The following is a 72,089-nucleotide window of genomic DNA, read 5'->3' as shown; positions in this document are numbered from 1 at the left end:
TTTAACTCTTTCAGGTCTATTCATTATTTGTAGCAGGGAAGTCTCAGCCTATAAATTCGGTCAGTTTTATGATAGAATACAAATAGTAAATGTGTTTTTACGCTCTTTAATTTGTAGTGAGATAACTATATTCGCCTCAGATCAAGTGGCATGTGAATGAATGATCTTTTCCTTTTTAACATTTGCAGCATGAAATAAACATGAAAAATATTTGAATGCAAAAAACGTCAATAAAACATCTTGTGAATAAGTCTTAATAATAGTAAGATAACATTTAGCCTACCTCAGAAAAGCCAACAAGCCTATAACTTTGCCAACATTGTTTTATTTTTCTCATAAATTGGCCAGTTAACTGAGTTGAAGCCGTTTTAATTGCTGTTTTTCATGTTAAACATGTTAGACAAGATTGATGCCACAGACTTGTTTTGAGCAGAATATTCAAATTAACTTTACGCAATATAATATGATTTTGTTACATGAATTATTTAGTTTTAGTAAATTAAAGTAGTCATTTAAAGCATTCTATAGATATGTCTATGAGGCAAATATTCGCTGAGTTTCTGATCATTTTGCGCTCCTCCTCAAGACAGAGATGGGAATACGCGCATTTGTTTTTTTAGCTATTTTACAAAAGCACAACGTTTTGTTGATATTGTCAGTGCACAGATAAAAGTGGACCTTTTGCATTTTCCGAATGATCTATTACTCTTACTTTTATAAGCAAAATGATGGCGTATTTTAGGTTTCCACTGTTATTAAGAAAAAAAATAAGTAATTGCGCTAGTGCTGCCATGTCCTGCAAAGCGTGCTTTAGCTTTCACTCTCCGCACAAACGATTGGATGTATCTAGGTTAAATGTGAAAATTACTATTGTGAAATGCATCCAGTTTTATGTCTATAGATTTTATTTTAGGCAAGGCATTGTCGCTGGCCGCTTGGTCGTTACTTTAAAAAACAAAAGCTTGAATTTAACAAACAGAAAATGTTCCAAACATATTTCTAAATTAACTTAATAAAAAAACGAAATGAAATCTAATCACTTTGCCATTAAAACCCAAAACTACGCCCCTGTATGCACATATTTGCATACATATTTTGTATTTTAATTTTTAGATTTTAATAAATGTATGTAAGCAAATTATATGCACTGATATATGCAATCTACAGAATTGGTCCAAAGAGTTGTAAACATCCTGAAAAAAATATTTTTCACCAATAATTCATTTGTATGCAAATTATATGATATCCAAGTTAATTCTCATATTGTATTTTCAGAAAGTTTTGGAATATTTGTCCTCTCCTACATCTGTCACTACCGAAACACAGTAATAATAATAATTTAATTAGAAGGGTTATATTGACCTATTAAGATTTTGCTTACATATAGATTGTAAATAATATTTTTTTTTCTATTATATTAACATATTTTCAGAGGTGAATCCATAACATAATCCATTACATTTTAACAATATTTCAAGTGTAATTTATGAGATTTGCTGTATTTTGAATGCAATTTTTTTGATCATACTGATTTCAGAGTTAAGGATACATTAGTTTGAATCTACATTGAACCAAAAAGTATCATAACATATTAGTTGATAATTCTTTATTTTTGACAAAACATTCAATGCTTTGGTAGCGACTGCATCTCATTACAGAATTTTAACTCTACTAAAACATACTCAAATACAGAAAAAAAAAATTGCATAACTGTATTAATTTTATTTTTGTTATTTCCCCCAAATATGAGGATTATGTGTTCCCTTTTCCCATTTTGCTTGTGACTGTTTTGGTAGTGACAATTCTATGGGATAACACCCAAAAAGCAAAGATGTTACTTCTGAAACTCTACCAAATATTTTCTTAGTGATTTTTTTAATAGAGACAATTTTAGCTACTTTTGAAGCTATCTTAAAGATGCTTATCAGCACATGGTTAGCTCAGCCCGATTCTGAACACTTGTATACATATACAAACAAAATGTTGAATAACTCCCAAAAAACTGCTTAATTGCAGAAAAAAAAGATGTTCGTTAATGACGTTCCTTAAAGTTACATACAGACTTTTGAACACATTTATATCCTACTCAAACCTTGTAGCTATGAGAGAGAGGGATACAGACATATTGCCTGATCATAAATGTATGGGTTTAGTTCAAATCAGTCTCGGCAAATAGACTAAAACATACACTGTTTCGGTGGTGACATGAAAAATGTGGGACACAAAGAAAATCTCAAATAAATATTGCTTTTGAACTTGACTTTTTAAAAGAATCAAAAAGATACATTTTAAAAACAACAATGGATTTATTTCAATATCAGTTTCATAAGTTGAATTTTAGGGGTTAGGGTTCAAGACAGTCACCTTCCATTTGAAAATATCCAATAATTTATGCTTTTGCATATGTTTTATTCTTACTAATATTTTAAATGTGTCCCTGGACCACAAAACCATTCTTAAGTCGCTGGGGTATATTTGTAGCAATAGCCAAAAATACATTGTATGGGTCAAAATTATTGATTTTATGTCAAAAATCATTAGGAAATTAAGTAAAGATCATGTTCCATGAAGATTTTTTGTCAAATTCCTATACTGTAAACCTATCAAAATGTAATTTTTGATTAGTAATATGCATTGTTAAGAACTTAATTTGGACAACTTTAAAGGTGATTTTCTCAGTATTTTGATTTTTTGCACCCTTAGATTTCAGATTTTCAAATAGATGTATCTTGGTCAAATATTGTCCTATCCTAACAAACCATACATCAATAGAAAGCTTATTTATTGAGTATGTATATGTATATATCTCAGTTTTGTCAAATTTAACCTTATGACTGGTTTTGTGGTCCAGGGTCACATATTATTGTGGGTTTCAATAGATAGTAGAAGGATCTTAATAAACATCTAAGATTTGAAAACGCTTTTTAAATGTGTTTTGTTTTTTGTTTGTTTTTTTGATTGTGGGACAACAGTTTGCACCAATTCTGTAGAATGGCCCATATAAACAGTTTTATTAATATAATATTTTTTTCTTTTTTTTTTTCATAAATATATGCACGTATGTTAAAAATATATAATTATTATAATATAATTTCTTCAAAATAATCCTTTGTTAATTTGGGATTAAAATGTCATATTTTCATGAGATTCACCCATGAGCGTTGTGATGAAGTTTTCAGCATGCAATCATTCCAGACGTCTGGATCTCCGCTCGACCATCATCCTCTTTCATCCACACTGACGCTTCAGGGCCTGATGTTTTTGTCTCAGATTTGTGCTTTCCGTAGCAGGAAGGCGTCTCTCTCAGGAAGTACTGTGATGTTTTTAAGTGAACTCTCATTGTTTTTAAGATGATGTAAATGGATAATCAGTGGTGAAGTACCTCAAGACTCTGCTGTGGAGATTTACACTACGTACCTCGTGCTGCCGCGAACGCTCCCGTTCCTGCGCAGAATCCGGAATGCTGGACGTGAATCCCTCGAGCTGGACTTTCCTTTCTCTGCGTGTCTTTCTCTTGTGGGCGAAACCAAACGTGAACTCTTGCATTTGTACAATCAGGTGGCCAAACCTGCTCAGCTTAACCAAATCAAACTGCCTTCAGCTGCTGCACAGCTGCGTACCAAAGACCAGACGACCTCAGGCTCACAGGTCAAAGGTCACCGCGATGCTGTTTTAGTGTCAGGGGCGCTTGTCTGATGAAACGGGTCTGTATCGTTGTGATAAAAGGTCAGGTGGGTCACACATCTCTCTCTCCGGGTCAGATGTTTGGGTCTGGTCCGGATGAGGTTTGAAGGCCATATTGATGTGCTTTCTCTTCATTCTCAGGACTTTGATTCTTCTTTGTTCCAGCTCTGATCCTCCATGTTTGCTGCAGCTCTTCTTCTGTTTGAACTGGATTAAAAACCTTGTGCAGACTCTTTGTCCCAGTTTGCTATTTTTCTGTTTTTGTGACTGTGTCTAATGCATTCAAATGCAGGTTTTAGAGCTATTAAAGCTTTCCAGCATCCAGGAATCTCGTAGATTTCCACTAATATTCAGATCTAGAACTATTTATCTTGTAATTCCAGCTTTTTTCTAACAATTTTGAGTTTTTCTCACAAATCAATTTTTTTTTCTTGCTATTCTGAGAAATACTGTGAAATACAAACTCATAACTGCAAGATATTGCAAAAATCATTAGGATATTAAGTAAAGAGCATGTCCCATGAACTTTTTTTGACTAGAAATATTTTTTCTTTATTGCAAATGTATATATTACAATAATGAAAATGTAACACAGGGCATACGGACAGCATCACATAAAATATATTACACAAATTGAAAGGGAGGGAAAAAAACCTAGAAATAGCCTATGCATTGCTAAGAACTTAATTTGGACAAATTAAAAGGCTATTTTCTCAATATTTAAATTTTTTTGCTCCCTCAGGTTCCAGATTTTCAAACAGTTGTATCTCAGCCAAATATTGTCCTATCCTTACAAACCGTACATCAATGAAAGGCTTATTGTTTTCTGAAAATCACACTTATGACTGGTTTTGTGGCCCAGGGTCACATTTGGTTTCTTCAGTCTTGAGGATTAAAGTAGAAACTGTATTCCCAACTAAAGAACCTGCTCCGGGAACGCTTTCTCCAGTCAAGGTCACGTGACGAACGTAACCGTGCGCTCCTACGTACACATTCAGTAGTTCCTGTCAAGTTTATTTAAATTTTCAGGAGATAAAGTATTAGTAACACTGTCTAAAAAAAAACAGAACAAAAAAAAAATCACGTAATCTAAAAGTAAATTAACCGTTATTGTACACCATTTAACGAACGTCCTAAATAGAGTTGCGTGGTCACGTGATATCGCGGCAGATTTTCCGCGGTAAATTAGTCGAGTTCCTTCAGCTGCTACGATAGAAATGGAGGCTCTTTTGAAAGAGTTTGACTCCAACGAATGAGCTTCAAAAAGGTAGGACTATAGGATATTTCATAAAGAGTGTGTATGTTTTGAGATTTAGATGTACAGTGACCAAAATACTTGATTTTGATTGTTATCGCTGTGGTTTTGCGTTGGTTTGCGCGCCGAAAACCGTTTATTGCGCACGCTAAAATAGGTCCTCAGAAAAGAAAATATATATAATAATATATTCTCAAAATGTGTGTTAATTTTATAGTCTGAGATATAAACGATGATTACCTCTGCCGAAATACCAGAAAACACTTTCGAGACACTGCAGGTGAATAGGGTAAAAAAATTCACTGATAGTTATCAACTTACTTACTCCGTTGATTGATTAACATTGATAATTGCAAACATGTTTTGTATTACAAGTTTTCTAAAATGTCAGGTTTAAATTAGGTTGCAAATTAGGCATTATTTAATGAAATGTGTGATCATTTGCATACATTTCTAGTACAAAAATCTAAACGCTGGATGAAGTCAGTTTCAAAATTCTTGATTTTCTTTTTTGACATATTAGAATCAAATGTTTTTACTGGGGGGATTTTGAGTATTTAATTTTGTCACTCCATAATTCAGAAAAAAACAGACAGAAAACAATTTATTTTTTTTATTTTTTTTACAATTTTTTTGGGAAAAAAAATGTTGTATATAACCAGGTTAATTCTATATAAACAAATGCCTCTGCAAAAAATCTTCAGAATATAGACAGGAATACAAATGTAAAGTTTGGTGTGTGTAAGTGCTGCTGAAGTGGAGATTTAGGAGAAAAAACTCGTGGCCTTTAAAATCTGTATTGCAATTGGAGTCTATTGACACAAACAGATAAAGTGCTAGAAAATAAACACTTAACAGTGTCTTTTGTAAGTTGTCTTTCCACTAGTCTGAAAAAACACTGGAACACCAAAAAGCCCAAAATCTCAAACTTGACAGGTGCATGAAAAAACAGTTTTTGCCTTCAGTGTCTGCCCTTAGCATCTCTGAGATTTACATTTTATAACGTGATGAATGTTGGGCATTGTGCTTGCAAATATTTGTTTATATTTCAGTCTTAGTTATTGTCAGCTAGACCATAGATATAAATACATATATCCATAAGCTAAACTTCCTCATGCCGTTCATATGGAAACTCGTGTGTATCTTTCAGGTCACCTTAACTACTTCACCACGAGGTGGCGCTCATGCACAGAGTAAAATTGACACATGCTGTAAATATTGTATATATAAATTGCTCAATTTTTATTTTGTTCTTAATATACTGAAAAATACTCTTTAGACTACTTTGTAAGATAATTTTAAGAACATCCAAGTTAACATTTTCCTATTTAATACTCAAAAGCTGCTTTGACCCAATCTTTATTGTTAAAAGCACTATATAAATAAAGCTGATTTCAACTGTGCTATTTTGGGACAACATAGATTTGAACTAAAATGCACTTTTAATATACTATCTCTGTCTTAAAAATATAGCCTGTTTAGCTGTAGTACATTTGAACCAATCATACACTGGTTCACACTCAAGAATACAAGTGGTAAATAAATATATATATTTTTAAAAGCACATTTTAGTTCATATTCATAGTGTCTCAAGACTACACTTAGATGTTTTTAAGATTATCTTCAGAAGTGCAATTTTTTTTCATCTGGGTTTGTATGAAAGTGTTGCTTTTTAGAGTATATTTGAAGTTGTTTAGCTGTAGTCTTTATTTATTGTATTTTTTTTATTTGGAGTAAATTTGTAAATCTTAAAACTCTTGTGTTGATGTTTGTTAGGTTTTTAGCTGCAGTTATCAAATACCTTAACTCTTGTCTGTTTTCCTGGTTTAAGTTTGATAAATCTTTATTGGGTTTTGTGCATGTCGTTTCAATAAAAGGTACATTCAGGAGAATGTGATGTGAATACTTGTTTGTGCTGGATGTATTTTAAAGTGCAGCACTTTACTATAAAAACAAGGTAAATGTTTGGCATTGCATTTGTCAGCAGTAAACTATAATACATGATTCTCAAGGCTAAAAACATGTTGAGATAAAGCTTTCTTTTTGTCTTCATCTGATCTTGGTTTTATTCGGTACAGTTTTCAGCTTTTTTCAATTTCAGAAATTGATTAAATGCTGATTTATCAATGTTGGAAACTTTTTTTTTTCAGGATTCTTTGATAAAACATTAAAAAGAACAGCATTTATTTATAATAGAAAACTTTTGCAACAATAAAACACCTCGTTCAAAGTTTGGAGTCAGTACATTTTCTTTCTCTCTCTGAAAGAAATGAATACTATTAATTCAGCTAGGAAGTGTTAAATTGTTCAAAAGTGATAGTGAAGACTTACTGCTAGAAAAGATTTTTTATTTTGAATAAATGCTGTTCTTTTTAACTTTTTATTCATCAAAGAATCCTGGAAAAAGTATCACAGGTTCCAAAAAAATATTAAGCAGCACAACCGTTTCCAACGTTGATAATAAAAGTAATAAATCAGTATATTAGAATGATTTCTGAAGGATCATGTGACACTGAAGACTGGAGTAATGGCTGATGAAAATTTCATCTTTGCATCACAGCAATAAATTATATTTTAAATTATATTAAAATAAAAAACTGTTATTTTGAATTGCAATAATATTTCATAATATTAATTTTTCTATTTTTTTTTTTTTTTTTTTGGTCAAATAAATAGAACTTAGATAAGCATAAGAGACCTTGCATATAATAATGGCTAATGAAAAATCAGCTTTGCGTCACAGAAATAAATTATATTTTAAAGTATATTAAATTTAAAAAACAAAAGTTATTTTGAATTGCAATAATATTTCAGAATATTAATGGTTTTTTATTAACATTTTTGATGAAATAAATGAAACTTTGATAAACATATGAGACTTTTATTAATCCCGAACTTTTGAGTGGCTGTGTATGCATATAATAATGGCTAATGAAAAATCAGTTTTGCATCACAGAAATAAATTGTATTTTAAAGTATATTAAAATAAAACACTGTTATTTTGAATTGCAATACATTTTCATAATATTAATTATTTTTTCTATCAAATAAATGGAACTTTAATGAGTATAAGAGACTTTTACTGGACCCAAATATTTCATCTCTCTGATAGGTAAATCAGTTCATAAATCCGGCCCCTAGTGTGAGAAAATGTAAAACTGCTAAAGCGTGATGGGAAGTTTACTCTGTTTTACACACAAACGTAGAATATAAACTATCCATTGTGTTTTTTATGGTCACTGTCATGTTTTGGGTTAAGGTGAGACACTGCAGGTGAATAGGGTAAAAAAATGAACTAATAGTTATCACCTTACTAACTCAGTCGATTGATTACATTGATAATTCCAAACATGTTTTGTATTACAAGTTTTCTAAAATGTTAAGTTTAAATATGCAAATGAGCATTATTTAATGAAATATGCGCTAATTTGCATACATTTCTAGTACAACAATTTTAATACTGGATGAAGTCAGTTTCAAAATTCTTGTTTATTTATTTTCTTGACATATTAGAGTTAAAAGATTTTTAGAATCTTTCTAAAAAAAATTAGAACAGACAGGAAACACTTTTTTTTTACTTTTTTTTTTTTTTACAACAAAAAGCCCAAAATCTCAAACTTGACAGGAGCATGAAAAAACAGCATTTTTTCTTCAGTGTCAAATTATTGCAAAAAAGGGAAACAAATCGAGTCTGAAACATTTCTGTGAACGTATAAACTTGCTAAACAGCTGATAGGCTTCCTCTGTACACAACATGATTGGTGAAATAAGATTGAGATGCTGTTAGTCACATCCTGTGTGCTTCTGTTTCATGTACACACTGATTCAGACAGGTTGAAACAGTTTTGAAAACTCTTTATTCGGATACATTCCACAAGAATAAGTGTGTGAAAAGGTAAATCCACCAACGCTTGATCATGACATGGAAAGGCATTGGTTCCAGTTTCCTGACCTTTACAGAGGTTAGAGATGGGTGTCAGATCCTCTATGGTGGGTGATCGCCCCTTCACTTCCTCTTCCCACAGAAGGACACTTACACCCATTTATTGCGAAATCAGTTATTTTTTCCATCGAGGTTGGAACATTGACAGATTTTAAAGGAAGTTCACAGTTTAATAAATACAAAAATATAAATCCGGAACAGAAAAAATAAACATCTGGCAAATTTTACACACACATTTCTATATATAAAGTTAGCCGTCACACATTCATATCTGCCATTCACGCATTTCCATGATATAAATAAAAGGCTTGCAACACTTCATAGAAACATTCAAGCTATTACTGTACGAATAACTGAATAATCTTCACACTTATGGAGCGTCATAGTCTATACTCAGCTCTAAAAACTCATTGGTTATTCTGAAACAACACTGAATAAAAGTTTTCTTACTTAGATTTTGTCTCTTGTTTCCAGCCCAAATATCTAACAATTCTTAAATCAAAAAGGATTTTGTAGACAAGTTAAACTTTTCTCAAGTGTGTTAATAATCTGCCAATGGGGTAAGCAAAAAAATAATAATAATTAAAAAAAAAAAATCATATTTCAAACAGAAAACAAGATTATTTTTCTCTCCCCATTGGCAGATTATTTTGCTTGTTTCAAGAAAAAACGCACATAGTTTTGACTTTTTTTTTCTGAAAATTATCTTTTACTTGTTTAGAAAATCCATCTTGATTTAAGAATTTTTTGATATTTTGGCTGGAAGCAAGACATCTAAGGAAAGCGTTTTTTGCAGTGTGAATAAATCAGTCAACAGTGCAAAAAATGCTTTTCTTATGTAGATGTTTTGTCTTGTTTTCAGCCAAAATATCTAAAATTTTAAATCAAGAAGGAATTTCTAGACAAGTAAAAATGTTCTTGTTTTCAGAAAAAAGTTCAAATGAAGTGAGTTTTTGCTTAGAACAAGTTAAATAATTTGCTAATCTAATTTCAAACATAAAACAAGATTTTTTTTTCTTACCCCACTGGCAGATTATTTTGCTTGTTTCAAGCAAAAATGCACCTAATTTTGACTTTTTTCTGAAAACAAAAAAATTATTTGTTCGCATCTAGAAAATCTGTCTTGATTTAAGAATTCAATTCGTTTTCAGAAAAAAACAAGTCAAAATTAAGTGCGTTTTTGCATACCCCATTTGCAGAATTTTTTTTTTTTTTTAAATCATGAGGAAGATAAATTGAGTTTGTGTCAATGTTTGACAAATCACATGACAAACACTGCTAATCATAATTAAAATATCTAAAAACAACGACAGCTCACATTAACGAGACCTACAATCAATCAGTTCTAGAAACAAATACAAATCTTGTGCTGAATGAAAGAAAACAAGCTGATAAAAAAAAGATTAACTCCACATTTAGATGATAATGTAGTATAATGAGAGATTAATACACTTTTTTTTTTTTTTTTTTTTTAAAGGCCAGTAATTTTTGAGCAGGGTTAACAATGGGTCAAAGTCATTTCGTGTTGCTAAAGTGTCATTGATTGTAAAGAAAGATTCCCTTTAGCAACACTTCACAATTAAAGCATCTCACCTAGTGTTGAAAAAACACAGACCAAAAGTGTTGTGACACGGATTGTGAAATATTTCAGGAAGATTTTCAGAAACCACAGCGTGTCATAATCTTTAACGTACTCTTTCTTTACAATAATGACGTTTGATTTGATATTTCATTGTCTAATTTAAGAAATGTAAACATGAAGAAATAATAATGATCCTGACTGATCCAATAAATCTATATTTCTATCTATATTTCAAAATCATAAATGATAAATTATGTCTTAACACTAGTTCTCTAGAAATGAAAAGCACACAATGCTACATATGGTTCTACATTACATTCATTACATACATTAGCATTTGCACAACATTCAGACACATTTAGTTCATTCGTTCATCTTCTCATGTTAAAATAATTCAATACGGTAACTCTAAAATTACACAAGTATAAATCTAGGAATGATGCAGTCTTCTAAAAAATTTTTTTTTTTATTAAAATGATTAGTAAATTAGCAAATTTATTTTTGTCTAATAAAAAAAATAACTTTCTAAAAATTGTCTATTTAATATGCATTTATTTTTATCTACTAAAATTTGTAATAAATTGGTTTCTAAAAATTGTCTATTTAAATATGAATTAATTTTTTCCTGCTAAAATTTGTAATAAATTGGTTTCTAAAAATTGTCTATTAAAATATGAATTAATTTTTTCCTGCTAAAATTTGTAATGTTTTTTTTTGTCAAAAAATTGTCTATTAAAATATGAATTAATTCTTTCCTGCAAAATTTAATAAATTAGTTTCTAAAACTTGTCTATTAAAATATGAATTAATTTTTTCCTGCTAAAATTAGCAATAAATTGGTTTCTAAAAATTATGAATTTGTCTTCTAAAATTCTTAATTGGTTTCTAAAATTGTCTATTAAAATATGAATTCATTTTTGCCTACTAAAATTGGCAATACATTTTTCAGAAAATTTCTAAATTATGTATTCATGTTTGTCAACTAAAATTAATAAATTTGTTTCTAAAATTTGTCTATTAAAATATGAATTGAATTATGGCTACTACAATTAATAAATTTGTTTCTAAAAAATTGTGTATTAAGATATGAATTTATTTTTGTCGACTAAACTGTTTAGACTCCTTAGACTCCTAGAAAATCACGAGGAAGATAAATTGAGTTTGTGTCCAAATGTTTGACAAATCACATGAAAATAAACCTGCTGATTAAATGATCAATAAACACAACAATGACGTATTATCATCTCTCCACATCCTGAAAATGTGGAAACATCAGATCCAAACTAATCATCTCCCACACCAACCTTGTGTGTTTTCATACTCTTATGACTGATGACTAACTAAACCTTTATGGGAAGCTCTGCATTGCACATATACAGCAAACACCGAAAGTATTTACTATATTTCCTCACTGTTCCCAGTCCAATTATGAATGATTCTTCAGTGCAAGCTATTATTAAAAAAACGCTGCCTCTAAACCTTTAAAGGCTTACTCTAATTCCAAAATAAAAATTTCCTGATCATTTATCTAAGATGTTCATGTCTTTCTTTCTTTCTTTTTTTGAGGAAAACATTTGAGGATTTCTCTCCATATAGTGGACTTCTATGGTCCCCCCGAGTTTGAACTTCCAAAATGTAGTTTAAATGCAGCTTCAATGGGGCTCTAAACGATCCCAGCCGAGGAAGAAGAGTCTTATCAAGCAAAATGATTGGTTATTTTCTAAAAAAAAATGTGCATTTTATATACTTTTTAACCTCAAATGCTCCCATCTCATTTTCTCCAACTTCAAAATCGCCCCACATCGCTGCAGAAGTACCAACCAAAGAAAATAAAACACCCTTTACAAAAAAAAAAAAGAGCTAAAACTGTGACGTAGGACTGGGTTGAAGTTAAAAATGAGATGGGAGTTTTTAGATATACCCTAACTGTCTTATAACGAAATAAACCGAGACAAGACTAGCATTTGAGGTTAAAAAGTGTATAAATATGAATTGTTTTAAGAAAATGACCAATTGTTTCACTGTATAAGACACTTATTCCTTGGTTTGGGATCGTTTAGAGTTTTTTAAAGCTGCATTGAAGTCCGCTATATTGAGAAAAATCCAGGAATGCATTGCAAAAATGCTTTTCTTCCATTTTTTTTTTGTCTTGTTTCCAGCCAAAATATCAAAAAATTCTTATAGACGGATTTTCTAGACGAGTAAAATTATTGTCTTGTTTTCAGAAATAAGTCAAAATTAAGTGCTTTTTTGCTTGAAACTAGATAAATAATCTTGTTTTCTGTTTGAAATAAGTTTTTTCTGCTTACCCCATTGGCAGATGACTTGGCTTGTTCTAAGCAAAAACTCATTGAACTTTGACATGTTTTTTATGAAAAAGACCATTTTTACTTGTCTAGAAAATCCTTCTTGATTTAAGATTTTCTTAGATATTTTGGCTGGAAACAAGACAAAAGTAAGAAAAAAAAATTCCTCAAAAAAGCGAATTTCTTTGCCACTGAAGAAAGTAAGTCCCACCTGCGGCAAAAAAAAAAAAAATCTTAAAATGTTTAACTTTTGAACCAAATCCAATTTGAATGCTTTGAAAAGTCTCTTTTCAGTGATATATCGCATTGTTGGTTTGGTTCAAACTGTCGTCTATTCAACCAATAAATATTTTTCTTTGGAAATGCGAACAATCACACAGTAAAAGTAAAGTGCGTCTTGCGTGCATGAAAACAAAAGCAAAAAACCACATTTGCATGACGGCATTCTTTGGAAAAGCACAGAAATACTCCCAAGAGAGACCTTTGATATAACACAAGCCAAAAACAAGGATCAAACAGCAGTACATATCAGATAAAGCACTCGAGTTTAGGTTTTTGCATTGTAATATGCATTGTTAAGACCTTAATTTGGACAACTTTAAAGGTGATTTTCTCAGTATTTAGATTTTTTTGCACCCTCAGATTCCAGATTTCAAATAGATGTATCTCGGCCAAATATTGTCCTATCCTAACAAACCATACATCAATAGAAAGCTTACCTATTGAGCTTTCATATGATCTATATATCTCAGTTTTGTAAAATTTAACCTTATGACTGGTTTTGTGGTCCAGGGTCACATATTTGATTGTTATATTATGTAACTAATTCTTTTATAGTTTGTAAAGATTATTTGCACTATTTATTATTTTTTTGTTTGTTTGTTGCACTCTGTATTTTTCTCTCATTTTTTGTGTAGTTTGTGAATTATTTGGAATGTTTATATTTTTGTTGCACAAGACTATTTGTGCAATTGTTTTCACTACTTCCTACATTGTGTTTATTGTACATTCTCAGATTAAGAATATATTTATCTAAAGACTGTTTCTGCTATGCATTTACTCCTGAAATGTTTTTGGACAGGTCTATATTGTCAATAAATTAAACAGGCCTGTTTTCCACTGAAAAGCGCCTATAGTAATATTGTAATATATGGCTATATCCTGCTTGGGGAATGTTATATAGACAACATTTAGTTTGGAAGTGTAAAACACCTAAATACACATTTCTAAAGAAGAAAAAAAATCCAAACTTCAGGAGTTTTTGTTTGAGTACACAGTAAAAAACACCCAATTGTTGCTAGCGCATTTCCTAAAATTCTGGAAAATCACTCATTTTTAGAGAAAACAAAATCAAAATTGTAAACAAATATAAATCTGGGAATGATGCAGTCTTCTAAAATGTAAAAAAAAAAAAATTCTATTAAAATGATTTGTAAATTAGTTTTTGTTTTTAAATATGAATTTTTTTTGTCTTCTAAAATTAATTAGTTTCTAAAAATTGTTTATTGAAATGCATTTATTTTGTTGACTAAAATTAATAAATTACTTTCTAAAAGTTGTCTATTAAAATATTAATTTATTTTTGTCTATTAAAATGTTTAATAAATTGGTTTCCAAAAATTGTCTATTAAAATATGAATTCATTTTTGTCAACAGATTTTAAATAGATTGGTTTGTAAAAATGGTCTAAAATTTTTAATAATTTGGTTTGTAAATATGGTCCAAAATTTGTCTAAATTTTTTTTATAAATTAGTTTTTTTTTTTTTTTTGGTATATTTAAGAGTTTATTTTTGCCTACTTAAATTTTTAATAAATTGGTTTACAAAAATTGTCTATTAAAACATATTCAATTTTGTCAACAGATTTTTAATAAATTGGTTTGTAAATATGGTCTAAAATTTGTCTACTAAATTTTTTATAAATTATTTTTTTATGTCTATTTAAATGACTTTATTTTTGCCTACTTCAATTTTTAATAAATTGGTTTCTAAAAAAATGTCTAGTAAAATATGCATTTATTTTTGTCAACAATTTTTTTAATTGCTTTGTAAAAATGGTCTAAAATTTGTCTACTACATTTTTTTTTTTAATTGTCTAATAAATAGTTTTTTAAAAAAAGGTCTATTAAATTATGCATTTATTTGTCTACTATACATGTTTTTTCAATTGTTGCTAGCTTTTTCAAAAAATTCTAGAAATTCACTTATTTTTTTTTAAGTGAAAACAAAAAAAAAAAGTTGTCATTTTAAATTAGCTAGACATAAAGTTCAAGATGTTTATAATGATATGACAACTGATGCTGACTGCTAGAATAGGTCTGAAAAAAAAAAAGCCCCAAAAATGTTCTAGGTCTTTAAGGGTTGACATTCTGACATAATAATTAATAACAACAGTCAATATTATTAAATAGGATATGTGTCCGAAGTAATACTTTCAAAAGAACAAGTTCAGCAGCAGGACACGAGAAACTGTGAGCAGCAGTAAGAGAGCAGGAGTGAGTCGAAGCGTGTCTGAGCGGCTCACGCTGAGCTCGTAGCGGATGACCATCCTGTTAAAGCCTTCCTCTGAAGACATGCATTCGTACATCCCTTCGTGAGTCTTGTTAATACTGTGAAAGAGATACAGACACTCCCGATCAGAATGAGCGCACTCCTTGCGCGTCTCACCGTGTTTCCAGTGGTACGTGGCGTGGTTTGACGTCATCGGGCAGAGCAGGAAGTATTTAGATGATGGTGGGATTTGGAGCACTGATGCCTTGTCACCAATTTCAGTCTTTGATGGTGCGGCTGCAGGCATATCTGCGGAACAGAAAGGCATGTGATGCGTTTGTTGGATTGACGTAAATGAGTAAAACCCTTCACTTTCTTTCAAAAATACTAATGTCTAGATTTAGATTTCTAGATTTCATCTGAGATGGCAGATGAAGCTCTTTGATTATAAATGTAGGGCCCTATGATTTCTGCGATACGGAAAACACCGACTCAATTAGGGATGCACCAAAATGAAAATTATTGGCTGAAGCCGAACAAAATGAAACTGTGGCAAAGGCCGATTGTTTCTGTTTTTTTTTTTTTTTCTGGTTTTTTTTTTTTTTTACCACTGCATAAATAAAATAGCCAAAATGTGCTTTTTACAGTTTTGTCTTTTTTTTTTTTTTTTTTTTTAACAGTTTTGTCTTGCGTTTTTTTATTTATTTATTTATTTTTTTTATGCTGAACAAAGGAGAATGTTATAATAAATGTATTAATAGAGCTGTTGTAATCATTATTTTTGTCTTTTTTATTTTATTTTACAGAACAAAAGTAAAATTACAATACTAACATTTATGAATGTTGATTTTTTTTTTTTTTTTTTTTGGTGGAAACCCACAAGAAGACCTCAGAGTCAGTACTAAATAAATTATTATTTCTAAGGAATATCTAGCAGAAATATTTTTCCAGAATATATTTAACACAAATGTAAACACACACACACACACACACACACACACACACATACATATACATATATATATATATGTGTATGTGTGTGTGAGAAAATATGTGACCCTGGACCACAAAACCAGCCATAAGGTTAAATTTTACAAAACTGAGGTGTATATATCATATGAAAGCTGAATAAATAAGCTTTCTATTGATGTATGGTTTGTTAGGATAGGAGAAAATCACCTTTAAAGTTGTCCAAATTAAGTTCTTAACAATGCATATTATTAATAAAAAAAATACATTTTGATATATTTATAGTAGGAATTTTACAAAAAATCTTCATGGAACATGATCTTTGCTTAATTTCCTAACGATTTTTGACACTAAAGAAAAATCAATAATTTTGACCCATACAATGTATTTTTGGCTATTTCTACAAATATACCCCAGCGACTTAAGACTGGTTTTGTGCTCCAGGGTCACAAATATTAAGAGAGTACTTTATTTTAATTAGATCTCTTCAGTTTTGTTTCTTCTAAAATCAAAATTGTAGTTTTTATTATTTTTTTGTAACAATTTATTTGCACAGTTGTTCATAGAGTTTTCAATTCACCTATATTTGCCTGTTTCCTTTTTTTTTTTTTTTTTTACCTATGGTATCGATTTGGTATCGATACCAAGGTATTAGATCCTAGTATCGTACCGAAGTCAAAATTGTGGTATCGAGCCATCCCTACAATATAGTAATTATTAATTGCTTTATAAAAAAAAGTATACATATTTTTAAATTATGACTTTCACTTTTAAAAATAGTTGCAGAGATGGAGTTTGTGTGACATGCAGACCACAAACACAAACCTGAAACTTTCTGTAGCGGCTGGTCTGAGTTTGCTTGTAATGAAACTGTGGTGCAATTTGCAATAACATTTAATTCCGCCCCACCTCGTTCAGGAAATAAAATGTAGTTCAGGAACAATCACAATCAGATCTGGATCAGAACAGACATTCCCAGTGTGAAAACCACCAATAAATACACACCCAACAACAAAGACAGAGCCAAACTTACCGCTGCAGTCTTTGATATCCGTGGCTGGTTTTCTGTGAAAAAGAGGATATGTAAATGAGGTTCCATACAATATTGATAAATGTATTTTCTGGTGAATCATGTGGGTTTTTTTTTTTTATTTGCGTGTGTTTCTGTGTAGGCGGGGGATGTTTCAGTGGTAGAAAATAAGGAAATGAGTAAATCTACTAAAGTGGGCTTCATGTGGTCGAGCAGGTACTTTTTTTTTTTTTGCAAGAAAAAGTGGTTGAGGTTTCAGAATGATTCAGTCTCATTTATGTGTGCAGGTACCTAAATCCATTTCTGCCACTGAATAAGAAATAGGGGAGGGGGGTGAGATATAAACTTGCAATTGCGAGTTTCAAAGTCCGTTTCTGAAGGGAAAAAAAGACCAATATGTTTACAGAATTGCTCATTTATATCACAAAATTCTGATTTATCTCAGAATTGCATCATATAAACTTGCAATTCTGACTTTTTCTTGCAATTGCAAGTTTATATCACACAATACTGCATTTATTTCTTAGAATTGCATCATATAAACTCTGACTTTTTTTTCTTGCAATTGTAAGATTATTTCCTGCAATTCTGACATTATATCTCACAATTCTGATTTTATAACTCGCAACTACGACTTTTTACCTCACAATTCTGACTTTTTCTCACAATTGTGAGTTTATATCACGCAACACTGACTTAATTTCTCAAAATTGCGTCATAAACTCGCAATTCTGACTTTTTTCTCAGAATTGAGATATAAACTTGCAATTGTGAGTTAGAAAGTCCGGTTCTGAAGGGAAAAAAGACTGATGTTCACAGAATTGTGAGTTTATATTAGACAATTCTGACTTTTTTTCTCGCAATTGTGAGATTATATCCTGCAATTCTGATTTTTTTTTTTTTTTTTTTTTTTTTTTTTACAACTGCAAGTTTCTATCGCGCAATTGTGACTTTCATAAACGCAATTCTGACTTTTTCTCACAATTGTGAGTTTATATCCTGCAATTCTGACTTTATATCTTGCATTTCTGATTTTATAACTAGCAATTGTGAGTTTATATCACACAATACTGACTTTTTGTCGCAATTGCGAGTTTATATCACATAATACAGACTAGGGTTGTGCCGATAGACGATAGTATCGTGTATCGACGATAGTCAGAGATATCGCCTGTTGCTGATGCCTTTGATGATAGTAAGACTATTATTATTATTATTATGCGTCAAAAAGGCTTCTCCACATTTAATATGAACTGAACTCAACATGAACTGATGATAAAGATCAGACATACTGCGGTAACATTATCGCAATATGACGGGTAAAGAAAGATACATTCATTTACATTCACACACACACACATTTACCGCTCACTGAAGATAGCAGAGAATGAAACCGAAAGTAAACTTGAACTTCTCCGACAGAACTACCGTCAGCGCTCTGTTCACGCACAACTGTGTCACAAGTCACATCACTACCCTCACAAAATGAATAAGGAATTTCTTACATATTAAGTAAATTAGCACGATAGTATCGTGTATCTGCGATCTCACAGGCTGACGATAGGACGATATGAAAATTGAGCATATCGCCGAAACACTAATACAGACTTAATTTCTTAGAATTGCATCATATAAACTCGCAATTCTGATTTTTTTCTCAGAATTGTCAGATATAAACTAGCAATTGTGAGTTCTAAAGTCCCGTTTTGAGGAGAAAAAAAGACTTGATATGTTCACAAAATTGCTAGTTTATATCTCACAATTCTGACTTTATAACTTTTTATCTAACAATTCTGAAATTTTCTCACAATTGCGAGTTTATTACGCAATACTGAGGGGAAATAAGTCTGAATTGTGGGATAAGTTGCAATTATCTTTTTTTTTCAGTGGCAGAAACAGGCTTCAATGCACAATCTGCAAGTCAAGTATCACTATTACTAGTGCTCATAATGATTGAAACCTCAAACGGCATGTATGAAACTTCAGTGTGTAACTCATTCTGTTGATCTCAGAGACTCAAACCAACATGAAACCACCTTTTAATCACCCAAAACACCCCAGCGTCATTGCACAACTCTTTCAGTCTTTTTAAGAACTACGATGTGGATGAGCTTTAGCAACAGTGGCTTTGAACATATATAATCAGGAAGGAAGCAGATGTGTGTGCAACGAGGTCTTACTTTGCTGTGGAGCTGCACCGAAAACCCTCCCAACCGCAGTAGGGGTCTCGAGATAATCTGCACTCGTCACACTCATCTCCATACACTTTACACTTCTGCAGGTCAATCTGAGCGACCTCGTTACTGGAACTCACATACAGACGCTTCTGAGAAATCAAACACAGGAGAATGAGTCCACCAGCTGAGAACATGAAGAGCAATCAAAGATTCTAAACAACGAAGTTAACTAGATACAAGTTTGTCAAGACAGCTTGAAAGTGTAAAGCAGGTGTAGAAGTGTAAAGTTTTGAATTTTAGAAGTCCATTATATGGAGAGAAATCTGGAAATGTTTTCCTCAAAAAACATAATTTCCTTACGAAAGACATGAACATCTTGGATGACGAGGCTGAGTACATTATCTGTACATTTTTGTTCTGAAAGTGAACTACTCCTTTAAAGTCTTTTGAAAGTCCTGGATTTTCATTTTACAGTATCTGTACAAACCCCGAAACCTCTAATTAGATTGAATAGCGTTTATATTTTTGCATTTGGCTGATGGTTTATCCAAAGCAGCTTGCTTTGCATTCAAATTAGGCGTTTGATTAGATTATGCATTCCCTGGGAATTGAACCCATGACCTTGGTGTTGCTAGCAGCATGCTCTACTGTTTGAGATTGGTGTCAGTGCTTTTGATATTATCGATTTCTCTACTTTAGGACCAGATGAAATGCATTTTTTTTTTCTGTTTTATATTTTCTGGTTATAATGGTTAAATTAAAATGTTAGTACTCAAAAAGCATGTCATAAATTTTAGCGTCGTACCTCTGAAGCGTCCAGCAGCATGCTGGTGATGTGCGTCCCTCGTGGAAATGGCAGATACTCCGCAATCACAAAAACCGGCTGTTCAACGGGCTCTTCCAGCACTTTATGAATCCCTCCGCTTTCTGTGAGAAAATATCACAACAGGACAATAACTAATCTGTATGCATGGGGAACTACTTACTAAGAGAGCATGCTGTCACACGCATATCATACAAACTGATCTACTTTAGATTAAGACACTTACTAGGGCTGTGCAATTAATCAAAATTCAATTTCGATTTCCGCTTGAAACAATCATTAAAATGCAGTAATGGAAATGAAACGATTATTGTGCCCCATTCCACCCCCTTACCAGTGGTGCGATTTCAGTCCTCCATAAAAGCCTAATTTCACATGCAAATTAGCAATATCATGTAACATGACTTTCATAAATTGTTCATGCTTGATTTATTAATGTTTCTTTGATGAATTTTTAAAAGCGAGAAAGAACTTCCGCTGTTCTGTGTTTGCGCTCAGAGACGGAGCAGAATACAGACATGTGAAGTTATCTTTTAGCTCAAGTTGCGCGCACAAACGGTCAAAAAAATATTTCAAAATGAGGCGTTTGGTGATTATTCATGTAAACCCTTGTCAGTTATGTCTTAAATGATCATAGACAACAAATAATGTTCCTTCTGCCATCTCTGTGCTTAATATTAATGAAACATGAAAATACAAAGAGAAAAATCACTCACTGCTCTTGAATAAATGACTTTTGTAGTTTTAATAAGAAGCATGTTTAACTATTACAGTGAAGACGCTGTTTTGTTCAAATTGTCACATGATCAGAGCTGTTTATTTCCTGTTTGCACTATAAGACAACGATGGTTGCATCAAAGCTCCAAAACATAAGGCTAGTAAAGTGTGCTGACATAATGATTTTTGGTAAACATTATCTCTAAGGTGTCTAGTATTAATATATAAATTCACATCTAAACATGTTGGTGGGATAACTGAGGTTACTGGACAGTGAACTTAGGTTTACAATATAAATCCAACGCAGCTGTTAGTGAAGATTGCACTCAAGTGTTGCAATAACGAAATATTGCACTAAATCAAAAGTTCAAATGTTACAAATAAGTTACAATATTGATGTTGCACTACAGGAAGCACTAACAGAACAATGTTATATGTTACAACAAAGTAACAATTTTGAAATACATTAATGCTTTTTTTTTGTCCATCTCAGTATTCTTATCAAAGTTTTTTTTTTTTTTTTTTTTTTTCGTATGCATAATAGTAACCCTAGAATGTGATCAGACAGATTAAATAGCTGGGCTAAAATATTTAATTATATATAAGTGATATATAAAATGTATAATTTTGACTTCAGAACAGACTATAAAACACAACTTTTCACACACTTTTCCAAAAAAAAAATCAAAAAAAATAATTATTGATTATTTCAAAAGGTTACTAATGACATCATTTGGATATTTTCATGTCAGAATATTTTAGGATTAAACAGGTTAAGCATTCAAGATACCTGACTAATGCTTACATTTTATTCAGATAAAGTCACGTTGCGTTTACAAATACTAAAATGCATAATTTTCATTTAGCACTTCACAATGCATTGTGCAAATTTGATACTAAGTCTCTAGACATATATAAGGAAGCATAATTTAACTAACTACTGTTTAGAGCAACCTTCGTGTCTATGATGCCTAATAATAACACCTACTTAGACAGCTCACTAGGGTTTGAAACTATTAGATTGTGCATCTCTGATAACTCCCACTACACTCCTGCATTGTTATCATTTATTTAACCTTATGCAATATAATTAATGAATCATTACCTTTGTTTAGCATTTATATGTACCTGTCATTTCCTGTTTCTAAATGAGAAACTGATAAGAGAAGTTGAAACATGAAGCTGCATTTACAACCCATTGTTATGTGACGTACTGCGGAATGAAACAGGATGTTTGACGAGAATAATAAATGACACATGCACATTTCAACAACTTAATAACTGCTTTGTGATCCATTTTCATTTAATTGAATGTATTATATCAATAAATACATTATAATGTATACACTGCTGCTCAAAAGTTTGGGATCAAAACAATTTTTAATGCTTCTTAAAGACTTGTCTGCTCATCAAGGCCTTATTTGATTAAAATACAGAAAAAGCTGTAATATTGTGAAATATTATTGCAATTAAAATAGTGGTTTTCTATATTAATATTTTTGAAAATATAATTTATTTCAGTGATGCAAAGCTGAATTGTCAGCATAATTACTCCAGTTTTCAGTGTCACATGACCCTCCAGAAATCATTATAATATGCTGCTTAATATTTTTTTTGGAATCTAATACTTTTTTCATGATTCTTTGATAAATAAAACGTTAAAAAGAACAGCATTTATTTAAAATAGAAAACTTTTGTAACAAAAAACACCCCTAATAAATACTTTTATTCAGCAAGGATGTGTTAAATTAGTTAAAAAGTAATAGTAAAGACTTATATTGTTAGAAAATATTTATATTTTGAATAAATGCTGTCTTTTTAACGTTTATTCAACAAAGAATCATGAAAAAAGTATCACAGGTTCAAAATAACATTAAACTGTTTCCAACATTGATAATAAAAGTAATAAATCAATATATTAGAATGATTTCTGAAGGATCATGTGACACTGAAGACTGCAGTAATGATGCTGAAAATTCAGGTTTAAAATCACAGGAATAAATTACATTTTAAAATATATTCAAATAGAAAGCAGTTATTTTAAATAGTAAAAATATTTCAAATATTTACTGTATTTTTGATCAAATAAATGCAGCTGATCAGCACATTAGAATGATTTCTGAAGGATCATGTGACACTGAAGACTGCAGTAATGATGCTGAAAATTCAGCTTTGCATCACAAAAATAAATTATAATTTAAAGTATATTAAAATTAAAAAAACTGTTATTTGAATTGCAATAATATTTCATAATATTAATAGTTTTGTCAGTATTTTTGATCAAATAAATGAAACTTTGCTGAGCATTAGAGACTATATATTCAAACTAATATTCATAGGAACTTTTTGAAAATTGTAAACTTGCATAAAAACTATAAAAAAAAACCGCAGTGGCCAATCAAGCTTGGCCTTGGTGGTTTAACCTCTTAACTGTCACTCCCATGTTTTAACAGAGATGTGAAAATGAAGAATTGAAACTTATTTTTTTATAATTCATGATCACAAACATTTTGTAATATGACTTTAATGTACATTTTCCATGTTAATGCAATGTCTGATTTTAAAATGGCTTTCAAAGCATGAATTTTGAAATTTTGATATCATTTCTTATGATTTCTAAAGTGTGATAAGGAAAAAGGCAATGAATTGTGACGAAGGTCAGAACTCCTGTTATGAAGTAGTTTTTGAGGTGCACTCTTGTCATAATTTAATCTATTATATTTCCTACATAATTTGTGACACAAAATGTCAAATATCTATTTAGGAGCCTTAGACCTTTCCAACGATATATAGTTTGTCAAGATTAGATTAGGATTTAAATGGTGAAGTAAACTTGACAGTTAAGGGGTTAAATCCAGTTTAGGCTTCAGAATTAAGTGGAATCCTGCATGAAACCAAACCATTTAATTCCCTATGTTTTCCCAGTGACAGATTCACATACCTAGAGACAAAAGCAGGACGGTGTGGCCTCGTACTCGGTCCACCTGGATGTGAGTGTAATGCCGGTGTCGAAATAGCAGCGGGCCGTTCTCTGGCATCACCCAGTCCATCATCTCTGGACGCTCCTTCATAAACGCCAGCACTTCACTGCTGAGACCAGTACTGTCATCCACACACTAAAAGAACAAGCACTTTGTTAAAACAAATGGGAACGATTATTGTAAATACAGATTGTAGTTGGTTCTAGATGTAAAAACGTCATTCAAAATCTTTAAGCTCATGCTGTTTAAGTAGCAATGGAGCATTAAAAGCATTAGTCTGGATTACATCATTCAGATTATGACATGATTAGTTCATTCGTTTCCTCATAAAACATTAAGTACACAGTCTTTGTCTTTTTGATTACAACATTAATCGTCTGTGACAACATCAGGTGTTGTAATGTGATTCATCTGGAGATTTTTTTATTTTTTTTTGGCTCAGAACTCTGGAATGAATAATTTAGTAAAGTGGCAATGACTAATATCCTGCAGCTGAAGAAAGGTGCCACTTTTGAGCTCTATAATGACATACACACTACCAGTCAAAGGTTTGGACACACTTCCCCATTCTCTTTGAAGTGTGTGTATATATATATATATATATATATGCATAACAAAAGTCTGGGATCAATACATTTTTAAAGGAGGCTTTTCTGGGGATTATATTGGAAATATTATTACAATGTAAAACAATGTTTTTCTTTATTAATATATGTTAAAATTGTATATTAAAGTTGAATTTTCAGCATCATTACTCCAGTCTTCAGTGTCACATGATCCTTCAGAAATCATTCTAATATATTGATTTATTACTTTTATTATCAATGTTGAAAACCGTTGTGCTGCTTAAAGATTTTTTGGAACCTGTTGCTTTTTTTCAGGATTCTTTGATCAGTAAAAAGTTAAAAAGAACAGCATTTATTTAAAATAGTGTATATTGTTGGAAAACCATTCTATTGTTCAAAAGTTTAGAATTTTTTTTTATTTAAAGTAAATTTTTATTCCCACCTTTATTTGAAAGAAATTCATTCTTTTATTTACCAAGGATGTTAAAGAAAAAAAAAATCACAGGTTCCAAAAAAATAATACTTGGCCGCACAACTGTTTCCAACATATTCTTCGAATAATAAATCAGCATATTAGACTGATTTCTGAAGGATCATGTGACACTTAAGACTGGAGTAACAGCTGATGAAAATTCAGCTTTGCATCACAGAAATAAATTCTATTTTAAAGTATATTCAAATTTAAAACCATTATTTTAGATTATAAAAACATTTTGCAATATTACTGTTTTTTCCTTCCATATTTTTAAAAAATAAATGCAGCTTTAGCTTCGGTGACAGTATAGTTTTTACCGTTCCTGGCCGGTGATTTGCAGGAACTTTGGTAGAGTTGAACTGAGAGGAAGTGAAGATAGTGCTGATTTTAGTCATGTTATACACACACACAGCACTCATGTTCCTGTAAACACAGACAGAATTTCACACTTCAGGACTACAGCTGCACATTCTCTCTTTATTTCATCAGCGTTTGTGGAACTGGGTCAAATGACGGATGTTTCCTGGACTTTAACTTTAACACTGCCCTGACTATAGTGTCTCTATTCAACAGGATATGTTACACTTTACACTAATATGACGACAAATTCAAAATATTAGCCTTTTTTAAACACACATTGAATTTTCATTGGTATTTACAGATTTAAATCATCTATAGCGGCAACACTGTAGTTAAAGTTCAGTGTTACTTTTAAAAGTAACAATGCAATACAACATTGTTTTACTCCCGAAAAAAGTAACTAATTGCATTACTTAGTTACTTTTATGAAAAGTGACATTTTACTTTTGTGTTACTTTTTTATCTGGCCTGAGCTTGCTTGTTTGTTTTTAATTTATAACGTAACATGGCAACATGAGAGCTGTCAATCAATACATGCAAGTAAGTTAACTGTTACTTATTTTCAAAAGTATGTTAAAAATGTTACTTTTCTGGTTACTTGAAAAAGTAATCAAAGTATGAAATGCTTTTGTCTTACCAATAGTTTCTGAAAAGTGCATATATTTTGGTATCGTTTTCTGTTTCTAGTGTGGCCACATCGATCATCTGAGTGAACTCATATCCTCTTCCACAGAACAGACGGGTGTAAATCATGGAGGTCCAGCTGCTCTGAAGATAACTCTTAGAACCGCCTTTGTCGTTCTGAAACAGATAAGAGTCATATGGACTTTTTTATGGTGCTGTTTAGAGCCTGAAAACTCCTGTCTGCCTCCATTGTACAGTAAGTTTCTGCTAAACATCTTTTGCTCTTACAGTTTCAGGTTCTGCAAATGTTTCAGGTTCAGTTTTCTTAAATTGCATAATACAGTCTAATACATTGAAACTAGAGCACTACCCTAATTTTGTACTGTAGATCTATGAAGCAAAAAAGCCTTTTATTGATATGTCATCGTGTACAAAGCTATATTTTTATAATTGCGGAAAACAGGTGTTTACTAGAAAATGTCTCAATGCATCTCTACAGAGCTTCGACAGCATCTGAACTCCCAGAACCTGCATTTGACATCTGTCATCAGCACCTGAGCTTAGAAACTCACAAGAAAAAAGTCCGAATTCTGAGTTTATATCTTGCATTTAATACTTTATATCTTGAAATGACGACTTTATATCAAGCAATTCTGAAAAAAGTACGAATTCTGAGATATAAACTTACAATTTTGAGAAAAAGTCTGAATTCGGAGTTTATATCTTAATTGCAGATACTTTATATCTTGCAATTGTGACTTTATATCATGCAATTCGGAGAAGAAGTCATAATTCTGAGAAATAAACTTACAATTTTGAGAAAAAGGTCAGAATTCTGAATTTATGTCTTGCATTTACAACTTTACAGTATATCTTGCAATTGCGACTTTATATCAAGCAATTCTGAAAAAGTACAAATTCTGAGAAATAAACTTACAATTTTGAGAAAAAGGTCAGAATTCTGAGATTATATCTTAATTGCAGTTACTTTATTTCTTGCAATTACGACTTTATATCATGCAATTCTAAGAAAAAGTCAGAATTCTGAGATATAAACTTACAATTTTGAGAAAAAAGTCAGTTTATATCTTTCAATTGCAACTTTATATCATGCAATGTGAGATATAAACTCACAATAGCCAAGTGCATTTGATATCTCTTTAAACTTTTAAGGAGGTGACGAGTGTATATGACTGGAAAAGTGCATTTCATATTTACTAAGAATAACATTTGTCACATTTAAGGAGGTGAAATGCCGCAGAGGAAACTCAAACATTCACACTTATTGTGTTTAAAGACTGACATGCAAAACACAAAAAAAATCACCCTGCATTTAGTTCTGCTTACTGACAGATGTATCAGATATGACATACATAAATGTGCACTGGATTTTTGAACTCTAACCCTGAATATAAATAAAATAACAGAAGTAAACCTAAATTATGTAAATAGCAGTAACCACGCATTTTTTTTTTTTTTTTTTTTGATGGCAGTATTATGATTGTTAAATAAGGTAAAATATCTTATATAACCAATTGCATTTATTTTTGAATTAATTATTACAGGCTAATACACATTTACTTTTAATTATGATAAAGTAAGCACAACTTGTGTCGATTTATAGAGTGAAAATGCTTGATCGCTTGTATATTTGTATACTTTGACCATCTAATCAATCTCAGCATGCTTTCATTTGTGTCCCCATATGTTTGCCCCATAAAATAAAATTAAAAATTAAATTAAAGTCTTTCTTTGGTCTGTGCTCTGGAAGTGATCTTTTTTTTATGTAAAACTGAAACTAAACTAAATAAAATCTAAATAGAAATGTGCTCACAAAATAAAACCTAAACTAAAACTAACAAAATTATTAATGAAACTAATAAAAACTAAACTAAATATTATTGCAAATTTCAAAATTATATTAAAATAGAACAAATTAAAAAATGCAAAACTATAATAACCTTGATGCAAACTAATACTTATTTCACTCATTAAAATTCAAATCAATTTATAACTTTTCTGAAATGGGTTTTTCTGGATTTTTTTTTATTCTGGATGCTATTGACTGCGTTGCTTAGTTACTTTTATGAAAAGTGATGTTCTGTTGCGTTATTTTTGCGTTGCTTTTTTCACTGATAAAGTAAGTCGATTTATGGAGTAAAAATGCTTGACTGCTTGTATATTTGTATACTTTTACCAACCAATCAATCTCAGCATGCTTTTATTTGTATCACTACATGTTTGCGCCATAAGATTAAATCTTTCTTTGGTCTGCGTGCTGGAAGTGATCATATATATATATATATATATATATATATATATATATATATATATATAATATAATATAATATATATACCTGAAACTAAACTATATACAATCTAAATAGAAATGTGCTCACAAAATAAAAAACTAAACCTAAAACTAACAATTATTACTGAAACTAATAAAAACTAATTTTAAAACGATACTAAAATAAAGCGAATTTAAAAATGCAAAACTATAATAACCTTGATTCAAACCAATGTTTTGCAAATCAATTTAAAACTTTTTTTGGAATGCGTTTTTCTGGATTTTTTTTGTTTTTATTCTGGATGCTATTGACTTTTCAAAACTTTTGTTTTCCACAGAAAAGAAACTCCTACAGGTTTGTAATGACATGATGGGGAGTAAATAAGGACTGTTGTCATTTTTGGGTGGAGTATCATTATCAGATTAGGGAAGGTTAGGGTGCATCACTAATTGCGATCTTTCTTTCTTTTTTACACATCAATTAACAAAATCTAAAGACTTATGCATTTAAAACTGCAGTAAAATGCAAACAAATTAATATGTTTTATGGTGTGATTCTGCTCACCATGCAGCTCTGAGAAACTCGCGGAATCCAGTGCTCAGATTCACCTTCCTTACTTTTGTGTTTCTCTGCGAAGAAGGAATAAACTTTGTCCCGGTGTTGGCCTTTACCAGCAATCAGCTTCAGGTATGTTTGCTCTAAATGTGGCAGATTAAAAAACAACACTGTTTAGAATCACAACAGTATCATTTTTATGAAAACATGGAGTCATTTCAGTGAATTTCAGGGGTTATTCCTCACCCGCTTGAGTCGGCTGAGACCAAATGTTGTCAACTTTGTCATCCTGTATCCTGTACAATCCCTTCTCAGACTTGGTAAAGTACAGCATTTTACCTGAAAGAGTATAATGGAATATAGAAATCAGATAGGATGCCACATGTAGCATGTAATAAAAATAAATAGTTTACATTTTTGGCCAAAATGAAGAACAAGAACACCCTAACATCAAGAAAATAGTTTTGCACATACTGTATTAAAGGCTGTTCCTGTTAAGTTCCTGTTTCTAAAACTAATAATAACAAACTCTATTGTACTCTACTGAAAGGGATGTGCCAAACTACACATTCTCAAAACTGACTAATCCTTGGGTTGGCTCAATAATGTTGATTAGTCAGTTTCTGCATCACTTTCTTAGATTCTTATTGACCCGACACATTTTTTAGCATAACTGACTAATATGTAACTAATATAATACTGAGGAGCGGATTTACTAACAGCTTGCGCCAGCACAAACCCTCTTTTGGCCTTTAACCCGCTGGGCCTCTTGTATGTAAAATTGCATGTTTTTAAATTTTAAAAATCACAGCTTCATCAGAAAGAGATGACACTTGGTGACTTTTGTTGCAGTAGCTATGTGAGCACACAAAAAAATCACTGACATGATTCGGATATGTTAAAAGGTTAAAAAAATAGTCACACTTGGCTCCTTCACGGTCAAAAATTACCAACATAAGAAATTAATAGGAAATATGAAAAACTGCAATAATTCAGAGAATCTTTTGTTGGTACAAGCTACAAATCAGCCATTGTGCTGGAAAAAAGTGTTCAGCAATCAAGCAATTTTAATGTGAAATGTTGCATTTATCGAAAGATAACAAATGAATACAAATAAAATGTAATTCTAGTGGAAAAAAGGTTGTATAAAAAGTGTGTAGTATCATTAAAAAACCCTCAAAATTCTAAATAATAATCACAAAATATTATTGAACAAAAATGTATTTCATTGATTTTCGTAAAGAAGAAAAAAAGTTACTTTTTAAGGCTTTGATCTTCTTCGTTTAAGCCAAGTTTGACTCGAATAGGTCCAGAGGGTTAAAAAAACTACCCACACTGGAAAAATTTGTGATGAAAAGGCTTGGCTTTGCTAAATATGAATTGGTAGGAGTTTCTGGGGAGAGGCTTGCTGTTACTACAGGGTTCATACAAAGTGCTTGAAATACTTTGACTTTCTGAAATTAAAGGCCTGGAAAAACATTGAAAATAGCAAATTTCTGAAAAGGTATTAAAAAAGTTCTTGAATTACTATTATCTTTTTAACACTTTAGAATTCACGCTATTCAAAAATTTAGCACGTTTCAATTAACAACTCCACTTCCAAAATAAAAATCTAAGATGTTCATGTGTTTCTTTGATCGCAACGAAATCATTTTTGGAGAAAAACATTCCAGGATTTTTCTCCACATAGTGGACCACAATGGTGCTCAATGAATTGAAGGATTAAAAATGCAGTTTCAATGCACCTTCAAAGGGCTTTCTTTGTGGTTAACTATGGTCTTTTTTTTTTTTTTGACGGATTGTTTCACTAAATAAGACTCTTATTCCTCGTCTGGAATCATTTAGAGCTCTTTGAAGCAGCATTTAAGCTGCATTTTTAACCTTTAATCCATTGAGCACCATTGGAGTCCACAATATAATTTCCTCAAAAAAACTTAATTTCTTTGCAACTGAAGAAAGAAAGACATCAATATCTTGGATGACATGTGGGTGAGTAAATTATTAAAAGAATTTATCTGGAAGTAGAGTAACCCTTCAATAGATTGCGTTGGTCATTATGGAAAAGAGAGGTGTCTGTATTCTTTACTTTGAGCATTGTCAGTAAATCACCCGCAGAAATTTCCACTCCAATCAGCACTTGTGGAATTGCAGTTTCATACAGATTTGCCCTGTTTACTAAATCTAACCCTAAATAAACAGCACAGTAAACAAGCAAAGAGCTAAACGAGCACAAAAACTGAAGGTTTCCCAATGACTGTCCGAACTCTGAAGTGACTGACTTGATAAGTTCTTCGTGACCTTTTTAGAGAGGTTTTTAGCGTGCAAACTGTAAACATGCAATGTAAACAAAAAATAAACGAACAAGCAGATAAACCCAACAGTTGTCTTTTAATTACTTAATCAAATAGTAATTTTACTAATCAATCATAATGTTGATTTCCTATTACTTAAACAAATAATCAGAAGCCCTTGAATAGGGGTCTGTACACGAGTCAGTACAGATCTATATATGGTGATATCTCTAGGCCATCAGCACACGGAACTAGTTCCTCTATCAGTTCCTCATCAAAACGACTCGAATAAGCAATGCCAATGTGCTGAATTTAAGACTTCCTGTCAGACACTTTCTGCAGATACTGTAGTTGAACCAAAATGGCCATTTGAACTTTTTGGAGACTAACACGTTCCAAGAATGGAAGAATGTCCAAATAAGATTTTCAGTGCAGTCTTCTCACAAAAGGTGGACTAGTGTTGAAATATCTTAACTGCAGCTACGCTAGTTATTTCTCTATTTGTTTCTCTGTTTCTGCCACAGGATTTCCATCCCATGGTAACTAGAAATCACACGAGATCAAGTCTGGATTCAGAATATCCGAGAAGAGATGATGCCAACCCCTCAGAGGACCGTTGATGATGCCAGCCTTGAAACAACATACGGCACTAAACTAAAAGTTTGATTGCAACTAGGGCCGGGACTTTAACGCGTTAATTTAGATTAATTAATTACACAAAAATAATGCGTTAAATTTTTTTAACGCATTTTAATCGCACTAAGTTTTGCACCGCGGAACGTTTCTCACTGGATTGGATTCGGCGGACCGATTATACTGGAGCACAAACTAGCGTTCAGACAAGCCAAAGAACTTATACAAAAGAAGCTGCGTCCGTCCTAAATAGTATTGTATGTCCCAAATCGTAGTATGTTTAAAAAGTATTCCAAAGATTCCCGGATGGTCTACTACTTAACGATCAATGCACACTCTTAACGGCTAATATTGCCCGCAACACACTGCGCCGTGAACGAGGATTCGATTAGAACTACAAACACGCATAAAAAGTGTTAAAAAACTACAAACATGGAGGATATACGCGACCAACGGACAGGTAGAGAAAGGGGTTTGAGTGATAAATAATCAGTGTGTAACCTGATAAAAACTATTTTTTAAATGTTATCCGCGTTATATTCCATGTGCAGCAACATTTATAATGATAGGTTTGGTCATTAACGTTTAAATGCATAATTAAGCAAACACAAGAGCAGAGTTCTCGGAATGAAAGACTCGTTAAAGAACGTGCCTCTTGCTACACTTAATGGCAATATTGCACTGGTCTGTTGGACTTGGTTGAACAAAAATAAACAATATTTTGTTGCTTAAGCTTATGTATTCAGTCATTATTCAATGGTATACTAAAAATCCATGTAAAAATCTTAATTCTCACTGTTCTCAGGTCAAATATTTACATGCGATTAAAATGCGATTAATTTCGATTAATTAATTACAAAGCCTCTAATTAATTAGATTAAATTTTTTAATCGAGTCCCGGCCCTAATTGCAACACATAATCATTACTATTAGTGTTCATCATCTGTTTTTGATTACACCATTACTGATTTTAACATTTGTACCATATGTACATAGACTTGTCATACAGTAGTCACCACTGATAAGCTACTAAATATATTATAGTAGCCTACATTTTTGTACAGCTGCTTTGCAACGATTTGTATTGTGAAAAGCGCTGTACATATAAACTTAAGTTGAATTGAATTTGCATTCTGCACTCTGAAGTTCTGTTCTGAAGCAAACGATTCATGAACCTGCTCTGAATTTTCAATCTAATTCAGAGCAGTAGAAAAAGTTCAGAAGAACTGTAACATTTGTAACATTATAAATGTCTTTTTCATCTCTTTTGATCAATTTAATGAATCCTGACTAAATAAAAGTATTATTTTCTATCATTTAATTCCCCCCCAAAAAAAGAATTCCTGACTCCAAGCTTTGTTGTTCATTTGGATCATATGATATTATTCATCAAATAATGAAATCAAATGATTCACGCTCCAAAGTTCAGATCTGAAGCAAAAGATTTAGAACCCGCTCCGAAATCCCAATCTAAATAAATGAATCACGTGCCGTGCTTCAAACATTGAATCATTTTGCAGTACAATGGTTGAACTGACTCAAAGTTTTGGAAAGCTCTGTTTCACCCATAACTATACATTCTTTTTAAAATCATTAAAAGCGATGTCATAATTCTAAAATCAATGGCTCTTTCAATTGAATCTGGTTTTTGCTAGTAAATATCTTAAAATGAATGATCTAAGTCACAAATCCGAATCAATCCAGCGTAAATGACTCGCTCAAATGATTCGGTTCATCTCTTTGCATCTTCAGCAATGTTTCCATGACATGTCAGTACTACTGCTGGCTTGGCTCGCTAGTTTCATGACCGGAAAAGAAAGTAAGGCGTTTTTTTGAAAATTGCATGAAAAGATGTGCTTATTGACAAAAATCAAACATTTATTTCATAGATAAGTTGTGTTTTCATTATTCAAGCACTTTAAGCACCTTGTACGAACCTTGCAAATAGGTTTGGAATAATGAGTGATATTTTGTGAAGGTATCAGTCAACTCTCTGGTTAAATATTAACTATCAATATGTAGTATAAGCAATAAATGATATCTCATGCAAATACACCCAACTGCATGTTAGTTTCATCAGAAGCACCCCTGGGTTTCAACATGTCTGCAGTTTCCTGAACAAGTTTGCAAAACTGCGTAAAACAGTCATGTTGAAACCGTTGTACTCAAAACACATGGCTGCAAAAACACTGCCTTAATATTTTAAATCGCCTGCAAGGAGTCGGAAATAAGACCGTTCCACTACCCAACCTTTCATAAGAATGATGGAGAGAAAGAAGGATTCTTTAAGAAACCAAACCAGGCACAGCCTCCCCAATATGTTCCAAGCTCTAATATGAAATAATAATACTCCACTGTGCTCAGCTATGAGACGAACAATAAGCTAGTCATTTTGTCAAGAATCTCTGAGTGGGTGGTCAAGAATGTTGCCTCAATGGCAGAGATCAAGATTCTAGTGATCGTGCAATACTCACCGATAAGTAACGACGGCTCATTAATATCTGGCTCGTAATTTTCTGACGTGAAGCAATTGATCTGAGAATAACTGGAGTTCTGGAAGAAAATGCATGGCTCAGTTTCATACATTTACATGAGATTATAATGCGCATAGTGTGAAACCGTGTAAGAACGGGACATACCAAGTTACAGCACACTGCATTTCCATCAGACGATGTACAGATGAACAGGATATTGCTGTCAACGCCTTCTCTGAGCAGAGAGATCCTGTTAGGACAGTGCTGCTGGAAAAATCAACAATTAAACAGCGGTCAGTGACCTTTAATGTGACACAAACTACATTGAAGCAACGTACATTATTGTCCATAGCCATTATAAAAGTTGAAGGAGAAGTTGTATGCCGACAGAAATTGCAATCATGAGATGAGAATATGAGTCAGACAAGTTTCCCACTGACATTTTGGAATAATCTAGGGTTTTATTGCTTTAACATTTAACAACTTGCATAACAAATTTGCTAGAACTAGAAAACAACCAGAATTTTTTGCCTTTTGTGTCCTCACTATAGATCGTGATGTTATTTTCTACAAAATTTCAACAACATCAATTTTAAAGTTGTATTTGAAGTAAAAACACTTGTGAACTTTTCAGAACTTTTAAGTTTTTACTTGTATATAATTGTAAACATTTTACAGCATTTTAAACCACTAAATATCACCATTTTTCCTGCGTCTGCCAATGAATACAACACTTATTTTATTTTAATTTATCTTGTTTGGTGCATCAGTAATCGAGTTTGAGTATTCAATTCATAAAAGAATAATAAACATTTTTAGCTTGTCTCTCAAAATATTGTCCATCCTGTTATATTTGACTACTGGCCCTTTAAATGAAATTTGGAGAAAGGACATCATTTTATTGAAGGGAAAACAACTGGCCTCTGTTTAGTTATTTGTCTGTTTTTTGCTTATTTTTTCTTTCCAACTTTATCTGGTGAACTTCAACATGTCCACCCTGTTATGTGGAATATGAAAAAGTCTCATTTGTGAAAGTCCCATTTTAAAAACCATCCAATTCTTTATTTGACAGACTTTGTGTTCAAAAGTTTTTCAGATTTGGCTGTAATGGCTGATTTTGGGTCAAAATGTAAGTCAGTTAAGTCAGAAAACATAACAGGATGGACACATTTAGTGTACATAGTGATAGTGACAACAATTGATGTTAATTTCACATTTATAAATATTTAAAATTGTTTGCCCCTGTCATTTGTCCCTCATCCTCATTTTCATTTAGTTAGGTTTATAATTGCTTGAATTAATATACCACCATATATTTATATACCAAAATATTTTTTCACATTTTACAGCTCCCTATCATGATTACACAAGAATTAATTTCATTGATTTCAAGTATTATGATGTCAAAGAGGCACCAAATGCTTGATGGTTATTTGCTTGTAAACTAGTAAAACAGGTTATTTTCAATAAACTGACTGTCCCTGATTATCAGACTCAAGTGTAAACACTAAATAAAACCTGATCCTGTGGGAATCCCGGATATTGAAAGTTGTGCACAAACATCGTTTGTACTTTAATACTTACAGAGGTGTCTGAATCTTTGCTTTCATTCTTACAAAGAGTCACGTTCACCTAAAGAAGGATTCAGGTACAATAAACACATCATATTACAAACAAAAACACAATTACGCAATGACAGACGTCTTCATGATTGCTCATCATGTTACACAAGCCAAACTTATAAATTGCTTTAATAATAATTTGTTTTGCATTGGAGAAGTTACAGTACATGTGCTTTTGCATAATTGCTTAAAGTAAAATATTGTTTTCTTGGCAGATGAACTAGATTGATCAGCTGACGGGAACGGTTCGGATCAAAAAAATTTTTTTAGTGTTTTTATAGAAGACTCTTCTGCTCACCAAGCCTGCATTTATTTGATCCAAAGTACAGCACAAACAGTAAAAATGTGAAATATTTTTACCATTTAAAATAACTGCTTTCTATTTGAATATTGTTTACATTTAATTTATTCGTGTGATTTCAAACCTGAATTTTTAGCATTATCACTCCAGTCACATGATCCTTCAGAAATCATTCTAACATTCTGATTTGCTGCTCAAAAATATTTTATTATTATGTTGAGAACAGCTGAGTAGAAAAAGTTCGGAAGAACTGTAACATTTGTAACATTATAAATGTCTTTATCATCACTTTTGATCAATTTAATGCATCCTAACTAAATAAAATATTAATTTCTATCATTTAATTCCTAAAAATGTAAGAATTCCTGACTCCAAGCTTTGCTGCAAAAGCTTTTTATTTCAGATAAATACGGATATTTGGATCATATGATATTATTCATCATAAATGTTTCTTGAGCAGCAAATCAGCATATTATAATGATTTCTGAAGAATCATGTGACACTGAAGACTGGAGTAATGATGCTGAAAATGCAGTTTGATCACAGAAATAAATTACATTTTAAAATATATTCAAATAGAAAGCAGTTATTTTAAATACGAAAAATATTTCAAGTTTTTACTGTATTTTTAATTAAATAAATGCAGCAAATCAACATATTAGAATGATTTCTGAAGAATCATGTGACACTGAAGACTGCAGTAATGATGCTGAAAATTCAGCTTTGATCACAGAAATAAATTACATTTTAACAGATATTCACATAGAAAATAGCTATTCGAAATTATAGTAATATTACACATTTTACAGTATTTTTGATCAAATAAATGCAGCAAATCAGCATATTAGAATAATTTCTGAAGCATCGTGAAACTGAACACTGCAGTAATGATGCTGAAAATCCAGCTTTGATCACAGATATAAATTACATTTTAAAATATATTCAAATAGAAAGCAGTTATTTTAAATAGTAAAAATATTTCAAATTTTTACTGTATTTTCGATTAAATAAATGCAGCAAATCAGCATATTAGAATGATTTCTGAATAATCATGTGACACTGAAGACTGGAGTAATGATGCTGAAAATCCATCTTTGATCACAGAAATAAATTACATTTTAAAATATATTTAAATAGAGAGCAGTTTTTTAAATAGTAAAAATATTTTTAAAAATTTACTGTATTTTGATCAAATAAATGCAGCAAATCAGAATGATTTCTGAAAGATCATATGACACTGAAGACTGCAGTAATGATGCTAAAAATTCAGCTTTGATCACAGAAATAAATTACATTTTAAAATGTATTCAAATAGAAAGCAGTTATTGTAAATAGTAAAAATATTTCACATTTTTACAGTTTCTCCCATATTTTAAATCAAATAAATGCAGGCTAGATGAGCGAAAGACACTTATTTAAAAAGAAAAAAAAAACTGTTTAAAAACTTTTGGTATTGTGTGTATATATAATGCATATGACTATGAGGTACCTTATGGGGTTTGGTATCTTTTGTTGGGATGATAGAATAGAGGCTGTCCTTTCCTCCAACCCAAATGATTTTGTTCCCAGAGGTCCTGACAAGCTTCACCAAACTAATATTATTGCTTTCAAAAGTAAACCTGGTTATTCCTAAAACACAAAAACAGGCTGAACTCAAAGTGTGCAGCATATACAGTACAAACATTGTGAATTAAATACATATTGTTTATAGCAGTTCCTGTATGTTCATACACAAGATATACACAAAAAAACTGCAGAAGTGAGTCTGAGATAAGCCTCTCAGTGGTTTGTGGGTGTTTAAGATAGTGTCGTGATAAAATAGGCGTCAAAATGACAGTTTGATACAGTTATAATGTAAACAAAATGAGACTTTTTTTTCTTGAATATTTGTGTACGTTTTTCGCACCGCCTTTTACAAAGTTCGTCACAGTTTTGGATCTAAACATAATATTAATATCTAATATTTCTCTATGTTCTAGCTGTTTAGAAACGAAAGTCTTGAGAATAAACGGGAATATTGTGAGTAAATGTTCGCTTACCTTCACTTTTGAGCGTCACTCGAGCATCATAATGTACTTTTGTCGAAGTAACACTTGAAATACATAAGAACAGCAGACAAAAACACGTCCAGTCCATCTTTACTCGAGCGTTTATGACGGATTTATAAGCGGATCTTTAATAATCGCCTGTGTTCATCTGTCACTTTACTTCCTCTCAAGGGAAGTTTGAATAAAGGAGGGGCGGTCTTTCGGTTTTTCTTCAGTTATTTCTACTCGTGATAATGATGGTTTAATTTCCTGTAAGCGTGGGAATTTAATTACACACTTAGTTTTAAGTAAAACGATATAGCCTAATATATTATGCATATGTTATTGATCAACTCATAATAATTAATTATAAATGTGTAAGAGCTATAACTGCCAGTTTACGGTCTAAACTGGATAAATGTAATATAAATTACAGTTTTACAATAAAATAAAATAACTGTTGTATAACTGAATAAACTGAATTGTAGTAACCTACTGTAGTTGTCCACAAGATGTCCTCATCATAACAGACCGAGATCTGTTTTTATTAGGCTATTTATTTTTGGGCTGCACGATTATGACAAAAATCACAATTGTAGATTATTCCCCTGAAATTGTGATTATCACAATTTACATTGATGGATGTTTTAAATAGCTTTTTGTTTAAAGCAACTGCAGGCCATCATTTTATATAGAAATAAAAACAAACTGAAAACACTCCTCTTGAAATGCTTTTAATGCTTTTCTCGTTGCCACAAATGCCAAGGATACATTGGTGTCTTAAAGTAAAAATGTGCAATATGCATTTTTGAGCATGCTTTTCTCACGGTATACAGTATTATCATGATTTTGAAATTTATTTGCAAAAAAGTGGTGTCATAATACAGTAGTTGAAACTATTTTCTTATTACAAAAATAACTGGACATTTAAAAACGATAAAGAAATATAATAGAAAAAAAATAAGGTTACACAGATTAAAGTGCAAATTCACAATGAGCAATAGCTACATTCGCTACATAAGTTATTAATCTTTGTTAAAAAGTACAACTCTTAGTTAATGATAATGTACCTCATTAAATTACACCATTGCAACTTTTTTAACAATTTGTTATTAAATATAATTCTTTAAAAAAAGGCTTTAAACATAGCAGTTTAGTCTACAACAAGAACAATTGCACAGTACAGAATATGTAAATGTATTTGTAGTATTGAAATTACTAAACATATTTGAAAAACATCTTAGTATATAGGTCAATGATTAAACATAAAAACAATACGTTCTGCTTTAAGTTGTTGTTTTTCCAAAATATTAATATAATACATTTCTTCACTAATTTACTGAAGACACCCACTAAAATGTCATTCAGTCATGACGTATTAAGAGGAATTACTTAAACCTAAAAATGTAGAATTACAACTAATTAGTATTTGTGGTTTAGGTTTTGCCCATCTTACTCATTTAAAGCACAATACAATTTAATTTTCTTTTATATATTTTAATATGTACAAGACTAAGAATACAAGAATACGCATGTTTGAATTTGTATATAAATAATGTGTTACACTCAATGACATTATTTCAACCAAATTTTGACATTTGATTCTCTACAAACTTATTTGTCATTTTAAAAGTGGACATTTTAACTTGGCCATAAAACAAAAACGTTTGTAAATTTCTTAACGTCTTTGTCCCATATTTATTTTTCACTATAACCTGTGGATGTTTGAAGATTTGTTTGAACAAGGCCATCATTAGAGACCCCTGATCTGCATTAAAACTAATGTTTGTAAATAATGCAAATATACAGGTATGTGCTGAAGAATTTGAATATCGAGGGAAAGACCGTTTATTTCAATAATTCGTTTCAAAAAGTGAAACTTGTGTGTTATATTAGTTCACTACAAGCAGAAAGTGAAATATTTCAAGCCTTTATTTGTTTCAGTTTTAATGATTATGGATTAAAGATGAACAAAAACGCCAAATCCAGTATTTCACAAAATTAGAATATTTCATGTGACCAATAAAAAAAAAGGATGTTAAACACATGTTGGCCTTCTGAAAAGTGTGTTAATGTACTGTATTATGTCCTCAGTACTTTATTGGGCCTCCTTTTGCACTAATTCCAGCATCAAGGCGGCGATCAGCCTTTGACACAGTTGAGGTGTTATGGAGCCCAAGTTGCTTTGATATTGGCCTTCAGCTCATCTGCATTGGGAGTCTCTGTTCTCTCATCTTCCTCATCATAGATGTTCAATGGGGTTTAAGTCAGGTCAGTTTGCCGTCCAATCGAGGACAGTTATTCCATGGCTATTAAACCACGTACTGCTAGTTTTGGCTTTGTGAGCAGGTGCCAAATCCTGCTGGAGAATAAAATCATCCTCTTCAAAAAGCTTGATTATGCATCATCAAGCCACTCCTGAACCAAAAACAACGTCAGAAGCGTCTGTGCTGGGCTAAGGAGAAAACATACTGGTCTGTTGCCCAGTGATCCCAAGTCCTGTTTTCAGATGAAAGCAAATTTTGCACTTCATTTGGAAATCAAGGTCCCAGAGTCTGGAGGAATAGCGGAGAGGCACCAAAGTCAAGCTGCTTCAAGTCCAGTGTGAAGTTTCCACAGTCAGTGATGGTTGGTCATTGTCTTTTATGAAGTCCACAGTCAACGCAGCTGTCTACCAGGAAATTTTAGAGCACTTCCTGCAGCCGCCAAGCTTTTCGGAGATGATGATTTTATTTTCCAGCAGGATTTGGCACCTGCTCACAAAGCCAAAGCTACCAGTACCTGGTTTAATAGCCATGGAATAACTGCTTGATTAGCCGGCAAACTGGCATGACTTAAACCCCATTGAACATCTATGATGAGGAAGATGAGAGAACAGAGACTCCCAATGCAGATGAGCTGAAGGCCAATATCAAAGCAACTTGGGCTCCATAACACCTCAACTGTGTCAAAGACTGATCGCCGCCTTGATGCTGGAATTAGTGCAAAAGGAGGCCCAATAAAGTACTGAGGACATAATACAGTACATTAACACACTTTTCAGAAGGCCAACATGTGCTTAAGATGCTTTTTTTTTATTGGTCACATGAAATATTCTAATTTTGTGAAATACTGGATTTGGCGTTTTTGTTCATCTTTAATCCATAATCATTAAAACTGAAACAAATAAAGGCTTGATATATTTCACTTTGTGTGTAGTGAACTAATGTAAAACACAAGTTTCACTTTTGAAACAAATCATTGAAATAAATGGATCTTCCTCGATATTCTACAATTTTGGCACATACCTGTATAAATCTAATCAGCATATCCTCAAGTAAATATTTGTGTGCTTTAGTTTAAAATCCAGCCAGTTTATTGTGCAAACTCAGCAGGAAGAAGCGGCCAAAATGGACCATTGCCACACAGAGTCATCCTTCAACTGCAGAATTAATATAACAAGCTTGCAATCTCACGCCAATAACTGCAAGAGAAGGAAAGACTAACTGTCTAGTGAGCTTTTATTATTTATGATCGGTCACAAATGACTCTGATTAACTATCAGAAAACATGGTGACGTTGGTTAGATAGATGAGAGGAGCTGAAGGACGATGGAGGACGTCCGTAACCAGCAGCCCGTCTGTGTTTCTGTGCTCGTCTTCTTCTGTAAGGGACTGATAGAAGCGGTTTTGCTGCTCATCTTCATCTGGATGCTGCTGCAGGTCCTCTTCAGCAAACACCTGGAAGGTACACGGCTTGGAGCCTTTTCAACGCACTAACTCTTACAATGAATGTTGTTTTGTTGTGAATTACGGAAGTAATTTTATAAAAGCTTATAATAGAGTTTCAGAGATGTGTTCTGGTCAAGCTCAGACACTCATCTTTATTAATTATGACTTGATTGTTTACACAAGGACACAAGAAAACGTACAGGATGTACAGAAAGACCAACAGCTTACATAACAGTGTCTAGTTCATATTTACATTGATGTGTTCGAATTATCAAACGGATTTATGTAATTTGATCAAACAAGATACATGCGATGAAAATATGATATATAAGGGGAAAATATTAATTGAAAACTAATTAAAAAAATATTTAGCTTGTCTGCATTCATTTTGTAATATGTGACCCTTGACCAAAAAATGTTTTGGCATAGCCGAAAATACACTGTATGAGTCAAAATTATTGATTTTTCTCTTATGCCAAAATCATTTGGATATTAAGATCATGTTCCTACCGTAAATATATCAAAAGTAAATTTTTGATTAGTAATATGCATTGCAAAGAACTTAATTTAAACAACTTTCATTTTCTTTTTCTCCTAATTTTTTTTTTTTTTTTTTTGCCCTCAGATTCCAGATTTTCAAATAGTTGTGTATCAGCCAAATAAATTTCAAATAATTGACCCTTATAAGAAATAAATGGGGTATTTCATTGCTTTGGATAAATGCATGTTTCCCACTGTACTGGAAATGACAACTTGCCCCAACCTGAGATTTATGATTAATATATTGATGGAAAAAGGGCTTGTGTCACAGTTTTGTCAGTAAACCTGAGATTTGTGACCCTGGAAGACGAAGTCTTACGTAGCACTGGTATATTTGTAGCAATATCCAAAAATACATTGTATGGGTCAAAATGATACATTTTTCTTTTATGCCAATAATCATTAGGATATTAAGTAAAGATCATGTTCCATGATGATTTTTAGTAAGTTTCTTACCATGAATATTTTAAAAAGTAAATTTTTGATTAGTAATATGCATTGCTAAGAACTTCATTTGGACAACTTTAAAGGTGATTTTCTCAATATTTAGATATTTTGCACCCTCAGATTCTAGATTTTTAAATAGTTGTATGTCAGCCAAATATATTTCAAGTAATTGACCCTTATGACTGGTTTCGTGGTCTGGGGTCACAAATAAATGTGGTATTTCATTGCTTTGGATAAATGCATACATGTCCCCCACTGCACTGAAAATGTGACAACTTGCCCCAACCTGAGATTTATGATTAATATCTTGCTGGAAAAAAGGCTTATGTCTCAGTTCTGTCAGTAAATCTGAGATTTGTGATCCTGGAGCACAAAACTATAGTCTTAAGTAGTACAGGTATATTTTGTAGCAATACATTGTATGAGTCAAAATGATCAATCTTTTTTTTATGCCAAAATCATTAGGATATTAAGATCACGTTTCATGAACATGTTGTAAATTTCATACCATAAATGTATCAAAAGTTAATTTTTGATTAGTAATATGCATTGCTAAGAACTTCATTTTGACAACTTTAAAGTTGATTATCTCAATATTTTGATTTATTTATTTTATTTTTTATTTTTCAGATTCCAGATTTTCAAATAGTTGTAACTCAGCCAGATATATTTTAGTTTTGTGGTCCAGGGTCACATATAATTACTGTCATACATTTCAGGTTGGATAAAAGGAAAGGAAGCAAAGATTTTGCTTCCTGGATTTCCTGTTTCATTCAGAAATACAGTGAACGTCGGATTGCAAAGGCAGCATTTTGTTGGCTTTGCTGACAGGAATAATGAGCTCTCAGTTTGGGTGAGATCAGACTTTTTATGACCCCTCTGAAAATTAATGTTGTGTTCAGCAGGAATTTTATGACTTAGCGGAACTACATGAGAGTGTGTTGAACTGTGGTGAACCTGCTGTATTTATACTTCTGTGTCCATAAATGAATGACAGCTGTTTAAAGAAGTTCAGTTCCAGAACAAAATTTACAGATAATTTACTCACCCCCTTGTCATCCAAAATGTTCATGTCTTTCATTCTTCAGTGGTATAGAAATAGTGTTTTGAGGAAAACATTTCAGTATTTCTCTTCATATAGTGGACTCGGCTGTGATCGTTTAGAGTCATTTAAAGCTGCATTTTGTAAACTATCTGTATATTTTTGTTCTGGAAGTGAGCTTCTCCTTTAAATAGATTGTTTAGTTAGATTTACAGAGCTATTTTTACAGTTTCTACCATTATTGCACTGGAAAAGTATGGTTCGTTTAACAGCAGGACATGCATAGTTTTTAGAAAAATACTTAGGAAAACAACTTTTCATTTTATTTGGCAAATAAAACTATCTGGTAAAAGCTCATGTGCACCCACTGAAAATGTGACAACTTGCCCCAACCTGAGATTTATGATAAATATCTTGCTGGAAAAAAGGCTTGTGTCTCAGTTTTGTCAGCATAAACCAGTGAAGGTCAGTAAACCTGAGATTCGTGTCCCTAGAAGACAAAACTAGTCTGAAGTAGCATGGGTATATTTGTAGCAATAGCCAAAAATACTTTGCATGGGTCAAAATGATTGATTTTTCTTTTATGCCAATAATCATTAGGATATTAAGTAAAGATCATGTTCTATGAAGATATTTTGTGAATTTCCTACCATAAATATATCAAAAGTTAATTTTTTGATTAGTAACATAAATTGCTAAAAACTTTATTTGGATAACTTTAAAGGCGATTTTCTCAGTATTTCGATTTTTAATGTCCTATCCTACCAAACCATACATCAAAGGAAAGCTTATTTGTTCAGCTTTTAGATGATGTATAAATCTCAATAATAAAAAAATACCCTTATTGCTGGTTTTGTGGTCCAGGGTCACATTTTAGTCTTTGTTTTAACAGGCTGCATTCGTTTCTGATAAAATCTACCTGCATTATAAATTCGGAATTTGAGAGATTCATTCAATTTTGCCTAGTAGATCACTCGGAAACAACAGAAATCCATCGCTTCTATTTATAATCCCGCCGTCTTTAAATGCATTGCTTCCCTAATTCGAATCGCCGCGTGCCATCACGCATCAGCGCTGAACCGAATTGATTTCTCCGCCGCGGTGCGCGTGACTGGCGCGCGTTCGCGTCCGGCTGATTTATAGAGTCGTGCCCGTGGACGCGCAAGGACTCGTGTGCTGCTGAAGTTTAATGTGTGAGCACTCAATAGAGAGCATGACTGCGGATCAGACAACACTAGTAAGTCAGATTTAGCTTTAGCTGCTGGTTTGAGGAGTCAGCAGTCTCTGGAAACATGCAGATAGAACTTGAAGGTAAGGAAAAATATATCTTTGTGCTAGTTTAGATGTTTTATTGATTGTTTTGCATGCTATTCTTGCTTGGTTTTATTGATGAGCAAATGAACAAAAGCAGCACCTTCATGCAGTTATTTAAAGAAATGTTTTAATGTTCACAAGAGTACTGAAGACACAGTTGGCTTGTGATTGCATAGTTGTTATTGATTATATTAAATGAGTTATATGCATAAACGTCATTCTAAGCGGTTTGACATCAGCTCTGGTTCTGATCACCGAAGCCTGTCGGTGATTAGAACCCAGGGCCATTTCCTGTGTGCACTAATGTGATCAGAAATGATGAGTTGCATTCGGACAGAAAGAAGCGCAGTAAACAATTTGCCTCTAATTGTCTTGGTGCACTACAGCAGAATAGCAATGTTTCATATTGCTTAACTAGATAGGATACTCTAGGAGTGGGCGGCATGACCAAACTGCAATGAGTCATTAAAACTACTGATGATTTTTGTGAAATCATGCTGCAGTAAATCCAAACACGTGCCCTGAGCCAGACTCCTTGGGAGTTTAAACCATAAAGTTGGTGTCAATAGAAATGATGGATTTCGTCTTCATATTGATTATTTCTTGTTTGTTTGTTTATTTTACTAGCACATCTCCAAATCCTATTGGCTGTCGGCTTGGCCGTTCTCTGTTTCTGCCTGGTGATTGGCTGCATCGTCTGCTGCTGGCATCGGAAGTCCCGCCCCTCGGATGACAAGGAGGCGGGGCTTTCCTTACCTCCTCTACCTGCAGATCAAGTTACGGTGACTCTAAGCCCCTCCCCTTCAATCAACACTCTGCCAATCAAACAGCAGTATGAGGAACTGGATGGAGATGTTCTAGACTATCCTTCATTTAACAGCAGCTCGACGCCGTCGGAAGACGATCTTTCCTTACCATCTTATCCTCCGAAGTCTCGTTTCAATCTACGGCGGCTCAGCTCTCCCGCCGTTCCCTACAAACCTTCTAAACCAGTTCGTAATCGTTCATCACTCCCCACCATTCCTAAACTTAGTCTGGTTGGGAAGTCACGCCGGGCGATTGATCGCAAAAACAGTGAAAATGTTTCATTTTCGGAAAGCGCCAGGCTTAACGCAGACAATGCCCGACATTACGGCTCTGGTTCTCACAAACCCACACCTTCCCTTCACTTCACCCTTCTTTTCTCACCAACACAAGGTAAACTCACCGTCACCATTCTGGGTCTCTACCGGGGCTCTAGGAAGCTGAGCGGGACTATGGTGAAGGCCTGTCTGCCTCCGCTCTGCCCCACGCCGCTTCAGGGCGGTCCCACACGCAGACACAGCCTCTCTCCGGAGGCTCCGGCACAGGTGTTTCAGCTCCAGGTGAAGTCAGAAGAGGAGCTCCAGTCCTGCACGCTCAGACTGACTGTGTCCAGCAGGGATTTCTCAGGTCTGAGAGAGACGGCCGTGGGTGAACTCGAACTGGCATGCGCTGAAATCCACTGGGAGCCCGACTGCGCCGTCACCTTCAATCGGCAACTCAATCCCGCGAGGAGGAGGCTGAGGAAGGTATTGGAGAATATGCATCATGATTGTACACTTGCCGACTTTGTATATGGTTATGGAGAGAAACTGGGCATCATACACCAAACAAATGAAGGCTTACTTTGATTCTGATTCCTGTGGAAGCCAGTTTCTACCGCTGAAAAGAAAGTAACTACGATTTTTATCTCACAATTCTGAATTCTCATTTCACAGTTGCATGATTTAAACTCATAATTCTGACTTTTTCTCAGAATTACATGATATAAAGTCGCAATTGCAAGATATAAACTCAGAATTCTAACTTTTTTTTCTCAGAATTGTGAGTTTATATCTTGCAATTGACTTTTTCTCAGAATTGCATGATATTAAGTTGAGATTGCAAGATATAAACTCAGACTTCTGACTTTTTTCCTTACAACTGTTTATATCCCGCAATTCTGACTTTTTCTCAGAATTGCATGATATTAAGTCGCAGTTGTAAGATAGAAACACAGAATTCTAACTTTTTCTAAAAATTGTGAGTTTATATCTCACAATTCTGACTTTTTCTCAGAATTGCATTATATAAAGTCACAATTGCAAGATATAAACTCAGAATTTTGACCTTTTCTCAGAATTACATGATTTAAAGTCGCAATTGAAAGATTTAAACTCAGAATTCTGAATTTTTTCTAACAATTGTGAGTTTATATCTCACAATTCTGACATTTTCTCAGAATTGCATGATACAAAGTTGCAGTTGCAAGATGTAAAGATGTAATTGCAAGATATAAACTCAATTCCGACTTTTTTCAGAAGTGTGAGTTTATATCAAAATACTGACTTTTTCTCGGAATTGCATGATATAAAGTTGTAATTGCAAGATACAGTATAAAACTGACTATAAACTTGCAATTGCAAGAAAAAGTCATAATGAGATAAAGTGAGATAAAAAGTCACAACTACCTTTTTTATTTTTAATTCAGTGGTGGAAACGTTAATCACACAATAACACATTTCTCAAGTTGTTTCAAAAAGTCCTTGTTGCAAGGAGACGCACAACAAATGAAAACAATGTGTTCTAAAATGGTCTCAGAATACAAAACAAAACAAAACATGCTTGAATTCTCCGATATGATGAAATCATAATCTGAACCTCTGCAAATCATATCCCATGTGATTTTAGGCAAAATCAGACTTCCCAAAATCTGCAAACTGAGATGAGGCAACTTTAAAGGCGATTTTCTCAATACTTTATGTTCAAACAGTTGTTGGGCAAATATTGTCCTATCCTAGCAAACCATACATCAATGGAAAGCTTATTTATTTATGACCCTTATGACTGTTTTTGTGGTCCAGGGTCTCATGTATTGTATACTAGTCCTGCCCCAATCACATGTAATTGGTCCAAACCCCTCTTTTGCATAGCTATACATCTATGGCTGTGATTTCAGTATGACTCAACTGGTTAAGAAGAGCCAAAAGTGTTATTTGAGCTCATGGTTTGTGTTTGAATGCTGCTGAGTCCAGCAGATGATGCAGTTTTGCTGTAAGGTGAGTCGAGACGATGAGGCAGAGAGGACAGCCACATGAAATATGATGTCAGTAGAGTACAGTAATGAAAGTAATGTGCATTTTATCAGCTCACACATTCTCTGGGAATCAAACCCACAATATGAGCCACAGGAATGCTGGTAATAACTCAACTTCTCAGTTGTAAGATCTGGAATGATTTCTGTCTACTGTCATCAGAACACAAACGCCACAGCAGTGGGATCGCACGACTGCGTGACTAGCGTGCCAACAAGTGCTGCGTTAGTGTGGCCTGGAGCCAGAGCGCTGTGTTCTGCAGAGAGGTGGACACGAGCCAGCGCTGATCAGTAGCGCAGCAGAGATGCATCACGGAGCAGAGGAGGAGAAACACACAGAGAGAAGAGGAGGAACTAGAAAAACTGTGAATGTGGGCCTGACAAGAAACTTTATAGTAGTTTGAAGGGTAGTTTAAAGTCTTAGTTGTAATAACGAGGGCAGTTTGCTGTTTCATTGTGTGTGGGCCTAGTCAGGCAATTGCTAAGGTTGATACAATAGATAGATAGATAGATAGATATTCAGATAGATATTCAGATAGATAGATAGATAGATAGATAGATAGATAGATAGATAGATAGATAGATAGATAGATATTCAGATAGATAGACAGACAGATAGATAGATAGATACTCAGATAGATACTCAGATATTCAGATAGATACTCAGATAGATACTCAGATATTCAGAGAGATAGATAGATAGATAGATAGATAGATAGATATTCAGATAGATAGACAGATAGATAGATAGATACTCAGATAGATACTCAGATATTCAGATAGATACTCAGATAGATACTCAGATATTCAGATAGATAGATAGATAGATACTCAGATATTCAGATAGATAGATAGATAGATAGATAGATAGATAGATAGATATTCAGATAGATACTCAGATATTCAGATAGATAGATAGATAGATAGATAGATAGATAGATATTCAGATAGATACTCAGATATTCAGATAGATAGATAGATAGACAGATATTCAGATAGATAGATAGATATTCAGATAGATACTCAGATAGATACTCAGATAGATACTCAGATATTCAGATAGATAGATAGACAGATATTCAGATAGATAGATAGATAGATAGATAGATAGATAGATAGATAGATAGATAGATAGATAGATAGATAGATAGATATTCAGATAGATAGATAGATAGATAGATAGATATTCAGATAGATAGATAGACAGATATTCAGATAGATAGATAGATAGATAGATAGATATTCAGATAGATAGATAGATAGACAGATATTCAGATAGATAGATAGATATTCAGATAGATATATAGACAGATATTCAGAGAGATAGATAGATAGATAGATAGATAGATAGATAGATAGATAGATAGATAGATAGATAGATAGATATTCAGATAGATACTCAGATATTCAGATAGATAGATAGATAGATAGATAGATAGATAGATAGATAGATAGATATTCAGATAGATAGATAGACAGATATTCAGAGAGATAGATAGATAGATAGATAGATAGATAGATAGATAGATAGATAGATAGATAGATAGATAGATAGATAGATAGATAGATAGATAGATAGATACTCAGATAGATAGATAGATATTCAGATAGATAGATAGATAGATAGATAGATAGATACTCAGATATTCAGAGCGATAGATAGATAGATAGATAGATAGATAGATAGATAGATAGATAGATAGATAGATAGATAGATAGATAGATAGATAGATAGATAGATAGATATTCAGATAGATAGATAGATAGATAGATAGATAGATAGATAGATACTCAGATATTCAGATAGATAGATAGATTAGATAGATAGATAGATATTCAGATAGATAGATAGATAGATAGATAGATAGATAGATAGATAGATAGATAGATAGATATTCAGATAGATAGATAGATAGATAGATAGATAGATAGATAGATATTCAGAGCGATAGATAGATAGATAGATAGATATTCAGAGCGATAGATAGATAGATAGATAGATAGATAGATAGATAGATAGATAGATAGATAGATAGATAGACAGACAGACAGACAGACAGACAGACAGACAGACAGACAGATGGATAGATATTTGAATTGATATTCAGATAAAAAAACATTCAGATGTATTGGATAAATATTGAGAGCTGTATATAGAGAGAGAGCGATAGAGATTGAATGTGGTGGATGTAGTTTTAAAACTCCTGGAGCTGCAGCTGAAGGTTGGTTTGCTGAAGTTATTCAAATTAATGAATATTCGTTACGTAACACTCTCGTTCCAGTTGATTCAGCGTGAGCTCAGACTGAAACACTTGAGTGCGTTTGATGCTAATGTTCAGATGTAATGCTCCAGTGAGTTTGTACTTCCTCTGAGCGTCTAATACGATTACGAGAAGATGTTATTTGAGGAAAGTGCTAGACACATTAACATACAGACACATTCATCTGGAACGATCCGTGTCTAGACTCCTGGAACACACTCCTCACATCTGCTGCAGATGTAGTACAGATCCTGCAGTAGTAATTATAATTCATCATTATTCATCACTTGTGTCCGTTTAGAGTCAGAGTTCCCAGGATGCAGTGGGGGATGTCGGGGCTTCCGCTTGTCCGGTGCGGTTTCTGGGTCAGATCCTGATTCTCCTGCAGTATCAGACGCTGGCGCATCGCATGAAGGTGATGGTGAGGAAAGCTGAGAACCTGCCCAAACTCACCAGGATGCCTGGGACTCCAGGTTGGTCTGTTTTGAATGAATGTATTCCTTGCATTTTCAATACAATGGTTCATTCAGATTAAAGAGATAGTTCACCCAAAAATGAAAATTGGATGTTTATCTGATAACCCCGAGGGACTTTGTTTCTTCAGTAGAACACAAACCAAGATTTTTAACTCAAACCGTTGCAGTCTGTCAGTCATATAATGGCAGTCAGTGGGATCCATGGATTTGAGTCAAAATAACATTGACAGACAAAACCAAATTAAACCCTGTGGCTTGTGACGATACATTCAGGTCTTAAGACACGAAGCAATCGGTTTGTGCAAGAAACTGAACAGTATTTATGTCATTTTTTTAAGTTGGTTTGAGAAATTTTTAAGCTGGAATGTTCAAATGAGCCAACACTATTCAAACCCCAAATGTCAAAACTCCCAGAATCCTTTGAGACTCAATCAAGCTACCCTTCTATGAACTATATCTATTACATTCAAACTCATTTAAACTCATTTAATCTAAATCATGCTAACAATATGTTAATCATGCAAGAATTTTGCTAGTAACTTGCTAATCATGCTAGAAACATGTTAGCAACATGCCAGTAACTTGCTAATCATGTTAATAACATGTTAATCATATTAGAAACATGCTAGCAACATGCTAGTCATGTTAAAAACATACTAGTAACTTCCAAGTCATGCTAGTGACATGTTAATCATGTGAGAATCATACTAGCAACTTGCTAATCATGCTGAAAACATGCTAGCAACTTGTTAATCATGCTAGAAAAAACATACTAACAGCTTGTTAATAATGTTAGAAACATGTTAGTGACATGCTAATCATGCTACAAACATACTAGCAATTTGGTAATCATGTTAAAATCATGCTAGCAACTTACTAATCATGTTAGAATCACGTTAGCAACTTGATAATCATGCTAGAAACATGTTAACAACTTGGTGATCATGCTAGACACATGTTAGCAACATGTTAATCATGATGGAAACATACTACCAACTTATGTTAGAAGTATGCTAGCAACTTGTTAATCATGCTATAAACAGGCTAGAAACATACTAGCAACTTGCTAACCATGTTAGAAACATGTTAACAACTTGGTAATCATGATGGAAACATACTAGCAACTTGTTAATCATGCTAGCAACTTGATAGTAACTTGGTAATCATGCTAGAATCATGATAGCAACTTGCTAATCATTCTATAAACAGATTAGAAACATGTTAACTTGCTAATCATGCAAGAAACATGCTAGCAACTTGTTAATCGTGATAGAAAAAACATACTAACAGCTTGTTAATAATGCTAGCGACATGCTAATCATGCTACAAACATACTAGCAATTTGGTAATCATGTTAAAATCATGCTAGCAACTTACTAATCATGTTAGAATCTTGTTAACAACTTGCTAATCATGCTGAAAACATGCTAGCAACTTGTTAATCATACTAGCAACATGATAGCAACTTGCTAATCATTCTATAAACAGATTAGAAACATGTTAACTTGCTAACTAGCAATTTGGTAATCATGTTAAAATCATGCTAACAACTTGATAATCATGCTAGAAACATGTTAACAACTTGGTAATCATGCTAGACACATGTTAGCAACATGTTAATCATGATGGAAACATACTACCAACTTAATTATGTTAGAAGTATGCTAGCAACTTGTTAATCATGCTAGAAACAGGCTAGAAACATACTAGCAACTTGCTAACCATGCTAGAAACATGTTAACAACTTGGTAATCATGCTAGCAACATGCTAACAACTTGCTAATGTTAGAAACATGCTAGCAACATGCTATTTATGTTAGGAACATGTTAACAACTTGCTAATCATGCTAGAAACAGATTAGAAACATGCTAGCAACTTGCTTATAATGTTAGAAACATGCTATCTATCTATATGTCTCTAGCTATCTATCCATCAAACATTACGTTTTTTTTTAAACTACTTTAAATTATTTCAGACTGAAATCCTGAAAACTTTTAAAACTTGGAGATCTTTTTAAACTTTATTTAAGCGTTCTGTCACGCATATACGTCACTCATTGTTACACAGTGCATAGCGGCTATTCAAAATGGTAATTACTTGCGCTTATCCTGATTCTTGCAACCGATTAAAGACTAAAAGATTAAGTTTCCTTGCGCGAACTCATCCGGGAGTGTTGACTTTTTACCGACTACTGTGAACGTCACATTGCGCTGTTGCGAACGCGCTCAGGACAGTTGAACATTGCGGTGGATCAGAGATAAATAATGATATACATACTGTTCAGTTTCTTGCACAGACCGATCGTTTTGTGTCTTAAAGGAGTAGTGCACTTTCAGAACAACAATTTACAGATAATTTACTCGCCCCCCTGTCATCCAAGATAAGTCTTTTTTTCTTCAGTCGTCAAGAAATTATGTTTTTTGAGATAAACATTTCTGGAAATATAATGGACTTAAATGGTGCCCCGATTTTTGAATCTTCAAAATGCCGTTTAAATGCAGCTTCAAATGGCTGTAAACGATCCCAGCCGACGAAGAAGAGTCTTGTCTACCGAAACTATATATTTTTACATACCTTTTAAGCACTGAAACTCGTCCAGCACTAGGGCTTGTAGTGCGTGTTCCCGACTCTACGTACTGCGTCCACCGTGCTCTGCAACGCAGCGAATGCTTGAAGCAGTCCCATCCAGTGTTGCCAGATCGGGTTGACGATTTCCAGCCCAAAAGCTCACCAAAACCCGCCCACTTCAACAAAAACCAGCCCAAATTTTAACTGCCAAAATAATGAGAATTTTATTGCCATGTCAAGGATAATAAGGACCATTTTTATCTCTTTAAAAAAAGAATAATGACAAAATAAAATAAAGATAAATCAATTTCACAGGAATATGGATCAAAACAGTCCGAAAATATGCGAAAATTGTCGTCTTTTCAAAGTGGAAATTAACCGATGACTTTAACCCTTGGAAAAACACATGCATCATTTTCAATGTCCACAGTAAAAAATATGCTAATTTCTGTGCAAAAAGTGCACAATAAAGTGATGAGAAACAATGTAGCTGGCATTTACGTTCATGCACACAGCCACGTTTTCTTATTTCAGTTACAATTATATTTAGAAGTCTTCTATTCATCTCTCACCACATGTAATCCACGTAGACTTTTTATCGTGTAACTTATATTTAGGCCACTTTGCCATCGCAATTATTCAAATGAATAAATGAATAAGCTGCATATTCAAAATCTTGCCCGTTATAGCGCCAAAACCCCGTCACTCACAAGTCATCACATCTCACTAACGTAAAAGACGTAAATTGATTGACAGGTCTCTGTTAAACTAAACCAGTAAGCGTTGCGTTAAGCAAAAATGAGTTGATGACTGCACTACACATTATATTACTGTGATACTTTGAGCTCGAAAGTATTAAAATAACAATCACTAATGATAAAAGCGAAGAAAAAAGCAGCTGATTGGGCGGCTTTTATTTTTTTAAAGCAGCCCAAATTTTGTCTACCCGCCCAATGCGTTATTCTCCGGTCCAAGCCGATCAAAAGAAAGCCCAATTGGGCGGAAACCCGCCCAATCTGGCAACACTGGGACTCGCCGATAGTTTGTAACAGTGGAACAGATGTGGTCCAGTCGTGACAGCACTGAGATTCCTGCTCCGCTGGAAATGGCTGGCATTTTCCACACTTGCACCACCATCTCGTCTGGTTTGAACGCGGTCTGCCCGAGGCTTGTGTCGCCGCCGCGGCCGTCGCAGTTTTCTCTCTCTGACAGAGTTCATCGTCTGTGTATTCCGGCTCAAAAAGGTAGGAAACGGTGAAAAACTCCATCTCGTGTGCTCCTCCAGCTTCAAAGTCGTCTGACATCGTTGTACCTTGTTGCTAAAGAGTATTTGATTGCGTTGCACTTCTCTCTTCTCAAGTTTGCTTTGTAAACCCTGGGTCTGTAGTTTCGCATACGTCACGCGTGACCTTTCGACCTGATTACGTAAAGTCGGGAACGCGCACTACAAGCCCTAGTGCTAGACGCGTTTCAGTGCTTAAAAGGCATATAAAAATATGTTTTTCTAAGAAAATGACCGAACGTTTCGGTAGACAAGACCCTGGGATCGTTTACAGCCATTTGAAGCTGCCTTTAAAAGGCATTTTGAAGATTCAAAAATCGGGGCACCATTTAAGTCCATTATATGGAGAAATTTCCAGAAATGTTTATCTCAAAAAACACAATTTCTTGACGACTGAAGAAAAAAAAGACATAAACATCTTGTATGACAAGGGGGTGAGTAAATGATCTAAATTGTTGTTCTGAAAGTGAACTACTCCTTTAAGGCCTCAGTGTATCGTCACGAGCCGCAGGGTTTAATTTGGTTCTGTCTGTGGATGTTTTTTCATTGACTGCCATTATATGACTGACAGACTGCAACGGTTTGAGTTAAAAATCTTTGTTTGTGTTCTGCTGAAGAAACAAAGTCACCTACATCTTGGATGCGCTGGGGGTAAGCAGATGAACATCTAATTTGTATTTTTGGGTGAACTATCCTTTTCAGTCAGTCAGTCAGTCATGAGTGGTCATGTGTTTCTGTAGATCATTATGTCGTCATCAACCTGCGTCAGGACGGTAAAGTCATCAGCACTAAGGAAACAAAGGGCGCCAGCGGAGCGAACGCTGTTTGGAACGCACCATTTCTGTTCGATCTGCCGACTGGGGACATCAGCCAACTACCGCTGCTCCTGGAGATCATCGTGATGCAGGTCAGATATCTGCTGTAATATGACAAACCTGAGAGTCACACTTAATATTTTACAGTAATGACATCACTCTGATTGACAGGGACGACTGTACACCAAGAGTTGCGTTCTGGGTCGTGTTCTGATTGGCTCCGGAGGTTCAGAGGCGGGACACCAGCACTGGAGTGAGATGTGCAGCAGGGCGCAGGTGGAGACGACATGCTGGCACGAACTCCAACCGAACTCCTTATAGGCCAGCAAAGCTTGATTGACATCCCCCCTAACCAATCAGATCGCTCCGTGGTACACTTCTCATTTCTTTATGGATTTTTGAATTGGAACAAACTGTGGGACCAGGTTCAAGAAGACTTGAGGAACGTTTGTGTTGAATTTGTTTGCAGATGTCTTTAATTTATGTCATTATGGCTTGTTAGGTAAAACATCAGATGCTGCTTTTGTTGCTGTTAAAACAACTAAAACATGTTTTTAGTAATTGAAATACAGCTAAAATAATATATATGGGTCAAAGACGGTAAGATGTCCACATCAAAAGAAATTGACCAAATTTGCTAAAAAAAAAAAAAGTGTCTACTTTTAAGGTTTTTAAAATAAGTTTTTGGAGAATTAAATGTCATAATTTGGTTGAAATAAATATTGTGTTACACTGAATGATAATGCAACATTATGTGAAAATTTAAACAGCATGCTTGTTCTGACTTGTGCATATTAAAATATATAAAAGAGTAAGGGGGAATATTAATTTTTGAGTTTAAAAATGTAGAATTACGACTAATTAGTTAGTATTTGGGGTGAAAGTAATTCATCTTTTAATATGTCATAAATTGATTTTTGTTGTAAATATGCCTGACAAGATTGTTACACTGAATGACATTTTAGTGGGTGACTTCTGTAAATTAGGGAAAAATGAATGATATTTATTTTTTTGCTCAGAAAAACAAAAACAAAAATGCAATTCAATTAAAAAGAAAAAGTTGTATTTTTTTTTAAAGCAGTATTACACCTATTGTTTTTATGCTTAAACCCTTTTTTTTTTGTCTTTGACCCATATATATATATATATATATATATATATAGAAATATATAATATTTTTATGCAAAACCTAAACTTAAACCTTTTTTTTTTTTTCAAATTAAAAATGCTACTAAAACAAAAATGCAAATAAAGTCAACAAAATGCTACAAAAATAATAAAAAATGGCAGAGGCATGTAATAAAATCATTTTATTTTTAACTTTAAAAATTAAAAGTAAATTATAGCAATATAAAAATAAAAGCTAATTCGAAGTATGAATAAATAATATATTTTTACATAATTCTGAAATAACACTGATGGTTTAAAAGACAAGCTAAATTAATCAGGACCTGTGTAAGCAAAACTAGTCAGTGTTTTAGTGTTTGTTTCTCCTGTTGATCCGATCTGGAGCTATAGTCAAACTCTAGAGGTCTGCGTTGAAATGTGAGACTCAAAGCGCATGCAAAACCACATCTTGAAAACAAGGATGCAACCGAGTATTAAAGATGTGGTTAGGAACGATTATGAATTTCCACAGAATTCACTGGGTTTGCAAATATAGTTATTTTTAAACCCTAAATATTCACAGAAGTGGAAACGAAACCACAGACTGTAATTCAATATAGTTTCATGCAGCAGAATGGCTTTACTGCATCTGAAATATGTCTGTGTGTCTTTCTCAGTGTTTGTTTTTGTGCATTGGATCAACATGTTTTCACATGAATTTAAATTAATGTGCAAATGCACAGAAAGAACAGGTTCAAAATAAATATGTGACCCTGGACGACAAAAATAGTCTTTGCAAATAACCAAAAATACATTGCATGGGTCAAAATGATCAAATTTTCTTTTATGCCAAAAATCATTAGGATAAATTCAGGGTAAAATTAGAGTACATTTTCTACCATAAATATATCAAAAGTTAATTTTTGAGTATCAGTATGCATTGCTTTATTTGGACAACTTTAAAGGGAATTTTCTCAATATTTTATATTTTATTTAGTTTTGCACCCTCAGATTCCAGATTTTCAAATAGTTGTGTCTCAGCCAAATATTGTCCTATCCTAACAAACCATACATCAATTGAAAGCTGATTTATTGAAATCTCAATTTAAAAACTTATGACTGGTTTTGTGGTCCAAGGTCAAAAATGTATGAATTCATCTTGGTTTAATGAAAACTGCACTGATGTGGGACCAAAATGTACTTTTCTGATGATGAACATTTGAACTGAAGCCAAAAAACAAGTCAGTATTTCATTTTAAACATTAGATCTGAGCTCAACGCTGCTCTCTGGAGGAATTGCATCTCCATGCTTTTTTTAGTGTCTTCATTTAATTTGGGTGAACATCATTTTAAATTCATTGCAAGTACTGTTTTTTTTTTCCTTGTACAGTGGAAAAAAGTTACTTGATGCACCTTTACCTTGCTGATGAAAATGGCATTTGTTTGTTAACACTATTTGTTTAAAGCATGTCTATGTTGCACCATATGGACTATGCACAGACATTTGTTAAAATACTGCTTTGTAGATGCATTTACAACTGCACAAAGCTTGTGGCTTTGGTTCTGTGTAAATCAGTAGCTGTGTTTTTATTGTCCTTTAAATTGCACAAATTGAAATAGAAACGCAAAAATATGCAAAAACTCCCATATATCGCAAAAAAAAAAAGTTTACACTTGCATGAGGTGGTTTTTCAGGCAATTCAAAAAAGGAGTATTTCACAAAACAGCAATGGAAACATTTTTTTTCTCCACATTTACAGGTCACATTCGATTAAATATAGCCAAAATCCCACAAAAATCCATTGCCATGACTTATCGCAAGAGGAAAAAAATTACGTTTCAGTCGCATAACATCACTTATTGGAAATGCCGTCATTTTGCAACACTTTTTAGTTGTCATTTATAAAATAGCGCCAAAGTTTTGCGCAAATCTGTAATGGGAACGCAGCTAGTGATGATGTTTAAAGGAATAGTTGACCCAAAAATGAAAATTTCCTGAAAATTTTCTTACCCTTCTCACAATCTTATAAATAAAGGTTCTTCACGATGCCATAGAAGAACCTTTTTTTTTTTTTTTGATAAATGGTTCCATAAAGAAGCTTTAACATCTGAAGAACCTTTCTGTTTCACAAAAAGAAGCTTCTTCAGGTTATAAAAAGGTTAGAAAGAGATGGTTCTTTAACGGAATGGTTCTTTGTGGAACCAAAAATGGCTCTTGAAGAACCTTTTAAAGAACCTTTATTATTAAGAGTGTAGATTATCCCAGATATATAGCTGAGTTTGTTTATTCATCAGATTTGTAGAAATGTGTCATTCCATCACTTGCTCACCACAGGAGTGAATGGGTGCCGTCAGAATGAGAGTCCAAACAGCTGATAAAAACATCACAGTAATCCACAAATAATCCTCAAATCCATCAGCTAACATCTTGAGAAGACAAAAGATGAAACAAATCCATCATTAAGATGTTTTTAACTAAAATACGAGTCTATAATTTATAATAACACTTCCTTCAGTGAAAACGTGTGTCTGGTCTGAATTTAGGAGAAAAATCTGCACAGATCGAGCTCAGTTTACAAGCCAAAACAGCTCTAAACAAATATGTGGCTAGATTTTAATGTGAGAGACAACAGGAGATGGACTTTTACACTGGATTATGAACTCGTATTTTAGTTAAAAATGTCTTATGATGGATTTGTTTCAGTTTTTGTCTTCTCAAGATGTTAACTGATGGACTGGGGTGGGTTATTGTGGATTATTGTGATGTTTTTATCAGCTGTTTGGACTCTCAGTCTGACGGCACCCATTCACTCCTTTGGTGAGCAGGTGATGGAATGACACATTTCTCCAAATCTGATGAAGAAACAAACTCAATTTAGCTTTTTGGGGAGAACTATTCTTTTAAGTTACATGTTGACAATCTTGTTTTCCATGAAAGAATAATTTCAAGTGTGTAATGCATTGCTTTCTGATTATGATTCCTGTGCAAATACAGTGCATCTGAAATGACCAAAAAACACAGTAATTCACCTGTTTACTTAAAAAATCTGCTGCTTGTTAAATGGTCTGATATTCATAAAAGTATAAGAGGCTCTTAGTCTCTATTTCTTCATCTCTGTGTGTCTGTGTGAGTAAATGCACTTTTCAGTGACGGTATGTGATCTCATGCCTTCATTCCAGTGGTTTAATCTGTGTGTGTCTCATCAGTGACTCAGTGTTTCTCCATCAGGTCAGAGTATTGATCATACTTGCAGATCGATGCGGATGCTGCTCGACTCTGGTGTCTCATCCTTCATGTGTGCTGAACTCACGCGACTCCGATCCTCCCAAAGCTGCCTCAGTGCGGTCAGGGGTCAAGAGGTCACATGAGTTACAGAAGTTTTTTGACAGTCACGTTCACAATAAACCAACTAAACTCGCTGGAGTCACTGATATCACGATTGTTAGTGCAGTGACGTCACATCTGGAGCTACAAAGATACTTTTTAGTTTTAGTTTTTGTTATTATAGCAGCAGTCATCTGTCTGTGGTTGGTGGTTAGTTTATTATATTACACAATGAGAGGAAAATACACAAGGCTGTTCAGATATAACCACATATAAACATTTGATTTAGAAATTCACGTGTTGTTTCTCACACTTTTTTGTGGTTTGAGCTGTCTCTGAACTTTTGTTTCAGAATCACTGTCTGGATTACATTACGTACACTGATGCTCAAAAGTTTGGGATCAGTAAGATTTTTTAAGATTAAAAAAAAGTCTCTTATGCTCATCAAAAATAAAATATACAGAAAAAATGATAAATATTATTGCAATTTAAAATAACAGGTTTTATTTTAAAATACTTTCAAATATAATTTATTTCTGTGATGTAAAGCTGAATTTTTTTAGCATCGTAACTCCAGTATTCAGTGTCACATGATTTGCTGCATTCATTTGATCAAAAATACAGTAAAAATGTGAAACATGTTTACTATTTAAAAAAACTGCTTTCTATTTGAAGATATTTTAAAATGTAATTTATTTCTGTCATCAAAGCTGAATTTTCAGCATCATTACTCCAGTCTTCAGTGTCACTTCAGAAATCATTATAATATGCTGATTATTACGTTTATGATCAATGTTGGAAAGTTTAAGGCTACTTAATATTTTTTTGGAACCTGTGATACTTTTTAGGATTCTTTGATGAATAAAAAGTTACCAACAACAGCATTTATTCAAAATATTTTCTAACAATATAAGTCTTTACTATCATTTTTAATTAATTTAACACATCCTTGCTGGATAGAATTATTAAAGAGAAGAAATGACTGACCCTAACTTTAAACTTTTTTTTATTTTAAATAAATGCTGTTCTCTTTAATGATTTATTGATAAAAGAATCCTGAAAAACAGGTTTCACAGGTATCACAGGTTCCAAAAAAGTCCAACATTGATAATAAATCAGCATATTAGAATGATTTCTGAAGGATCATGTGATGCTGAATACTAGAATATTTATGCTGAAAATTCAGCTTTGCATCACAGAAATAAATTACGTTTTAAAGTATGTTAAAATAGAAAACTACTATTTTAAATTGCATTAACATTTTGCAATATTACAGTTTTTTCCTGTATTTTTAATCAAATAAACACAGCCTTGATGAGCAGAAAAGTCCATTTGAAAAGCATCACAAATTACTGATCCCAAACTTTTGAGCGGCAGTGTATATTATTTTGATTTCCACACTGAAGCTTGAATGTTGAAAGCAAAATATTCCCATATTCAGATCAAAACAAAACTGTGTTTAAACCTTTTACTTATTAAATGTCATTTGAACACATACATAGACTACCGTTCAAAAGTTTTAAAATAAAGTCTCTTCTGCTCACCAAGGCTGCATTTATTTGATTAAAAATACAGTAAAAATGTGAAATATTATTACAATGTAAAATAGCTGTTTTCTATGCAAATATCTGTTTAAATGTAATTTATTTCTGTGATCAAACCTGAATTTTCAGCATCATTACTGCAGTCTTCAGTGTCACACGATCCTTCAGAAATCATTTTAATATGCTGATTTGCTGCATTTATTTGATCAAATATACAGTAAAATGTTAAATATTATTATAGTTTCAACTAGCTGTGTTCCATGTAAATATCTGTTAAACTTTAATTTATTTCTATGATGCAAAGCTGAATTTTCAGCATCATTACTCCAGTCTTCAGTGCCACATGATCCTTCAGAAATCAATCCAATATGCCGATTTGCTGCTTAAGAAACATTCTGATTATTATCAGTGTTGAAAACAGTTGTGCTGCTTTGTATTATTGTTGAAACCGTGATGCATTTTAATTTTCAGGATTCAAAGATGAAAACAAAGTTCAAAAGAACAGCATTTATTTGAAATAGAAATCATTGGTAACATTATGAAAGTCTGTAATTTTTAAACAATTTAATGCATGCTTGTTGAATAAAAAATTTTGGAACAGTAATGTGCAACATAATTATGAATTCTCACAGTGCATGTGTGTTTATTATCATTTCAGACAGTGTTGAGTGCATCTCCTGACGCTGCTGTAATGGATGAACATCACTGACAAACATCATCAGCTGTAATGGACAAAAGCTCCTTCCATCAGAAACACCAGGAGTAATTCACCTCCTACCAGTCGATGTGAAATCAGCTGTATGGTCTGGTCACGTCTTGCCACTATTTTATTCACATCATGGAAATCATCCATGTGAATATCATTCCTCTGGTTTTGATTGACAGCTGCATTAGTTGTGGTTTTTGTGGTTTTGTTTCCTCTTTCAGATTTATCGTCAAGAGTTTTGTCTGAAGAAGTCATTTTTCTCAGGTCAAATTGTGGTTCTGATTTGTTAAAACAAAGCTGACATCTCTCTCAGGCGGTGTAAGTGAGTGTTTGTAATGAGACGTGTTCTGTGTGTTTTCTTTGAAGAGCTGCTGCTGCTGTATAACGATGATTAATGAACTCATGTTGCCCTTCACGTCCTACCCTCTGATCTGTCAATCATCAGACTCCTGTCTGTGGGGGCGGAGTCTCGGCAGGCCTGATCAAAGCTCATTGGATCGGAGGAGACGTGAGTGACAGATGAAAGGAGGAGCAAACACAGGTATGAAGTCGGTTCACAGCTGGTATTTATTCACATCCTTCATCTGTGATGTGTTTACAAGTGACTTTAGCAAGAAAACATGTGAACAGTTTGGATTTACATGCATTTCTGCATTAGTCGGTGATAATTTGAGCTAACATGATAATTTGAGCATGTTTGCATTTTAATTTATTATATTATATCATTTTTATTTGCCAGAAAACAAAACATACATTACCCTGTACTACTAAACCAGTCATAAGGGTTGATTTTTTTAAAAATGAAGTTTATACATTATCTGAAAGCTGAATAAATAAGTTTTCTGTTGATTTATGATTGTTAGGATAGGAAAATCTGAAATCTGAGGGTGCAAAAAAAAATCAAAATATTGAGAAAATCGCCTTTAAAGTTGTCCAAATGAAGTTCTTAGCAATGCATATTATTATGCAAAAAATAAGTTTTGATATATTTATGGCAAATTTAATATCTTCATGGAACACGATCTTATTGATTTAATTGAAAATTATATATATATATAAAGAGAGAGAGAGAGAGAGTAGGAATAACATGCACAATAATAAACATATGTTCACATGTAATAGAAAATAAATGAATGCGTTACAAATTTATGTGTGTGTATTTACACATATTTATAAGTTTTAAAACAAATATTTAAAAATAAAAATGAAACAAAATAATGGGACTTTTAGTTGAAAATGTATAAATACATTAAATATTAAAATCAATTATTAATACATTAAAGTCAAGTATAGAGAGAGATTGAGAGAGAGAGAGAGAGAGAGAGAAATAAATTGATGCATGTGTGTGTGTATTTTTACTTTTTTTTAATAACATTAAAAATTATGCCACTTTTAATAGAAAATATATATTATATATTAAATATATATCTATATGTGACCCTGGACCACAAAACATAAGGGTCAATTTAATTGAAATTGATGTATGGTTTGTTAGGATTGGACAATATTTGGCTGAGATACAACTATTTAAAAATCTGGAATCTAAGGATGCAAAAAAAAAAAAATAATACTGAGAAAAGCACCTTTACAGTTGTGCAAATGAAGTTCTTAGCAATGCATATTTCTAATTAAAAAATAAGGAAATGTACACCTTTACTTGATATGCTAGTCATTTTTGGCATAAAATCGATATTTTGGACCCATACAATGTAATTTTGGCCATTGCTACAAATATACCTGTGCTACTTAAGACTGGTTTTGTTGGGAAAAAAAAATCATATTGAAAAATAATCAGTGTGAGAAACGTAATCACAAAAATTAGCCTGGGGGAAATTAAATAAATAAATAAATAATAGAGTGTAAGAGATTCGTAATAATAATAACAAAAACATTACAAAATGTCTGCTAAAGAAAATCAGCATGTTCTTACCAGAGCCTTACCAGGTTTTTCCATCACTTATTTAATTAGTAGAATAAATCTGATTATGTGTAGATGTTTTATGAAGTGCTTTGAGTATTTGACAGTGTTTTTCCTCTTTTATCCAGAGCTGATGTTATCCTGGACCTACAAATGATGATTACTTCATAATTAAAAACACTGATGATCTGAAAATGTTTGAAGAAATGACGGTAAAATACCAGTTTGTGTGCAGGTGAGAAAAACACTGAATGTCCTCTCACTGGTATTAATGCTTCACATTTTATTGCAACCAATATTATTTATTTATTAAATGTAATTTTGTGGTTTTAGTCCACAAAACCAGTCATAAGGGTCAGTTATTTTAATCTGAAAGCTAAATAAATACTTTTTAATTTTTTTAAAAATGATTTCCATTATTCTTTTGAGCTGTTTTTTAGTGAATCAAAAACATTCATTTGTACCCAGTATAGTCTAATTCACAAATAAATGACTCGTATAAACTGGTTCTTTTTATTGAATTCAGTTAAACATGCAGCACGACCTGTGTTCTCTGATTGTGGAATGAATGATTCTTATGAGTTTGTTCTTTTTAGTCAATCAAAAACATAAAGCACAATTTATTTTGACCTGATATAACCCATATGAACCATTGATCATTGTTTTTTTTTTTTTCTCCAATAATGTAATATTTGACCCTGGACCACAAAATCTGAAAGCTGAATAAATAAGATTGCCATTGACGTATGGTTTGTTAGGATAGGACAATATTTGGCTGAGATATAACTGTTTGAAAATATGTAATCTGAGGGTGCAAAAAAAAAAAATTAAGAAGAAGAATCAAAATATTAAGAAAATCACCTTTAAAGTTGTCCAAATGAAGTTCTTAGCAATGCATATTACTAATCAAAAATTAAGTTTTGATATATTTACATTAAAATATCTTCATGGAACATGATCTTTACTTAATATCCTAATGATTTTTGGCATAAAAGAAAAATGGATAATTTTGACCCATGCAATGTATTTTTGGCTATTGCAACAAATATAAATAATGTTAAATCTGTGCTAATTAAGACTGTTTTTGTGGTCCAGGGTCACAAATAAATAAATATGTTGTTTCTATTTGTTCATTTTATATTTTATCTTGTTTTAGTAAATAAATTTCTTTCAGATTCACTGTCTTTCTAAATGATTATTCAATCTTTCACCAAAAAATATTAAATATGTTACAGAGTTCAGTAATGATTGTGACTGACCATCGGCATATGATTATGGTCATACTCATATACATCACATCACAGCTTTCACTTCCTGTTTTCGAGACCACACATAAACATAAACACACATGTGATTGGCAAAACATTTGGGTTTACCCACAATCCTCCTGTTGTTTGACAAAACAAGACTGATAAATCTTCCACTGCACCAGTTTATGCATGTAATGATGTGCATGTTTGCATTCGCTAAGGAACTAAACTGACTAAATGTAGATGTTATAGCGCCTCCTATTGATCACTGATGATACAGCAATGTGATTGAGCTGTTTTCCATTATGATATGTGACCCTGGACCAGAAAAAATTAGGACAATATTTGTCCGAAATGCAATTATTTAAAATCTGCAATCTGAGGGATCAAATCTAGAGGGCACTCCAATATGGATATGTTATGTGTTGTCTCAACCAACCATGTTTCACTCTTGTCTGTGTACCGACTCCAACTGTTACAATCTTTAGTTAATATCCTAATGATTTTTGGCATAAAAGAAAAATAGATCAGGACCCATGCAATGTATTTTTGGCTATTGCTACAAATATATCCGTACTAATTTTATTTAACTTTATTGCATTTTCAGTAAAACAATTTTTTACATCAAATTAAATGTAAAAATTAAGTTTGAAATTATGTTTTTATTTGTAGGTAATTGATTAATATGGTTAGTGGAAATTAATACATTCAGGTTCAGTGAGAAATTAAATTTAAGTTGAATTAAGTTAAGAATGCAGTTGAATTGATCAAATGTAATTAAGTTTAAAAAAATACTTAAATTGGTAAAACCTAAAAATTTTAAGTTGATCTGACTTTTCGCTTATGCAGTTGAATTAAGTTAGTCTAATGTAAATATATTAAGACTGAATGAACTACAACTATGTAAGTGTGATTGACCTAGGAAAATTAAGTTGATAAAATGTAATAAATTAAGTTGAAAAACTGTAAAAAAAATTACTTAAATTGGTAAAAACCTAACAATTTTAAGTTGATCCAACTGTTCGCACATGCAGTTGAATTAAGTTAGTCTAATGTAAATATATTAAGATTCAATGAACTACAACTATGTAAGTGTGATTGACCTAGGAAAATTAAGTTGATAAAATGTAATAAATTAAGTTGAAAAAACTGTAAAAAAAAAAAAATACTTAAATTGGTAAAAAACCTAAAAATTTTAAGTTGATCCAACTGTTCGCTTATGCAGTTGAATTAAGTTAGTCTAATGTAAATATATTAAGATTGAATGAACTACAATTATGTGACCTAGGAAAATTAGGTTGATAAAATGTAATAAATTAAGTTGATAAAACTGTAAAAAAAATTTTTACTTAAATTGGTAAAAGACATCATTTTAAGTTGATCCAACTGTTTGCTTATGCAGTTGAATTTAGTTAGTCTAATGTAAATAATTAGGATGGAATGAACTGCAATTATGTAAGTGTGGTTTACCTAGGAAAATTAAGTTGATAAAATGTAATAAATCAAGTTGAAAAAAATGTAAAAAAAAATAAAAAAAATACTTAAATTGGAAAAAAACTAAAAAATTTAAGTTGGTCCAACTGTTCGCTTATGCAGTTGAATTAAGTTAGTCTAATGTAAATATTAGAATTGAATGAACTACAATTATAAGTGTGATTGACCTAAGAAATTAAGTTGATTAAAATGTAATAAATTAAGTTAAAAAAAGTAACATTTTTAAGTGTTACCAATTGAATTGAAGTTGATCCAACTGTTGACTTTTTACAGTGTGGTTTTGCGCTCCAGGGTCATATAATGTTAATATTTTCTAATATTACATTTTTATTGTTTGACTATAAATCAGCTTCTAAAAGTAGTAAAGTCTCACATGCTCAGTATTTGGATTTAGAAATCCAAAATGAAGCGGAACATGTAACATTTTCAGATTTGCATCTGTTCACGTTTATCCATCCGCTTTACAGATGATTTCAACCGATTCTCACCCGTTTGTGCTCATAAACGTGGCTCGTTAAAGACTGCGGCTTCATTTGTAGCTTGTGGTCCAATTTGTTTGCTATCCATCTGCATTCCTCCATTTCCATTAACTTGATGAACTCACACTGAGAGCCAGAGCGAGTTGTCAACAATAGTTTTCTTCTTTTAATAGTAAACAGAGAAAGTTACTGAACACACATTTCTGATCTGTGCTCAATTTAGTGGCGATACTTAATTTTTACGAACAAAAGCTTGTATGCAATGCAAGTCGCTTTGGATAAAAGCAGTTTATGTGTATCTGTGGGATTTTTTTTTTCATCAATGGTTGAGGAGTAATTCATGTCTAGAGCACAGATATTTAGTATTTAGTGTTTGAGGGCTAATTAATACATGCACTAGAGAACAAAACACTGTTTAACACTATAAAACGAATTAATTCTCCCCTTTAGAATGCATTTAATTCTGGAAGATCACAGACTGTTGCCGATGAGTTCATTCTGTCCCGCTGTGACTTTAACACACATATCCAGTAACTTCTCTGTAAATTCTTCAGAAGTACATTTGTGGCCCTGTAAACCTTTTTATAGGTGTTTAATGAATTTTGTGTGAATTTTTGTGCTTAACTCCCTCCAGACTGAGACTCGACTCTCAACTGACTTTCAATGCAGATTTGTGCAAATACTAAATAGCATTTTATTTAGCATTTCACATTACAGTTTTTTTCAATCGCTAACAAGCGCTTTTACTAAACTTTTTCTAAACTCTTAACACAGACTCGCAACTACAAAACACAATTGGCCAAATGGATAATTTTCTTTTCAAAAATACATTTTGTTAAATATATACTAACTCTTCATTTCAAAACAGAACACATCTTTCTCTGCACACACTAACTTTATCAAAACACTGGAAACCTGACTCAAAATGAAATTATTCTGTCAAAGAATAACACTTGTTTTCACTTCACAAGGTACATGCAGTCAATCAAAGTACACCAGGTTTCAAAATACTGGCTATTGTTGACATTACAAAAACTGCATAGACTTTTTATGTTTCAGTTTTACAGGTATTTGCATGCAAAATATGCAATCCACCGTTTTGACACTAAATTTCTTGGTTAGGAACTGTCTGTCCACATGTACAGTAATGTTCACATTCAAAAGCATTCCAGTAAAAAGCAAATATGTTTCTTTTTCTGTTTATTACAGGAGGTACAGTAGAAACACGGTATGAACAGAAAAAGTTTTACAGTATTGCTTACAGTGAACAAAATATCCATGAAACACACAAGAGCATTCTGAAATTCCAATTTACTTCTTGGAATGGAATTGGATTTGGAATTGGAATGTCAGGAAACTGAATTGAAATCAAATAAATTCCATTAAATTCCACTTGAGTTGCTAGTTTATAGTACATTAAATATTGTAAATCACATAAACAACAAACATATAAAAGAAATACAAAGTGCTGTATGTTTAGTATGTTAAGCATGGTCATTTCACATGCCAAATTTCAGGAAATGATGATAATTCGATGCAATAAAAAGTGAATGAAATACATGAATGAACATGACTAATTTATTTTTTTGAGTTGGTAATCATATATTGAATGTACAGTACATACAGAAACTTATCACCACTGTCATTCAATTATTTTTTTATTTACTTGCATTTGATCAACTCTATTTCGTACATTACTTGGTATTTGTAAAGCATCATAAATAAAGTTCAAATGTATGTCTCTAAATGCAATCACAAATAGATGCTCAGAAACAGCAATAAATGGAATTCAGTGGAATTTCCCTGAATTGAATTCCACTTCCTGTAATTCCAATTCAATTCCAACTCTGTTTCCTGTAATTGTTGTTGAATTCCAATTCTAATTCCATTCCAATTCCATTTCCTTCTTTGAATTGGAATTGTTGAGTTCATTCCTGAATTGACCCCAACCCTGTTTCCAAAACATCACTCCTCAAAGTCCTCATTTTACTGTATAAGTGTAAATGTAATAGAAAAAATTACTGCCTCTGAGTCTAAGCCAGACTGGAATCTGCTGTGGTTGGCCCAATTTACCCAATATAAATCAGCTGTGTGTCAATTATTCAATTGTTTGTTTGTTTATTATCAGCTGAGATATATTTTTGATATTGATATTGTTTTTGAACTGATATCATTGCAGAAGCAGAGGTTTTTATACTGTATCTAAGGTTTGGAATATTGTTTTTGCTATTGTGGGATGTTGTGTGTTAACATTCGTAAATGCTACAAAAACAATCCATAATTTTGTTGGGAGGTATAGCTTGTCTGTTAAGAAAATGTAAGCATTGTGGAAATGTGTTCACTGACTGCATATTGGGTGAAAACGACATGAAATGTGTGAATGGTATGGCCATAAAAGACCGATGCTGTGCTAATTGTGTTTAGAGTTTTGAAAATGTGACAACTGTTTGGACAAACACTTGTTAGCGACTGAAAAAAACTGTAAACGCATCATTAAATGAAACTAAATCAAATTGCAACATTTCATTTATGCAATAAATAACAACTATAACTACAGAAATAAAATAATAATGAGGGTTACATACATTAATCCAAAGCATATGATATTAGTTTATAGGATTTACACCATGAAAGAGTCTTACATGCAATAGAATTATTAGAGTTTCTTAAATAGTTCACATACATATCAAAATCTTTCCTGAAAATAAAAAAGTAAGGAGTTTTCTTTTTGGAGGTTATACAGAAGTTTGGATCTAAGTATTTTTTAACATAATTAGAAAAGTCGACCCAAAACACTTATATACATATTCCCCAATTTTTTTTATTTTTTATTATTTCTTCAGACCGAAGACAAAAAGAGCAATTGGAGGAAATACTATTATTAAATTTAGCAAGTTTGTAATTTACCGGATAGCAATTATAGATCATTTTAATAGAGGCTTCAACAATTTTATTAGATAAAGTCAAAACTCTTCCCATTCTATGTTGTTCCAAAAACTCACACAAGCAGGTAAAGAAATCTGAGACCTATTAATAATTAAATGAATGTCTTTGTTTGACATTGTATTGAAAAGTCTTTGGTCCACAAATAAGTTATTGTTGTCAATAAATTGCAACAACATGCTGTGATTTTAGAAAAAAAAATATTTGCACAGGTTTTGTACAAGGTGCTTAAAGTGCTTGAAGTAAGCCTACTTGAATTTGACTTTTTAACTATTTAAGGCCTGGAAAACCCTTTATAAACAGCAATATTCCTGAAGAGGTACTTGAATTATTGAGCAGAGCTTATTTGCAATTAAAGGGCCCATGCCATAAAATGAGCTAATATTTAAAAGTATATAGAGTGTATATATATATAAGTATATTAGAGACTTTTCATTAAGACCCTAAAGAATCATATGAACTTGTGGAAAATGGGCATCCGATGACCCCTTTAATGCAAGATTCAACAATTCAGAAAACATAATACTTTTTTCACTTATATCAGTGAATGTCATCAAATTAGTGAGCTAAGCCAGTACTGACAGTGTCGTGTAAACATGGCTGAAGACGCGAAAAGAGACAAAATTTGAAAACCGAATCATTTAGGAGAGAGTCATTTACACTGGATCCGCACCAATTGATTCAAATTCGTGACTTAGAGCGTTCATTTTAAGTAAATCACTAGCAAAAACCAGATCAAATTAAAAGAGCCATTCATTTTTTAATTTTGATATTGCTTGTAATGAGTTTAAAAAGCACACAAGTGATGGGTGAAATGGAGCTTTTTGAAACTTTGAATCAGTTAAACATTGCGTCGCAAAATGTTTCGAATCGCTCCAATTGGGCAGCGAATCATTTGATTCAGAACGGGAGTTCAAAGCGGGTATCACTTGATTTCGGAGCACGTTCGTGAATAATTTGATTCAGAATGGGACTCGCGTATCACGAATCGTTTAGATTTTTTTTTTATTTTTTTTATTTTTTTTTTTATTAAAGCTTAACACTGACTTTATTTCCAGGCAGGTTCACTGCAAAAAAAGATTCTCTTCCTCATTGTTTTTGTCTTGTTTTCCAGAACAAATATCTAAACATCCTTAAATCAAGATACATTTACTTGACATTAAGTTAAATTTTCTGAAAAAGGTATTAACATTTTTAGTTTTTGTCATCTGTGTAAATGTATTAACCTTTTTTCTTTTGTTTGTATGTTTTTTGTGTGTTTTGTTAACCTGGCAACACATCCTTTAATCCAAAAAAACAGCATGGTTACCATAATTAAACTATAACCACAAATTAACCATGGTTTTCCCACAATAACAAAAGCTAAACCCTGGTATTTGTAGTAAAACTGTGGTTATACAAAAACATAGCTACTACACTTTTAAAAACCACGGTTAATTTTCATAAGGAATTTGTACTACTTTCTGTATTTTGGTCCTTCCATAGCAAACCATCATTTCAGATCAGGACTCCGCTCCCTTGCTCTGAAATCCCGATCTAAACTAAGTGATTTGCGAATTGAACTCCTGTTCTGAATCAAATGATTTGCGATATGCAA

The 72,089-nt window shown here is 32.6% G+C and overlaps 2 protein-coding genes across 2 annotated transcripts; one reads left to right on the top strand and one right to left on the bottom strand.

Annotated features, from left to right (window-relative positions):
• Nucleotides 1-15,204: 15,204 nt before the first annotated feature.
• Nucleotides 15,205-44,154, bottom strand: LOC141345401 (semaphorin-7A-like). Its single transcript, XM_073850253.1, has 15 exons — nucleotides 44,143-44,154; nucleotides 41,715-41,895; nucleotides 37,639-37,778; nucleotides 35,811-35,858; nucleotides 34,392-34,493; nucleotides 34,227-34,305; nucleotides 29,075-29,167; nucleotides 28,838-28,971; nucleotides 25,996-26,159; nucleotides 25,316-25,421; nucleotides 23,918-24,092; nucleotides 20,242-20,363; nucleotides 19,440-19,585; nucleotides 17,263-17,294; nucleotides 15,205-15,569 (listed from the first exon to the last, which is right to left on the bottom strand). The coding sequence occupies exons 1-15, from the start codon at nucleotides 44,152-44,154 to the stop codon at nucleotides 15,205-15,207; spliced, it is 1,899 nt and encodes a 632-aa protein (XP_073706354.1).
• Nucleotides 44,155-45,094: 940 nt separating this feature from the next.
• On the top strand, nucleotides 45,095-56,463 carry LOC141345984 (uncharacterized). Its single transcript, XM_073850899.1, has 5 exons — nucleotides 45,095-45,226; nucleotides 45,857-46,779; nucleotides 50,886-51,057; nucleotides 55,652-55,818; nucleotides 55,898-56,463. The coding sequence occupies exons 1-5, from the start codon at nucleotides 45,208-45,210 to the stop codon at nucleotides 56,045-56,047; spliced, it is 1,431 nt and encodes a 476-aa protein (XP_073707000.1). The 5' UTR covers nucleotides 45,095-45,207; the 3' UTR covers nucleotides 56,048-56,463.
• Nucleotides 56,464-72,089: the final 15,626 nt, after the last annotated feature.

Source organism: Garra rufa, chromosome 11 (assembly GCF_049309525.1).
Source record: "Garra rufa chromosome 11, GarRuf1.0, whole genome shotgun sequence".
In the NCBI taxonomy this organism is placed as follows: Eukaryota; Metazoa; Chordata; class Actinopteri; order Cypriniformes; family Cyprinidae; genus Garra; species Garra rufa.
The sequence above is the reverse complement of the archived record's forward strand: the minus strand, read 5'-3'. Positions and strand labels throughout refer to the sequence as shown.

Coding starts and splice junctions, on each gene's coding strand:
- LOC141345401 (XM_073850253.1), bottom strand. Junction 34,306..34,391: donor ATGCAGTGTGCTGTAACTTG/GTATGTCCCGTT, acceptor ATTTTCTTCCAG/AACTCCAGTTATTCTCAGAT. Junction 19,586..20,241: donor TGCTGCTGGACGCTTCAGAG/GTACGACGCTAA, acceptor TTGATTTCTCAG/AAGCGTCTGTATGTGAGTTC.
- LOC141345984 (XM_073850899.1), top strand. Junction 46,780..50,885: donor CGAGGAGGAGGCTGAGGAAG/GTATTGGAGAAT, acceptor GTGTCCGTTTAG/AGTCAGAGTTCCCAGGATGC. Junction 55,819..55,897: donor TGGAGATCATCGTGATGCAG/GTCAGATATCTG, acceptor TCTGATTGACAG/GGACGACTGTACACCAAGAG.